This window comes from Amia ocellicauda, chromosome 5 (genome assembly GCF_036373705.1).
Source record: "Amia ocellicauda isolate fAmiCal2 chromosome 5, fAmiCal2.hap1, whole genome shotgun sequence".
NCBI lineage: Eukaryota > Metazoa > Chordata > Actinopteri > Amiiformes > Amiidae > Amia > Amia ocellicauda.
Window position 1 is genome coordinate 98,915 of NC_089854.1, and position 71,153 is coordinate 170,067.

General features: G+C 52.1%; 4 protein-coding genes across 5 annotated transcripts in view; 3 read left to right on the forward strand and 1 right to left on the reverse strand.

Moving 5' to 3' along the window:
- Window positions 1-216, forward strand: part of nuak2 (NUAK family, SNF1-like kinase, 2) — an 11,393-nt gene extending 11,177 nt beyond the window's left edge. Inside the window, exon 6 of the mRNA XM_066702998.1 lies at window positions 1-216. This exon is cut by the window's left edge and continues 2,400 nt beyond it. The gene's annotated coding sequence lies outside the window, so the exon portion shown is untranslated.
- A 14,314-nt stretch (window positions 217-14,530) lies between these two features.
- tmcc2 (transmembrane and coiled-coil domain family 2) lies at window positions 14,531-47,656 on the reverse strand. The gene is made up of 6 exons (XM_066702996.1): window positions 46,888-47,656; window positions 42,773-43,294; window positions 18,992-19,345; window positions 18,304-18,893; window positions 17,935-18,070; window positions 14,531-17,497 (listed from the first exon to the last, which is right to left on the reverse strand). The coding sequence occupies exons 1-6, from the start codon at window positions 47,086-47,088 to the stop codon at window positions 17,198-17,200; spliced, it is 2,103 nt and encodes a 700-aa protein (XP_066559093.1). The 5' UTR covers window positions 47,089-47,656; the 3' UTR covers window positions 14,531-17,197.
- A 9,224-nt stretch (window positions 47,657-56,880) lies between these two features.
- On the forward strand, window positions 56,881-67,304 carry dstyk (dual serine/threonine and tyrosine protein kinase). Its single transcript, XM_066702995.1, has 12 exons — window positions 56,881-58,022; window positions 61,235-61,635; window positions 62,872-63,562; window positions 63,659-63,894; window positions 64,101-64,184; window positions 64,382-64,558; window positions 64,651-64,780; window positions 64,871-65,160; window positions 65,320-65,433; window positions 66,318-66,432; window positions 66,557-66,691; window positions 66,902-67,304. Exons 1-12 carry the CDS (start codon window positions 57,812-57,814, stop codon window positions 67,087-67,089), a joined length of 2,772 nt encoding a protein of 923 aa, XP_066559092.1. The 5' UTR covers window positions 56,881-57,811; the 3' UTR covers window positions 67,090-67,304.
- A 1,316-nt stretch (window positions 67,305-68,620) lies between these two features.
- Window positions 68,621-71,153, forward strand: part of frs3 (fibroblast growth factor receptor substrate 3) — a 10,962-nt gene continuing 8,429 nt past the window's right edge. The window contains exons 1-3 of one of the 2 annotated variants that reach the window (XM_066702999.1): window positions 68,621-68,901; window positions 70,799-70,922; window positions 71,025-71,113. In XM_066702999.1, coding sequence (XP_066559096.1) covers window positions 71,048-71,113 — 66 coding nt within the window. In that variant the 5' untranslated portion in view covers window positions 68,621-68,901; window positions 70,799-70,922; window positions 71,025-71,047. The other variant, XM_066703000.1, reaches the window with a different exon arrangement.

The following is a 71,153-nucleotide window of genomic DNA, read 5'->3' on the forward strand; positions in this document are numbered from 1 at the left end:
TTACCAGCTCAATCACCCTAAAGAATGATAGTTACTGTGAAGGAGAGCAGGGTGAACACTGGATATAAAACTAGTTTGATTGAGCAGGGAGCAAATAAACAGTCCTAGCGTGTCATTAAATATTACTCTCTAAGCATTCATAACTGGAAAACTATACATTTTTGGTGGAGTCATTATCTTAAAACTGTAAAAAAAAAAAATAATAATAATAATAATCTCATCTCCGTTGTTCTGAAAACCCGTCTGGACAACCATGAGTTTCCTGGGAAAATATTCCTGTCTCTTAAACTGCAGCACTCCAGAAGTCACAGGTGATCAGTGACTGTAGAAGACAGACAAGAACACTGTACTTGACTGAAACGAATGTGACTTTCCTAAGTGCCTAATTTATTCTGTACTTCTTCTTTGATGTTTTGCTCATGAATTCTGATCCATTGTGGGTCGCTAAATAAAGACGGACAAATCCAGAAATACTAAATCATTGTTTTGTGTGTTTCCCTTTCAATTGTACACACACACACACACACACCCCTAATCTACAGCTACACCATTGAGAAGAAGCCACCAGCAGCTATAAAAGTCAGCCAAACGCAGCCAAGGGCACACGGGTTCCCTCACACATGCTGCCCCGGCCGGCATTACTGTTTAACCAGCTGCGGTGGGGGACATTCCTGTGCAGCACTGGGCACGTGTAGAGCCAGACACGTGGACTGCCAGGGGTCGCAGGGCACAGACCACACTCCCGCTCCCCCATGAAAGTACAGACCTTTCAGTAGAAACAAGGAAACAGTGATACACAACATGGTGAAACCATGTGCAGGAGCGTGTTTCACAGGGTGTGTGTGTGTGTGTGTGTGTGTGTGTGGGAGGAGACAGACAGGTCACCTGCACACTGGCCTCTGTCCCCCAGTTGAGAAGCACAGGGCAGGAGGGGCTGGGTGCAGCAGAGCAAGCTTATAGTAACAGGATATAACCTGGCTCAGCCCCATTGTCAGAGTTTATTCAACCAGGATACCAAGCCAATACTGGAGAGCTGTGGAGAAGGTGAAAGATTGTGTGTATTTGTTCATGTGTGATGCTCCAGTGATGGGAAACTCGGGCCTTATCAGAGCAGTAACGACCAGCCCTCTGCTCACCTGGTCCAGCCCAGCCTGGCTCTGGAGGATGCTGTGTAATGACCGCATTCACAGTGTTGCAACTAAACCGCAACAGTGCAGGGTCTTCGTCTGTGGATCTTCTCTCTGAGCCCCGCCGGTGTTGCCCACATCAGCACAGAGATCCACGCTCCTGCGTGTCACAGCAGGCCGTGAGTTACAGGGGGATCTTAAGGACTGTGCAGCGCTATAATACTGCAGGGAGCTCCTCTTTACGGACGGCGGGGGAAGGTAAACGCGGGTCCAGGGCGTGTCTTGTCTACTGTGGAGGTCAAAGGTCTCGCGTTTAGAAAAACTACTGCATCAGCAACAAACGCAGCTGAGCTTTTATAACAGCGAAGATAATATTCATAATAATAAAAGGGTAATAAAGCCATCATCGATACTTCACCTGTGCGTTGCAGGCTGATTGAAGAACTATGTCAACTATGAGGCGAAAGAATTCTGTGCGGAGAAGGGAAATGGGCAATGCAGCAGCTGATAAACCTGGCACAATGGCAACCTGTCTGGAGGGCTGAGTGGTGGCCTTATTAACTGGACTTGACTGGCGTTGCTTTGCTCAGCTGACGTAGACAGAGATCATATTCGGCTCCTGATGGCAATAAAACACGGATAACTTAATTATTCTCCACTGCAGACTGTTGTTGTTGCTGGTTAATCATTGGCAGGTGGGAACACGTACGCTCTGCACATGAGCGCAGGTGCAGATAGGGTGACTCTGCCAACCTGCTGCTCTGTGCCAGCCTGAGCGGGGTGGCAGATGAACAACATAATTCATTATAGGAATTATACGAGGGCATAAGCAAGAGGGCACACAGCACATGCCCTCAACTACATGACTGTATGGATGTATCCGACAGGGGCTGCAGATTGGGCTGCAGGCTGTTGTTTCTGGGGGAACTATTCCTATAACTGATTATTTTAAGGATTTAAAAGCTGGGGTTGTTTCTACATGGCTGACTGAGACGGATGAGTCGCTGATTCCTAACTGTTTTTAATAATGATAATAAAAAGTTAGGGTTTCACATTAACAGTGAACTATCTGAAATGGTACAAGTTATAGATTGGATGTAACTTCCAGCATTTGTTGTCTGTGACTGGGCTGTAATTATGTATTTTTTGTGATGATTGTGTTAGGCTTGAGGTTTTATATTTACAGTCAACTTTGATTGTAAGTCACCTTGGATAAAGGGATCTGATAAGTGACTTAAAAACCCCAGACAATACCTTGTTAGTGGAGTAATTAAATACAGAGTCCCAATCCAATTACTTTCAGTCTGCTGGCCCGGCTGTGAGAATGTCATGCCAGCGCACACAGGGCCCCGTGTTGCACCGCTGACTCCGCAGCCTGCCTCTCCGGCCCGTACTGCCGCCTGCACCCAGACACACACACGGGTGTCACAATCGGCCCGGGACACAAGAACAGCGACACACAGATCTGCTTTTGTGTCTTTAATCAAATACAGCTGCTTATCAATGCACCAGAACAAACCATTGTGTGTGTTTTTTCCACAGCACGAAGGGAATCAGATAAGTCTCTTACTTAGTCTTTTTATAAACACACAGATAGGGAATATTCATTCATTCCCAAACAACAAATAAACACTGCCCCAGGGGACGTTGCTTTCTAGTTTAAATAAATATGAGCCAACTGTGATGAAATCAGTGGATGCTTTCATGAGAAGAGCCGTATCTGATTCACAGTCTGGCCGTCTCTCTATCTCTATCAGGAAATGAAACTGAAAAGGCCAACTGATAGTGCAGGATTGACTGCACTGTAACAAGGGGTTTTTAGGCTGACTTTCTAGTAAAATTATATAGAAACCCCCCATACAGATGACTTCATGCGCAAGGAATTCAATCGTTTATAAATAAATAACGGTTCAACTGCAGTTCAATACAGAGCCAGTGTCCCTTCCCTGCATTGTTGTTCATGCTAATCAGACAGGACTGGCTCAGAGAGGTTTTCTAGGACAGTATCAGGGTTTTTAAAGACAGATTATTTTCTAGAAGTCCCCACGGGGTTAAAAGAGAAATCGCATCCCAGAGTGTTCCTGCTATTATCTGTGGAGCGACAGGAGTTCCTGGAATATTTCCCCTCGTTTGCTGCCAACGGCATTTCCACAGGAATGTTGATCCTGCGCTGCTGCTGCCAGCGAGAAACCTGACCCCCCCGCATTACACACACATCTGACCCACTGCACCCACCCCACCCCCCAAGCCTTATACACACACAGACACACAAAGCTCACACATAGACTCAAGCACTCATACACACATACTCATGCACACACACACACACACACACACACACTCACACTCACTCACGCATACAAACACATGCACACACACACACTCACTCACTCACACACACACACACATTCACACATACAAACACACACACACACACTCACTCACTCACATATACACACACTCTCACACACACACACACACTCACACACACACTCACTCACACATACACTCACACGCAAGCACACATTCTCACACTCTTTTGTGGTTGATATAGGCAATAACCCTACAAAAGACAGACACTGACGACACCTGGCTGGCTGGCTGGTGTGTGTGAGCGCTGACACAGTTCACGGGTCGTCTCCTCGGACACACTTGGCGCCGGGGTGCGAAACCGCACAGCACTCTGTCCCCACGCAGTGCTGCGCTGACACCCCGACCCCCGGCACAGTCACAGGGACCTGTTGTCGTCTGCTGTGCGTGGTGAGCGGCTGCGCTCAGGAATGATCTGGCTGTGCGCTGGCGAGCAGAAGGATAACGCACCCCCCCGAGCTGTGGCCGTATGCCTTTGTGTCGCCTTGCAGTTAATGGGACTCAGGGTCTGTGTGCAGCTTGGGCGCATCTCACCTGCTGCTGCTGAGTCAGCGTACAGAAGGCCGGTGTGTCGGAGTGCATGCAGGCAGCCACAGGAAGCAGACAGGACAAAGAACTGAAGGTCCACCGCACGCACTGTAGGGTTCCAGCCATGAAGGGCTCCTGCTCACTCAGAATCATGTAAGAAAAAGGGGAACTGTATTTATAATACCTGGGGGCTGAGAGAGCGACAACGATGCTTCGGCAGCAGAGTGACCAATCAAACCCGTGTCAGAGTCTGGGTGAGAGGAGTGAGGTGTTTGTCTTCAGTTGTCTTCAGTCACAGTGCATTTCACCCTCAGTGCCCGATTGCTGCACACAGCCCCGGCTGCTGGACTGGTGCCAGACAGAGGAGCACCGGCACTGCTATCTGCTCTCTGGTGTGGTTCCTCTCGACTGCTTGGCCAGACCTGACCCTTGACCCCTGTCCTGACTGATGACTCACACATTGCACAGCGACCCCCCGAGACGGCCCCCTGTGCAGCTCTCACATCCCCGACGCCACTGACACACCAGCTTGCTTTATAGAGGCATGCGAGGGCATCGAACACTTGCAGCTATTTAACCAAATAGTTTAAAAGAGTATTTCAACAAGTAATAGTACTACTAGAGCCAGGCGACACAATTGAATAACTAATTGTTCGTAACACTTGGGCCACTAAGTCACTGTTCATTTTTTTGTGACCAGAAAAGTAAATTTGAAAACAATATACACATATTTAGAGGTTCATATAAAAACTAGGAAGTGTGTGTTGTTGTGTAGTGCTTTGGCATGACAGGCCGTAGCTGGTGTTCTACGCACACAGGACACCTCACCTCTTTCTGGAGGTCAAAGGTTATGTGCTGGAGCAACGTCAATATGTGGCCGTTAAAATATCCGACACATGCTCCAGACGAGCAGGGGGGCAGCGGAAAGGGAAGCGCAGTGACCAACGCCCAGCCTAGACAGAGATAAGAGCGGTGTGAGTCAGGAGACAGCTGCCCCGGAGATGAGACACCAGTTGCCCCCCGTGACTCTGAGCATCAGGATGGGAACATGTCTTCCACTCCGGACCCATCCATCCCGGCTCAGTTCGGTCACATGATTTATGTCTGTCTGTCTGTCTGTCTGCTGAGGGATTTCCCTTAAATTCTTGATGTTCGTTTTTTTTTTTTTTAACTGCTTTCATAAGAAAGTCCCCATCGCGTCTGTACTTCACAGAGTGCACCAGTTTAACTGTGGGTGTTTTTCACTGGATACCCGGGGACAATGACTGGAGTAAACAGAAATAAAAATAATAATAATAATAAAAACAGGTCAGTTTACCCAACAACACAGAGACGCAGTCTGAGCACATTTACAGTCGGAGGGTCCCGGGGAGGAAACCCTTTGACAAGACACTTTTCCCCTTACATTAGACATTACCCAAATGCCAGTCTTACACAAGGAGTAAAGGTGGAGTAACAGAGAGCAGAGGCAGGGAAGAGGAAGGGGAGGTGGGGGTGGTGTCTAGCTGTGGGGTGCTTGTATTACAGGGAGCGTGCAGCAGCAAGAGGAGGCAGGCCGGCCCAGACCCGTCTGCTCGATCTGGAGGGAAAAACCCACATGTCTCGCAGACACCCCACCCTGCTGACATCACAACAACCCAGCCAATGGAAGGGCCTGGGAGGAACGGGGGGCGGTGGGTTAGCATGACTCTGGGCACGTGCAGACATGTTCCCAGGCTTGCGTGTTCCCGAGATCTGGCGGAGCAACACCTGGAACACACGTGTGACCACAACACACGACCGCTCGGTATTTCCCTTCACCGTGAGGGAGAGTAAAGCCAGACCTCTGACAAGGGGGTCAGTCAGCTCCTCACACAGAAAACCACAGACAGCGGTGAGGGAGCACAACTCCCACAGCCGCCCTGCAAACAGCCTTCCTGTCTCACCACCCTTACCACCCTTACACCAAGCTCATACCTTACAGTGCCCAAGAGAAGCCATTATTTATATTGTTATTAGAGAGATAGAGAGAGAGAGAGAGAGAGAGAGAGAGAGAGAGAGAGAAAAAACACAAAGAAAGGCCATCTGTCTATCCACCCAAGCCCCCTGGGTCAAACCAGTCTCTGACAACAGCACTACCTGAACTTCAGCTGCTTGAACTTCCCAACCTTTATATCTTGTTTATATGAAGAAAGGATTGAATATCTGACTCTATAGGTAAGCTGCCTAAAATTAGATTGATTTGCATAACCAGTCTCTCTGGAAGGAGGTTTCGGCTGCCGTCGCTCATGACTCCTTGCATTTCCCGTCAACACACGCGGTTGGTTGTTCAGGGAAATCGAAGCTACTCAGACTGATAAGGAAAAGCAAAGCGCTTATTTCCCTAGACTGACAACAGCAAGAGCTCAAGGTTGATTGTGGGAGTGGAGTAATTCACAGGTCTCTGACTTCACAGACTTCTCTGGAATAAACTGACGATTAGACCCAACCTAGCCTCCCAAAAGAGACACTGAACGCAACACTGAAACACATCCGCGCTGTCCTGATACAGAGGCACCGCAGCATCTCTGGGGTTCAGCAGGTTTCTGTCAGGCCAGCTCAGGGCGTCAAACCGGCATGGCTAATGCACAGAACGCACGAGTGCTGCACCATTTGGACATTTTTTGTTTACCCACTGATTTTAATAATCAGCTTAATGAAACGATTGAGAGCTGGGCTGTAATGAAAAGCAGGGGCCTCTGCGTCCGTTCAGTCTGAGATTTTAGGGGATTTCTGACTCTCACTGGACATGGCCTCTCTCTCTCTCTCTCTCTCTCTCTCTCTCTCTCTCTCTCTCTCTCTCTCTCTCTCTCTCTCTCTCTCTCTCTCTCTCTCTCTCTCTCAGCCGAACTCCGGGACACACAGAACCAAGCAGATGACAGCCTCAAATCCATCAGAGAACCACGCAGGGTCTATCCAGTGCAGACAGATAGAGGGACTGAGAGACAGACAGATTCAGACAGATCAAACAGATAGACAGTGCTGTGCTGGGCTCCAGCTGTGGGGCGGTGAGTAACGTCTGCGCTGTGACACAGACAGTAGAGTCAGATCCTTCTGCCTCTCTGACACCGCGGTGCTCTTCCCACAGCTGCGCGAGTCTGGGTCCCAATGGCCCCCCACACTGTGCTCCTGCCCCTGGCAACACACCTCACCCCACAGCACAAGAGACTGTGCACAGAACAGCACCACACAAGCGCACTGGGTTTGTTTTTAAAGGCCCAATGTTCTTTGCTGTTGGAGTATCATAACAATACACACATTTCACTGTAATTGTCCCCACAGGCAAGAGCAACCTGCTTCAGTCTATTTTGGGAGAATCTTAATTGCTTGGTGTCTTTGCCACATTGTTTCCAATACATTGTTTCTGTTGTGTTTTTTTGACGTTGAGCACAATGAGTCGTTCTCAATTATAGAATGCTGCTCTGCTGACACGCTTGTCAAACATCAGATGAGATGAATGTGCAGAGCGCTCATCAGACGCCCTGCTGCACAATGTGAGAGCGAGGGAGCAGAGAGGGGGAGGGGACTGCCGTCTGTCTGTCTGATCTGCCGGATGTGAGAGATCGTCTGTTACTTCTAGAGATCTGGTTCCCAACCAGTGCTGTCCCGTGTGGACCAGACCCGGTCTGTGTCTGGGCCTCCCTCACACGGTGCCAGACTGACCTCAGAAGGAGAGCAATTCTGATGTGTGTAACAAAACAACAACACAAAGTGAACGAGCTCATTGAGAAGGAATGAAGACATCTGCATTTCGTCTGAAGGTGCAATAAATTCCGATGTAACCACTGTGCCTGCTGTCTAATCACCCCCCCCCCGCTGCCCTCTCATCAGGGGAAATAAATTCGCTTCACCTCTGCAGGGCAAGAACAGAGACAGATGCTGAGAGGCGCTGCATCTGGACTGAGTGACTGCACCTGGATTCGCAGTGGAGTGGGAGAGCGAGTGACAAAGACAAGGGAATGTATGTAGGTTAAAAAAAAATATACAATCACACTCTCACTCCCACATAGACACACACACATACAGACTCACAAACAGACACAGACTTGTAATATTAATCCTCTATCCCTGCTAGATAACACTTCACATTTTTATTATGCTTCTTGTGTTTTTGATTGTTTTCCTCCTTGCTCCCTTTCCTGTAGCCCTTGACTGTGACCCGACATCTTGACAGGACTTAGCTTTCACCGTCCAGGATGTAGGACCTCACTTACTGTACTTGCCTGTGTAAATGGGAAGTTGTAAAATGTATTTTGAATTGCTGTGTTTAGTTTAATTGAATTTGTAATGATTGATGCCTTATACTTAACTGTATTTTTGCACTTTGCACTTATGTTGTAAGTCGCCCTGGATAAGGGCGTCTGCCAAGAAATAAAAATAATAATAATAATAATAATCAGGACACAGTGTGTGGGGAGGGGGGACAGTGTCTGACAGTCACTTTGAGACACACTGCAGTCTCCCTGCTCAATCTGCGTGTGGACAAATGTGCTTCCCTGGAAGGCCCTCAGTCAGGCGCAGCCCAGCCCATTACTGCTGGTTTCACCCTTGGCGTTTAACTGCAATCAAATGTCAGCCCTCTGCCCTGGCACAGGACACACGTACAGGCATCACTCTGATTGATGCACCCGCTGCTTTCTGTGTAAAGAGGAGCCTCCTGTCCTCAGTCCACAGCCTGGGTTGATGTCTGTCACCAATCCATTCAGTCCGTCGGTGCCTGGGAAGAGGACGGTCCTGAACCCCTGGTATTTACCCTAGTAAAGAGCAGCACAGTGTTAGTCTCTCAACGCCCCTGCGACTGGGGTGAAAGGGCTGAGTCACAGCCACCTGGAACTTCACTTTGAAGTAATAATAGGTCTTCGTTAAGGCCTCTGGTACTCAGGGTGTCTGTCAGACAGGCCCGGGAGCAGCAGATCAAAGGGAGGGCTGGCCATTTCAGCCTGCGAGGCATCGACACGGCAGCTGTGTGAACCACAGTAACCTGCCTGGTCTGGTCTGAGTGCCGAGAGTGCGTACACGGGTCTGTGCCTCAGCTTGGTTTATTATTGTACAGTATACTGTTTTTTAAATGTATGTAGCTGCTGCCGATATATAACACAAAACACTGTGTTTTATTCAAGTCCCAAACCATCCTTTCACTGGATCAATCAATCAATCACTGAAGGGCTTAGAGAGGGAAATGCCAGCTCACAGTTATTGTGGTGTCAGGCTTCCACAGTAGTTACAGCATGTGAGCACTCCTGTTCCTGGAAATGCCATGCTCTGACCCCACCCCCAGCACAGGCCAAAGCTGCACACAGCCCTCAGTGGAAGCTGCAGCAAACCAATCAACCAATAGGTCAATCAGGTAACCAATCAACCATTAGGTCAATCAAGCCATCAATAACAGTTCAACCCCCCCACCAACTGCACGGCTTTCAAAGGAATGAGAAGAATTCTGAAGTAAGCCCAGAATCCTGCTGTATTCCAGAATATCCCCCAAAGCTCCGGAGTCCCAGAGTGGCTCTGACGGCCCCAGAGACACACCTACCAATGGGCACGCCCGACCCAGAGGATTACCGTCACGGTTACAAATTAATGGGCAAATAAATGCGTCGAAGTTGAGCGCTGATCTGTGATTATGGCTCAGTCGTGATTAGAGACATGCACGCTGACTCAGCCCCCCCGCCCCGCCAAGGCATTGTCCACTAATGCAGCTTTCCCTTTGTTTACCGACGGAGTGAAAACAGAGGCTCTTTAAAGCAGCCCTGCTGATCCCAATCCTTCACTTTTACTGCTGCCTGCTTTGGGGATAATTGGATAATCTGCAAAATCGCATGGCTCCTGGGGGCCCAACTGAGCCCAGCTGCTGCAGCAACTGGGTGAATGCAGCAGTGGGCACGGTGCCAGGGGAGGCTTATCGCAGCGGCACGCACCCACACTCACCACGAGGAACTGGCTCTACCCAGGACCTCCTGACCCACCTCAGCACATCTGCCCATCTCCAGTGGCCCGGAGCCCCAGCAGCTCCACGGACGTATCGGCTGCAATGTGGGGACCGTAGTCAACGCTGGGAAATCTGTGTGTGTCTGCATGTGTATGTATGTACAGACGTGCTAAAAGTTGTTGGTACCCCTCCACAAAAAACGAAGAATGCACAATTTCCTCTGAAAACTAAAACTGACAAAAGTAATTGGCATCCACCATTGTTTATTCCGTATGTAATAGAAATCAGACTTTGCTTTTGCTTTTGTTTTTCAATATAATATTGTAAATAATAAAACAAATGAAAATGGCATGGCCAAAAATGATAGGACCCTCAACCTAATATTTTGTTGCACAACCTTTAGAGGCAATCAATGCAATCAAACGTTTTCTGTAGCTCTCAATGAGTCTTTTGCACCTGTTAACAGGTAGTTTGGCCGACTCTTCCTGAGCAAACTGCTCCAGCTGTCTCAGGTTTGATGGGTGCTTCTCCAGACTGCAAGGTTCAGCTCTTTCCATAGATGTTTGATAGGATTCAGATCAGAACAGTCCAGTATTTTGTTCTTATCCGTTCTTGGGTGCTTTTAGCTGTGTGTTTTGGGTCATTATCCTGTTGGAGGACCCATGACCTGCGACTGAGACAGAGCTTTCTGACTCTGGGCAGGACGTTTCGCTCCAGAATGCCTTGATAGTCTTAAGATTTCTTCACAGATTCAAGGCACCCTGTGCCAGACACAGCAAAGCAGCCCCAAAACACAACCGAGCCTCCTGCATGTTTCACTGTAGGTATGGTGTTCTTTTCTTTGAAAGCTAATATTTTTTTGTCTGTGAACATAGAGCTGATGTGACTTGCCAGAAAGCTCCAGTTTTGACTCATCTGTCCAAAGGACATTCTCCCAGGATTGTGGCTTGTCAATATGCAGTTTAGCAAATTCCAGTCTGGCTTTTTTACATTTTTCTTTCAAAAGTGGAGTCCTCCTGGGTCTTCTTCCATGGAGGCCACTTCCGCTCAAAAAGCGACGGATGGTGCGATCAGAAACTGATGTACCTTCATCTTGGAGTTCAGCTTGTATCTCTTTGGCAGTTATCCTTGGTTCTTTTTCTGCCATTCACACTGTCCTTCTGTTCAATCTGGGGTCGATGTTGCCGCCCAGGGAGGTTGGCTGTAGTTCCATGGACCTTGAACGTCTTAATATTTGCAACTGTTGTCACAGGAACATCAAGCTGATTGGAGATGGTCTTACAGCCTTTACCTTTACCATGCTTGTCTATTGTTTTATTTCTGATTTCCTCAGACAACTCTGTCCTTTGCTTTCTCTGGTCCATGTTCAGTGAGGTGCACACAATGATACCAAACGGCACAATGACTACTTTCTTCCATTTAAATAGGCTGAATGACTGATTACAAGATTGGAGACTATGTGTGATACTAATTAAAGAAATCATTAGTTTGGAATATCACTATAATCCAATCTTTTCTAAGGGGTACCAACAAATGTGTCCAGGCCATTTTAGAATATCTTTGTAGAATGAGCAATAATTAATCTATTTTCACAGCTTCTTTGCTTTATTCTATGACATACCAAAGGCATGCAAGTATACATGATGCAATAGCTTTTCATCACTTTTCAGGAGGAATGGAACATTATTTCAATGAGCTGTAAGGGTACCAACAAATTTGATAACTTCTGTATATATTCACAGTCTCTGCAGCAAATCTCAGTAAGTTTTCTGGATGCTTATTGACTACAAATTTGAACTTCCGAGATGAGTATCAGCAGGAGAAGAACCCGAGTGTTTGTTTCTCACTCAGCAGAGCCGCCCACCAGCCCTGTAACGCACTGAGGGGCTGGGGACCAGGGGTCCAGGGGCTGAGAGGCCGCAGACCGGCGGGAGGCTCTGCAGCTTCACCATAATTCTATTCATCATCATCACTACCACTCGTAATGTTTTCATCATTAAGGCTGGTAAATATGCCTGGGCTTCGAAACGTCACACCACCCGGCCTCCTTAATTTCCTCCTCTGGAAATGATGGGGAGGTAAAGTGAAATAAATGGCCATGTGGGGAGAGCAGGGTTGTTGAGAATTGTGTGAATCCGTGCGTTTCTGCGGGTGACTCACTCACGGCACACAGAGACTGACCCCGGGGCAGCCCAGGACACGGGCAACGCCCCCCATCCGCTCACACGTATGGAATGCGTCTGGGATTGTGTTTCCTGTCATTGTGTGGAGAGGAGAGCAAGCGGACAGCAAATTCCTCTCCCCCCGGAGCTCTCCCTCACAACAGCAATCAGGACTTCCCTCTTTCCCTCTCTCTGCAATCATCTGGTTTAAAGCTGTAAGTGTGTGTGTGTCTTCAGAAAGCACTACAGAGGATAATCCCAACCTAGAGTGTTAGCCATAGTATATCTACATGCATTCTTAATAACACAAATATAATAAGGCAAAGGTGATGTTATTAATGCCTGCTTGTCGCACTGCCTGGTCAAGCAAGTGAAAGAAGGAATGAATGAACAGACACCGGTCCCTCAGACAGCAAGAGGAGCCGAGCTGCAGGGGCAGCCGGGAAGGACAGTCAGGCGGAGGGCCATGCTGTCCCAGCCACCCAAGCGATGGTTAATTCTTTTATCTCCCTGCGAACAAACTGTGTGGCTGCCAGGGAAAGTGGGACAATGGCACCGGGGGGATCTTCATCGCCGAGGACAGGGGCGCAACTGGACTCAGCACACACTCACACAGCGAGCACAGTTACATAAGCCTCCAATTAGCAGCTGCCACATTATTCAGGCTGTGAAAACAACAACTGCACCATCATTAGCGCTGAATGGCGTGATGTCAGGACCACGGGGCTCCGCGGTTACACAACTTCATTGGGGGAGTCAGTTTTGTTGTTGATGTCTGTCTCACAGTGACGGCCGCCCCCACTCCCACCTTCACTTTTCTCTGTTCATCATCATACACAGAAGAGAGAGAAATAATGGCTATTGTGGAGATTAAACAGACAATACAATGGTAACCTATTATGATTGAAACCAGGTTATTCCCATAAAGGTCAAGGTTCATGCAGACGTGTCGTGATGTCACAGACTGGCGTTCATTGATCTTTGATTCAGTAATATGTCAGCTACAGTGAGATGGATAAACGTGTTGTATTGAATGTGCTCAGCGCGTCAGTGAAGAGCTGTAATGAACCGATGGACCTCGGGCCACACGCCCCCACTGATGCCAACACTGCCAGGGCTGTGACTGTCATCTCTAATGTGTTGTTTTTGACTTTTAATAATTAACTTCCCCGAAAAACAAATTTAAGTATTCGTTGCAAAACTCAATGTATTACATTAATAATCAACACACAGACCTCCCGAAAATCAATCGCCTCTCCAGTGCCACAAGTGCACTCATTTTGGGGCTTTAAACCAGTTCTTACTGAGATATGCCACCACTGACTTCAAAGTCTCCGTTCCGCCATTTTACACACATAAGCACTTTGAGGGACCGGCCTGACCTCGCACTGTTTTTTTTTTTCCCCACAGCATGGATTCTTGCATATTTATAAATTGCATCTTTAAGTACATTTGTAGGTATTATTCTTTCCACTTTATATTTTAGGCAAATCGTTTTTTTTTTTTATGGTGGAAAATGTTGAAATAGAGGACTTCCTTTAGGCCTACAGTTGGGGCTCTAATTTCATTACCTTTTTTTAAAAAATTTCTATAAGAAAAATAATGTCTCGGTTAAAACACACTGATTTAGAAGCACAACCCTCCCCTCAATTACCCCCCATCCCTCTGCAGCCCTCATACGTCTGTGACCTGCGGTCTGCTGAAGCACTGCCTTGGGATCACATTGAACACTCGAAGAGAAGTGTTTACAGGGATGACAGGCAGGCATATTACAAACCCGGCGAACAGCCCTAGGGGACCCGGTACTGAAGTCCACGGCGCTGTCGTTGTCTCCAGGCCACAGAGACACCGTGGGGGCGTTCATGATGCATAGATGCCACACAGGGGGCCGTGGCTGGAGTTGTGGTAGTGAAACAGTCAGATCCCCCGAGTGGCACCGGAGGGCCGCTTGACAGATAACCAACATTAATTATATATACAAGTGCATAAAGAGTGCAGCGCCAGCGAAAAGTGAAGCCCGGGCACGATTAGTTACTGCAGCAGCTATTCTTGGGGTCTCTAGAGGGGAGCCATGCCGTCAGCACAACGATCAGAGTGAGTCTGGAGCAGATTAACACCCCTAGTTCTGCTCTATAAAGACACACACACTGCTGTCTAGTGCTGCTCTATACAGATCCACGGGTCTGCCGGCCTGAGAGCTCCACACACCAACACACACTAAAACACACGCACGCACACACTCACACACACATACATACATACATACATATCACCTCTGCTGGGTGAAGGCCTCCCCAAGATGTTTCCACATTCTTAAATAGTTTTAAAGTGCATTGTTGTGGGAAAGAAAAGCTGTTCTCTCTGCCGCCCCCGTCCCCCACAATAAAAATAGAATAACCGCAATTCTTCATATTTTATTCTTCCAAAAAATGATAGTTAAAAAAAATATTATTAATAATAATAATAATAATAAAGTGCCACTTTCATTTTAAAACACGATTGAGAAAAGAAGTGAAACAAGGAGAGACTCTTCCCTGGGCGTCAGGTCGAAACAGGCCTAAAGCAAAAGGCAAATCACTTCACAGAGTCGCCAGAAGGGGGCGGTTGAGTGCGAGAAAATACAGTACTATGCCCTCTGTAAGTACAGGAACACATTCCTCCGTCACAGAACGCCTAAACATGGGCGGTATTTCTTCCGTCTGGGTTTCCATGTAAACAGATAACTTACATTCCTCTTGCAGCAGGTCCGAGAGAGGGAGACGCACACACAGCCCCCCAGTGTCGTCCACCTCTCTGTTCTTCTCAGCTCTCATCAGTGCGGTTTGTTTGTTTGCTACATTCATCCCCTGCAGCCCCTGCCCCCCCAACAAACACACTGCCCACGGCCCCCCAGCCCTCAGAGTAGGAGTCAGTGAGCACAGACACAGACTGCATGGCCCCTCGGTGCAGAACACTGTAAACACACCCCGACCCGACCCCCCCGTCACCACTGGAAACAGAACATCAGCATCCCTCCAAGAGCCAGACACACACAGACACACACACTCACTTACACACACTTACACAGACACTTACACACAAAGACACACAGACACACACACTCACTTACACACACACACACACTCACTTACACACACAGACACACACACTCACACAGACACTCGCTTACACACACACACACACTCGCTTACACACACACAGACGCACACATACACTTACACACAAACACACTTACACACAGACACTCGCTTACACACACAAAGACGCACAGACATTTACACACAAACAGACGCAGACACACACACACACAGACACACTCGCTTACACTCACCCAGACAGACACTTGCTTACACACACAGACATACTTACACACAGACTCGCTCACACACAAACACAAACACACAAAAAGACACACTTGACACACTCACTCGCTTACACACACACACAGACACACTTACACACAGACAGACAAACAAACACACACGCACAAAGACACACACATTATTATTATCATGAACACTGGCGGGGGTGGGCAGTGGTGCAGGTGTTCTGACCAGGAGAAGGTGCTGTGTGTGTCGCTCACTGTGGAAGGATCCTGTCCTGGGCTCTGGGCCGGCGCACTCAGGTCACACTCCCTGCACAGACTTTATAACAATAAATAACAAGTGCGAAAGAACAGTGACCATCCCCCCGCCCCGGCCCGCACACTCGCCGTACAATTTAATAAATAATTAAAAAAATGAAAACAATTTAAAAACCCCAGTAAGCATCTCCCTAGGCTCCCTGCAGCCCCAGCGCAGCCCTAGAGTCCAGAGAGACGGACCGAGGTAAAAGTCACTGTCCTCAGAGCGCAACACGGACACTCAGGGCCTCAGCAGCCGCCCCTGGTGACGTGCAGACTGACCAGAGAGAGTAGCGCCAGAGCGAGCGGAGAGGTAAATAAATAAACAAACCAATCAAACAATCAATCAATCAATCAATAAATAAATACATGTGAAGATCTGACTCTCCGGGCAGGAAAAGAACGACGACAGCATCACAGACGGAGCTTCGTAAAGAAATGGAAATAAAGGCAAAAACAAACATACAAATCCTTCTGTCTGCAGTAAGGAGCACGGAGCGGACAGCACAGAGCTGAGCGGCCTACGCGGCCCGGACACTGGATGCAGCTCACCAGGTCTCCGGACACTGACCCGGGGTGCGGGTCACCGCTAACACACCTTTAGTTTTATTTTTTTTAATCTTTTGTTTTCTTCTTTTATATATAAAATTCAAACGTCTGTGGAAACGCGGGGCAGTGCAGCAGCTCTGTCGCATACTCCTCGACAAAGTAACACAGCAGAACACAGCGGTCAAAACAAATCGCCAACTACAGTCACACCATGACCCGTCAGGGAGAGTGGCAGGAGAGTGGGCAGCGCTGGTGCCGCCGCAGTGGCTCAGTCCAGTCAGCCGCTCCTGCCCCGGTCCGTCTCCCCGTCCACTGTCAGTCTGGCCACGACCCTGTTCCTCCCCTGGACACAAGTCTGTTCTCTTCCTGTTCCCTGCGGGCTGGACTCCACGCTGACACTCTCTCTCTCTCACACTCTATCGCACTCACTCTCTCTCTCTCTCTTCCTCCCATCTCCATCATTGCTGCGCCCTGCTGCCCCACTTCGCTCCCCTGTTCACGGCCATGAAACATCCAGCATCCCCTGCGTCCAGATAACAGCCAGTGCGGAGGGCAGCGGACAGTGTGGGGGTCCGCAGGGCTGTTCACAGAGCTGGGAGTCTGTGTAGCCTTGGGGGGCTGGGCCAACACCTGCCCCCCCACGCTGCCTCCAGGGGAACTACACACTTTCACACACCTTTGAAAAATAAATAAATAAAGGAACAAAACCGAGAACAAAAACATCTGATGGTGGAAAAAATCTAAATAAATCAAATGTTTCTATCGGTATAAACTGTCCCCTCTGGGATAGAAAAGAATGCAGAGTGGAGGAGGGGGTGGTGTCGCGATACGGTGTCATGGAAAAAAACACCAATAAATCAATTAATCGATCTGTCGCCCGCCGGCCCCGAGCCGATCAGCTGGGCAGCAGCCACAGCTCCAGCAGGTCCCAGTGCTTCCACAGCGCGAACAGCAGCAGTGCCAGCAGCATGGTGGCGGCCACGCGCGCCCGCGTCTTCATCAGCGGCGTGATGAAGTTGGCCAGCGTGGACACGAACACCAGCAGCACTGCCATCAGTGCCAGGATCACGTTGATGAACTTGCCCAGCAGTGCCCGTGCATTGGCGTTCTCCACCCCCTCCAGCTGCACAACCTGCTGCTGCTGCTGCTGCAACTCCAGCTTCGTGATGCGCGTCAGGCAGGACTCCACCGCCTCCTGCAGGGAAACGCACACGCATGCACACATACACACACACACACAGAGACACACGCACGCACGCACACACACACACACAGACAGAGACACACACACAAAGACACAGACACAGAGACAGACAGACACACACACACAGAGACAGACAGACAGACACACACACACACACACACAGATACAGAGACACACGCACACACAGACAAACACACAGACACAGAGACATAGACATACACACACACACACAGACACACAGGTTATACTCTGGTTCTTTATGCCTGTCCTTTCCTCTCTGCTCCACCGCTCAGTTTTGGTTAATTTAATTTTGAACTGAATTAATCAGATAACAGATTTACAGCACAAAGTTCACCAGTAAACCTCACTTAACCTCAATTAACTACACAACACCGCAGCTCATCAGTGTGAGTGTGTGTCCCTCTCACCTGGATGTCCCTGGCCCTCTCGTAGGACTGGTAGGCCACCTTCTCCTCCATGCTGGCCAGCTCCTGCTTCAGGTTGGTCATCTCGTTCTGGTGCAGCTCGGTCAGGTCGTTCAGCTGCTCCTCCAGACGCTCGTACCTGCGCACACACTGGGTTAACACATACTACACTACTGCCAAATAATTATTATTAATAATAACTACATCCTGTACACAACACACTGCACACTGCACATACTTCACACACACAACACAGTGTGTGAATGTGTGTAAGTGTGCAAGTGTGGATCCCAGTGTGTGAGTGTCCCCCGCCGTGGGTCCCAGTGTGTGTCTGTGCGTGTGTGTCTGTGTGTGTGTGTCTCAGTGCGTCACCTGTATCTCTCCTCCTGCAGGCACTGCGTCATGTAGGAGTAGTCCCTCTGCAGCTGCGTCTTCATGTCCTCAATGGCGTCCTCCAGATGCACCTGGCTGGCCTTGATCTCGCGCAGCTCCTCCAGCAGCGTGTCCCAGGAGCTGTGGGGGGGTGGGTGCTGGTCCAGGGTGTTGGACTTGGGGCTGCCCATGCCGGGGCCCGGCCCGCCCCCCCCCGCCCCGGAGGTGCTGCCGGCAGCCGAGCCGGAGGTGGCACTGGAGCACTCGTCGTCGCTGCCGTACTTGGGGCTGGATACCAGCGTGGCGCTGCCACTGAGCGTGCGCTGCGCCTCCTCAGGCTGCGGGTCTTCCAGCGCGTCCTTCAGGTGTGCAATGTTGTCCGCGCTGCCGAACTTGTTGCGGATCAGGCTGGCGAACTCGCGCGGCTTAGACACCACGGCCGTGTGCGACAGCGCCGACACACTGCCCTTCACGCCCTCCACCACGCCGCCGCCGAAGCCGCTGATGCCTGCACGCATGTTGGCGCCCACGTCCTTCAGGCCCTGCTGCATGTCCCGCAGCACGTCCTTCGGCTGCCGAGATGGCCCATTCTGTGGAGAGAGAGAGAGAGAGAGAGATTCAGAAGAGGCCGCAGGTGCGTGTGAGCCCGTCCCCCTCCGGCCAACAGGACCTGTCCCAGGGGCTGCACCTGCTCAATCTCCTTGAGCTTCTTGTGGTAGTGCTCAAGCTTCTTGTGCAGGTGCGAGATGGTCTGCGCCGACTTCTGGTTCTTCTTCTCGAAGACCTGCTTGATGCGCGAGGCCTGCTGCTTGTCGGCGTTGTGCGCGAGCTTCAGGTACTCGGCCACGTTCTCGTCCCGCGCCTCCTGCTCAATGCGGATCTGCTCTGTGATCTTCAGGATCTTCTGCTGCAGGTGCTCGATGGCGGCGCGCGTGCGCTGGGGGTCCGGCGCCTCGGGGACGTCCAAGCTGATGTTGCCATCGGAGCCGCCGTGGCTGGCAGCGGGGGGAAGCCCCAGCGTGCTCACCTCCCCCTTCTCCAGCTGTACACAGACACAGAGAGACAGGGGTTAGGTGCGTCAATCAGCACAGCAGCCTGGTGTGTTCAAAGCGGCCCAACCCCGTCCCTGTCCCTCCTGCCACCCCCAGACTCCTCCCTTCCCTCCTGCCCCCTCCAGCCCTCCTTCACATCACGCTTCCCTCCATCACTGGTTTTCTGTGCTGCCACAATCCCTTTCTCCACAGAGGAGATATCAGCTCACTTGTTTCCAGGCTGTCCCGGGATATAAAGTGTGGCAGGAAGACCCCCTGCTTGCTCTCATTTTCGTGCATCATTACTTTTTGTTACAGTTACAGTACTAGCTGCAGTGGATGTGTTGGGTTGTGCACCGCTGCCCCCTGGCGGCCGAGGGCCACTCTGCCTGCACACACTGAAATAAATCAACACAAGGCCAAGCCGCTCTGACAGCTCTTTTACACCGACAAGGAGCCAGTGCCTAATTTGGAACCATTTCTTGCTTTTCCCCGCAGAAGACCAGCTGTCTCCCGGCCGCACGGAGCCACTTTTTCTGGCACCCAAAACTTGCTCGTCTGGAACCTAAGAACCCGTGAAGTCAGGGCCGGGGGCGGGGTTAAGTCGTCTCCACACAAAGTGATTGGCTGGAGTTCAGCCGCCATGTTTGAAATGCCGGCAGAGACGAGCAGTCAGGAGAGTTTATTAAAAATGAGCGAAACCAGCAGCGAACAGCGGTCTGTCAGAGACACTACAGTAACTATGTGTCTCACAGGTCAATGACTAGTTAGTTGTTGTCAAATGGCAGCGATGAGAGACGACTGAGCGCAGCTTCCGTGTCAGGACAGCCGTGTTACCGCGAGATTATGACGATGAGAGTTAATGCGAGACAGATTGAACAGAAGCGCTGTTTGTAATGAAGCGCCGCTACGAGTCATGTGTCCCGGGTTGGTTTGCGCATGATTTATAATGTGAATAAATTCATTTTCTTAGCACAGCACTGTATTCAATACAGTAAAAGTGTCTGAAATAGCGAATCGGTGTAAATCCCTTAATGCATCAATACAAATAAAAGGCTGAGTTATCTTAGCATATTCGTAAAGCTGTATTTGCGTTTCTGCTTGTCTACATGTGATCTCGTGTTTTTTGTTTTGCTTTTCACAATGAGTTTGATTGGGATGTATAACAGGGTTTGAAGTCGCAGTCCTCGGTGCTGATTATTATCGCTGTGTTTCTCTTACTCCGCGCTTGGGAACGCCCACACCAGTGACGTCAGCGCTAGGTTCCCAGGCCGGTGGAAAAGCGGGCCGGTTCCCAAAAACATCGGCTGGATCCCAGGCCGAGCAGCGGCTGCGGCTCCAGCACCGGCTCCATGTCGGTAGAAAAGCGCTATGGGAGCAGGTGCGAGAGACACAGGGGCCGAGTCTGCTGCTGCCAGGCTGTTTAATTCACAGCAGGGCTGACTGCTCATCAGGGCTCCAGTGCTCAGAGTCCGGCGAGAGGGGGCTGTGAGGTCAGCGCTGCATGGCTCTCAGACGGGGGGAGGCGCTGCGGAGACCCTCTCTGAAGGGCTGCCTTTAATGTTACAATGCAGTATGACACGGCTCATTCCTCAACACACACACTCACACCCCGTTTGCACACTGCAGAGGGCTGTCAGTGTCTGTTTGACCTGCAGGAAGTGAGAGAGTCACAGCACCAGTGTGAACACTGACAAGAAGTCAATCTGCTGATCAGGCATCACAGGGCCACATGAGGGGCCCAAGCCCAGTCCCTGTGCTGAGCTGCACGGCGCACTCATCCACTGAGTTACACAGTGTCTCTACAGAGTGAACATCAAACACAGCGTAACCATTATGTAACCATTTTTGACATTCTCACCGCACAGTCCAGGATGTGCAAGACACACTGGCCCATATTTTTAAAACTTTAAACAGCATCTCCTGTTTTAAAAACAAGAACAAAGTGCCAGGGGTATGAAACAGGAAAGATTAAGCTTTTCATCTACTTTCCTTAACATTTCAGCATTGTGGAAGATGTGACACCTCCTCGAGTCTGTCTGTCTGTGCAACTGTCAAAACTTTTTATGAATATGGCCTTCTGGGATAGAGAGAGGGAGAGATGGAGTCTGTTCTAACAGCAGAGAGCAGGCGAGCAGCAGGGAGAGATGAAGCCGTGACGCAGGGTTACCGGTCTGGGCTCATGTCCTTCCTCCTCATCTCTCCGCTCTCTGGACAACGCTGCTGCAGCCTCACCCACCTGAGCCCCTCTCCCTGCCCTGGCACCCCCGCCCCCTGCCCTGCAGCTACACACCGTAGGGACACGGGAGAGGAACTTGAGCTGAGGCTGTTTTATCTAACTGGCCAATGACCCTCCCTCCCTGCCTCTCTCTAACCTCTGAATTTCAAAAGCACAGTGACTGACTACTCTGTGAACTCAACATCACACTGCTGACTGCGCAGCCGCCTACAGGCATGAGAAACAGACAAGAGAAGCAACGCACTCTGCGGTCTGTCAGCTGCACCACTTCACTTTCTATTTGTTTATTTCATCTTGACACTGTTTGCAGGGGCGGAGGGCTGTGCTCTTATTGACGCAGGGGTCTGTGGCACCCAGTCCTGCAGGGGCTGCTAACATGCAGGGGGGTGAGGCTGACCTCCTGACCTCTCGAGCCGTCCCAATGGAGCTCAGAGGGGTATCTTTCCATACAGACAGCACCTGACACTTCACTTCCTAACACTTAATTCATGCTGTATAAGAGCCATACACTGTGTGTGAGAGTCCACTGTGTGTGTCCAGTGTGGTCTGGAACCAGGCAGGCGACAGTAAACAAAAACCGATGGACAGAGTGTGGCTGGGTGCTGTGTGTGTGAAGGACTGCGCCGATTTGGACATATAGTCTGAGAGCCCGGCCTGGGCGTCATGCACGGTCACCCATCTGACCTCCTGCCAGTGTGGCAGCTCTGCCCGTCTCTGCTGTCTGGGTGTGCAGGGCTGCTCTGGCATCACACTATTTTATACGAACAAGACATTACAGCATCATGCTCCTCTGTGTGAAAAAGAGCAGCTGTCTGTCACTCACAAGAGGGAGACCGGTCACTGCAACACACCTGCTGACTGAATGATAACAAATACGCCCCCAGACCACAACAGCAGCCCGCTGCACAGGCACCACGCTCGCGCCACTCCGGAGGCAGAAGCAATCGATGTCCGCATCACCACTCTCTGTGCTCACACTGCCAGCGCTATCTGCCTCGGCTGCAGACAGACAACACAGACCCACCGAACCGCTTCCAGCCAGGGAAAGCAAAACCATCCACTGTGCAGGAATGCAGATGGATTCTCGAAAAAGACTCACTTTAAGAGACCATGTGTCATAGAAGAAAACAGTGTAACAAAATAGAGTACAGACTCAGAAGGGCAGCGCTGTGCAAAATGCAGCCAGTAGCAAATTCTCCATTTAAATCTCTGCCAGCAGCCCCCCCCTTCACACTGCAAAGTGTCCGAAGGCAAGACAATTCAGTGTGACACCCCAGTCTCACAACACATGGCACCCAGCGCCGCCACAGGAGGTGTGTGTGGGTCTGACAGCTCCCCCCCTTAGCACAGCACAGTACTGAATACAACCCCCCATCCTTGAGCACAGCGTGGTACTAAATACAGCCCCCCATCCCTAAGCACAGCACAGTACTGAATACAGCCCCACATCCCTGAGTGCAGAATCAAACACACACCCCCCACCCCTGAACGTGGCGCAGTACATAGTACAGCCCCCCCTCCCAGAATGCAGCACAGTACAGAGTACAGCCCCCCCTCCCAGGAGACCCTCCAGCACGCCGACTCGACCAAAACGCAAAAATAAAACGACAAATACAAATATGTGTGTGTTGAAGTGAAGTGATGAAATGCACTGGATTCCTGAGGATCAGTGCAGAGGCAGGGAACAGCCACAGCTGCATGTTAATAGGGCTCCTGAAATGCCTTTGTCAGCCCAAAGCCCCGGCTAACGCAGCCACAATGGCACACATACAACTTTCAGATCACTCAGGGGCAACCAATCCTCTCTGCAGAGAAGAGACGTGAAGCCTGCAGCAGCATCCAGCACCTCCCCAGGAGCCTTGATACACACACACACACACACACACACCGACACACATACACACAGACACACACACACACACAAACCAGGACCAGATCTTTAATATCAGTGTGCAATGGTTTTGCAATGTCTGCAAAATCATGAGAATCAAGAGCAACAATAATAGAAGCAAGGACGAGCTGGCGGGTCGGGGCTGTGCACTGTACCGCACACAGCTGGGCTGCGTGAGTGATAAGCGATCATCACAAAGAGCCAATTAAGGGAAGAGAGGAGAGGAGATGGAGAGGGAGAGCAGCAGAGCGCCACACGGGTGCAGAACACGGCGCTGAGTCCTGCAGTCTGCGAACAGCCATGCACAGAGACATGGCGCACACAGACAGCGACACGCAGGGACACGGAGCCCGACACAGACACAGAGACACTGACACAGAGCCCAACACGCAGACAGAGACACGGTGACACACGGTGAGCGTGGCAGCTGGCAGGCGGTGAGAGATGCAGCCCGTGAACGTTACCATACTGTTTAATCCCGGGCAGCGACTCCTGGCCTCTGCGCTCTGGCAGCCGATCCCATCCCCTTCAACGGCGCCGCTGCCCCCCCGACAGCCCTGCGAACAGCCCGCCTTCCTGCCCCTTCCCCCCGCCTCGGCCCTGGCCTCTGCCTCTGTCTCTGTCTGCCTCTGGCCCTCAGTCAGTCAGTCTGTCCGTCCGTCAGCCTGTCAGTACGTCAGAGAGGTGCGGCGCGTCCAGGCTCTCTCCCTCTCGCCGTGTCTGAGCAGCTGCAGCGTCGCTGACAGACTGCACACGCTCTGCCCTGCTCCCGCGCAGCACCAGAGTGCGTCTTCCAGCACGGAGCAGTGGGGGTGGGGGGCTGGGGGAGTGTGAGTGTGTGTGTGTGTGTGTGTGTGTGTGTGTGTCAGAGGAGGGGGGTTCACAAGGCTGCGGGGCGTCTGAGTGTGTGACACCGCGAGGCTGCTCTCTCCCATCACAGAAAGTCCCCAGACACAGGAGCCTGGATTTCGAGCAGCGCGCGTGTCTGTTTATGATTGTGTGTGTGTGTGTGTGCTTGCAGGAGGTATGCAGCCAAATCTGATGAAATAAAAATACAAAAAAAAAAACAACAAGGTCATCCCACCTTGAAGTAGGAAAATAGCTAAGAAATGAGCAATGATTTGTACACATGTAGCCCCACACCCTGCAAAGACCGAGAAACAGGCGAGTGTACAGTACAGACACAGCACACAATGAACCAGAACACAAAGACAACGCTGCTGCTGCTGCTGCTGCTGCAGTAGAATTTTCTAATCCTGCTGACTCCGTCGCACTCCACACTGTCAGGATGCTTCAGATACTGCATCTCTCTGTCACTCTCTCTCCTCCCGTCACAGTCTTTCTTCCTCTCTCCTCCTCTATCACTCTCTCGGCTCTCCTGTGGTGCCGTGCGGTCGTAAAGACGGGGCCCTGTAACCCTGTGCAGGGGAAGCCCTTTGTCACACTGGGGGGAGGGGATGAGGAGAGAGGGAGAGAGATCAATGGAGGGAGGCAGGGAGTGACAGAGGGGGAAGAGAAGGAAGGAGGGAGAGGGAAAGGGGGAGGGGACTGTTTAAACTGTTAACCCTGCATGGACACGCTTAGATGCAGCTGCTGAGCAGAGCTCACACCAGCCTCCTCCTCCTCCCATGTGAGAAAACAAGAAGAAAATCAAATCAAACCTCACTTTCACTGCAGACAGACAGACAGACAGACAGACCGACACACACACACACACACACACACACACACAGGGTCCATGTCCCTCCCCCCGCCAAGCCTCTACACAGCTGTCTCAGAGTCCTGCCGGAGCCAGGGATGTCATCAGTCCTTCTCCAGCACAAACTGTTCCGAGTGCAGGAGAGAGTGTCAGATCGCTGAGGACAATCTGGACTGGCAGTCCACAGATAACCCCCAAGACAAGCACACGCACGCGCACACCAAACAAATAAACAAGCGTTAATAGAAAGCCACTTCAGGAGATTAAATTAGCTCCTCTTGGAAACCACAGCGAGGCTGGAGAGAACAGCAGTAATTTCACAGCGAGAGAGAGAGAGACAGAGAGAGAGTGAGGGGGGGGGCCCTGGAGCCCCAATCAGCACCACGGCCCAGAGGGAGCGACAGGAAACCCAAAAGGAGGGCGAATGAGGGAGGGGCAGGGGTGGCTGACAGTAAACTGCTCAGGTGTGGAGCACAGAGACACACATACCCCAGCTTGCACTCTGACTGAAGGGAGGGCAGCAGAGTCTCCCCAGCTCTCTCTGGGCTGGGCGTCTCCTCCCCCAGAGAAGAGGGCAGACCAGGCCCAGGGAGTCGGGGGCTGTGATACGGCATCTACCCCCTGTTCAAAGCCGCTCACAGAGACGGCAGAGGCCTTCTCATCGCGGCCCGCTCCAGTAGCAGCATCGCGCTCCCCCACTGCCCCACACCGCTCCTCCCATCAGCCCCACAGAGGAGGCACAGCACGGCGCCCCCCGCGGTCCGGTCACGGCAGGGCGGTCCAGATCCCCCAGCGGTAGGGCTGTTCTCATCACATCACAGTTATTCATTAAATACAATCCACGATGAACAGACACAACATCGCCTTCCTCTGCTGCACTCTGTGGCTTCAGAGGAGAAACACACAGATCCTCCTCGTGAAGAAGCATCACGGCTTCACTGAATGACATCCAACAGAAAAGCTTGGTGTTTTTCCTCTGTTGTTAGATGTGCTCATGAAATGCCCCCCCACTGCCTGATCAGCAGCAGCGCTTGCAGACTGACGGCCTGTCAATCACTGACAGTCCACAGCACTGCTGCGGTCTGTTTAACCCCATCTGCACCAACGTGTCCTTTATCACACCGACCCGCTGGTCTGTAACAGTGGAGCCCAGTGGGACAGACAGAGAGACCAACCACACACAATCACAGACCACCCCATCACACACACACGAGCCCCCCCGAGCCCCCACCGCAGCCCTAGCACAGGGTTACCTGCATCCACAGGCAGCACAGAGAAGCCACCCAGTCTCACAGCAACTACACACTGGCACGCAGCCCCCAGTGTACACTCTACACAGCTCCCCAGCCCAGCGCACTCGCACAGCCCAGCGCACTCACACAGCCATCCGCACGGAGCTCAGCAGCACTGCTCTCCTCCCGGCACCCGAGACCAAGATGCGGGCACTAGACTGGGTGCTCCATTGAGGAAGATTGTCGGAGCAGCAGCCGACTGGTCAGCCAGCTTGCATGTGTGTGTGTCTGTGTGTTACAGAGCTGTGTGGGCCCGTTGCCAGCCCGTCTGGAGAGCCACTAGTCTGTGCCACAGTCGGAGGGCTGATGGCTGTGGCGGCACATTGTTGTCCGGTATAAATAGCTGATCTGTGGGGGGGGAGACCCTGTTTCTGGGAGCCGTCTGCTACAGCGCTCTGGCATTTGAGTCTTTCGCTGTGACTGAGGACAGGCAGCGCTGGCATGAATGTAGGCCAGACCCTCGCAGTCTGTCACAGTTAGAACAACACTCAGCAGCTGGGCTTTGATCTCGGCCGTTCTAGAGTGCACCTGTTATTCTGGGCATTCCAGGCGTTCTGTCTCCGAGCGTCTCTCAGCGGCGTCGGGAACCATGAGTGACATATAAATACACACAGAACGAGTGTCTGCCAGCACAGCCCAAGAGCTCTGTGTGACTCATCTGCTCACCGAGAGCACGTCTCAAGAGACTGAGCGGGTGTCCTGATGGCTGTGCAGCGCCAGGGTGTGCGGCCTAGCAGTGTGCTGGGCAGGGAGACAGAGAGAGGCAGAGACAAAGACAGACAGAGAGGCAGAGAGGGAGACAGAGAGCACGACAGAGACAGGGGTCAATTCACACCCAAAGTCCCCCTGAGTGACGCTGGTGTGACAGCACTGAGCCCATGTCAATGGGACAGCACCCCAGCAGGACCAGCTTTCCTTTCACCTGGCCGAGCCTCAACTATTTGTCCTGCGGATGTAAACAACTCCTCAGAGCCACAGCGGGGTGTCGCTACGAGCCCAGCACCTTCGCAGAGTAACAGCCCCTGCTGCCCCCCCAGTAAACAGCCCCTGTGACGGGTACACTCCATACCAAGCACCCCCCGCACCCCCACAAACAGCCCTGCGTCTGCAGCCCCACCACAGCCTCTGGGCAGGGGAGCCAACTTCACAGACGATCTTAAAGACGAAAAGAAAAAGTGCATTTCACACAACACCCCCTGGAGTCCCCACACAACTATAGCCTTCGTCTGAGCCTTGCTCTCCTCCCTAGTCATCCCTCTCTCCTCTCCTCTCTCCCCTCTGTCCTCCCCAGTCATCCCTCTCTCCTCTCCTCTCACCCCTCTTTCCTCTCCAGCCCCAGCACTGTCCTCTCACCCCTCTCTCCTCCCCAGCCCCGGCGCTGTCCTCTCACCCCTCTCTTCTCCCCAGCCCCTGGTGCTGTCCTCTTACCCCTCTCTCCTCCCCAGCCTCGGCGCTGTCCTCTCACCCCTCTCTCCTCCCCAGCCCCGGCGCTGTCCTCTCACCGCACACAGGTGCAGCGATGGAGCCATGTGCTGCCACACGGATGCAGGAAGCAGATGTCACCTAGTAACAGGGTCCTCAGCGTTCGAGGCTCCTCCGGGCAGAATGGTCAGGTGGGACAAGGACGCCTCTCGTCTCCGTGCGTCTCGGCTACGTCTCGCAGCCGCCCTGCACACAGACTCCCTGCCCTCTCTGGCAGCAGCGCTCATGGGCTCTGCGCCCCCCCACCCTTCTCCCTGTGACTGAGACAAGTGTGCCGAAACCTGAGCCGGCTGGGAGAGCGGGGTCAGAGGGGGTCACAGCTGTGGAGTGGGGCCGAGGGGCAGGGGGCTGTCAGTCAGGACACACCGCAGTGAATGGAGCGACTCTGAGCATGCCCATCTGTCTGTCTATCTGTCTTTTCGTCTGTGTGTGTTTGTGTCTGTCCATCTGTCTGTCTGTGTGTGTGTGTGAGTCTGCGTGTGTGTGTATATGTGTGAGTGTCTGTGTCGGTCTGTCTGTGTGTGTGTGTGTGTGTGTGTGTGTGTCTGCGTGTCTGTGTGTGTCAGTCAGCGTATGTGTGTGTCAGTATGTGTGTGTATGTGCACGTGTATGTAAGGCTATGTTTGGATGTGTGCATGAGTGTGTATATGTGTGTGCATTGTGTTGTACTGTGTTGTGTTCAGTGTGATACTCCCACCCTAAGGCATCAGGCCAGAGTGATGATTCATGAAAATATAGTAATAAAAACACTAAAAGAAAAGCCTCCTCTGCCGCCCCCTGTGTGCTCAGCACACAGTTTCACACACCCAGAGTTTGTCGCCACCCGGCGGTGAGAGACTGACACTGCACACGCTAATGACTGATTGCAAAGCACTGTTAATAATCACAACAATAAACCTCATGAAAATATTACTGACTTCCACAGAGTAAAGACCGACACCAATACAGTATGCATGTTTCTACGCTCAATATTGTTTGTTAAACCACTAATAAGAACATAAGAACATAAGAACATAAGAAAGTTTACAAACGAGAGGGGGCCATTCGACCAATCGTGCTCGTTTGGTGTCCATTAATATCTAAGTGATCCAAGGATCCTATCCAGACTGTTTTTAAATGTTCCCAAACTTTCAGCTTCAACCACATCGCTGGGTAGTTTATTCCAGATTGTGACTACTCTCTGTGTAAAGAAGTGTCTCCTGTTTTCCGTTTTGAATGCCTTGAAGCCCAATTTCCATTTGTGTCCCCGGGTGCGTGTGTCCCTGCTGATCTGGAAAAGCTCCTCTGGTTTGATGTGGTCGATGCCTTTCATGATTTTAAAGACTTGGATCCCCACGTAGTCTCCTCTGTTCCAGGGTGAAAAGGTTCAGTTCCTCAGTCTCTCAGTAGGACATTCCCTTCAGACCTGGAATAAGTCTGGTTGCTCTCCTCTGAAATTCTACACTATTGACAATATACCCTAGCATTCTGTTTGCCTTTTTTATTGCTTCCCCACATTGCTTGGATGGAGAAAGTGAGGAGTCCACATAGACTCCTAGGTCTTTCTCATGCATTACTTCATCTAGATCTGTTCCTCCCATAGTGTAATTATAGCAGACATGTTTGTTACCTGCATGTATTACCTTGCACTTGTCCACATTGAATTTCATCTGCCAGGTGTCAGCCCACAACTGAATATTATCTAAGTCCCTCTGAATAGTCTGTGCTGCCGAGATTGTATCTGCTGAGCCACCTATTTTAGTATCATCTGCAAATTTGACAAGTTTGATAACTATCCCAGAGTCCAGATTATTAATATATATTAGAAAAAGCAAAGGCCCTAGTACTGATCCCTGTGGAACTCCACTAACAACCTCCCTCCAGTTAGAAGTGACTCCTCTAATCGACACCCTCTGTTTCCCATACATCAACCAGTTCATAATCCATCTACTTACATTACCCTGAATACCTACAGCTTCCAATTTGAGGATCAGTCTTTGGTGTGGAACCTTATCAAAAGCTGATCATATCATATGCTTTCACCTGATCTACAGCTGCAGTTGCATGTTCAATTTTTTAAAATAAATTAGTAAGACATTATCTGCCTTGTCTAAACCCATGTTGACTATCTCCAAGAATATGGTTTTCATTGAGATGCTCCTCTATTTTCTGTCTCATCATTTTTTCCAACATTTTACAGGTGATGCAGGTGAGACCGATTGGTCTGTAATTTCCTGGCTCAGTTTTGTCCCCTTTCTTGTGGATTGGTATGACATTTGCTGTCTTCCAGTCAGTTGGCACATCCCCTGTTCTAAGTGTCATTTGGAATAATTGAGTTAGCGGCCTATAAATAATTTCCCTAATTTCTTTAAGTACTGTTGGAAATATACCATCTGGCCCAGGTGATTTGTTTGTTTTTAATTCTGCTAGTCCCTTTAGTACCTCCTCCTCATTTATCCTGATCTCTCTTAGGGTTTGACTGGACTGATTGTCAACCTGTGGCATGTCATCTGTCTTTTCATTTGTGAAAACCTCTGTGAAATACTCATTTAGAATATTTGCCACATCTTGTTCGTTTTCCAAGATACCTCCATTTTTGCCCTTTATCTGTTTCACCTTTATTGACTGCTTGCTGTTATAATATTGAAAAAAGCTCTTTGCATTGGTTTTAGCTCCAAGAGCTATGTTTCTTTCTATTTCCCTCTTTGCTTTCCTGATCCCTTTCTTAAGATCTCTTTGCAGCTCAACATATTCTATGTATTTTGTTTCATCACCATCCCTTTTGTATGCGCTATACAACATTTTCTTCCTCTTTATATTTTTTTGCATACCTCTATTAAACCATTTTGGCCAATTTGCTAAGTTTTGGTACAAATTGCTCCTGAGCTTCCAGTAGTATATTCTTAAAATATACCCATCCATTTTCAACTAACTCTGTATCCAATGTGCTCCAGTCTACCTCTTCTAAGTGCCGTCTCATACGTTCAAGGTTTGCTTTTCTAAAATTGTAGACCATTGTTTTAGACTTGGACCTTGTTTTTTGAAAGAATGCCTCAAAGCTAACCATGTTGTGATCACAGTTTGCCATTGGTTCTCTAACTAGTGTCCCCCTGACTCTATCTTGGTCATTTGAAAAGATCAAGTCAATACATGCGCTCTCCCTGGTTGGTTCCCTGACAAATTGAGTTAGAAAGCAGTTATTTACCATCTCAACCATTTCCATTTCCGCTTCTGTAGTCCCCACTGGGCTTTCCCAGAAATTGAAATCCCCCATTATAACAGCCACATCCTTGCTACATGCAGTCCTGATTACACTGTACAATGCAACATCATGCTGAATATCTGAGTTGGGTGGTCTGTAACACACTCCTACCACTAATCCTCCAGATCTCTTGTTCAAAAGTTTCACCCACAAAGATTCTGTTCTGTTACTCGGATCTAATTTGAGTTCTTCTGCCTCAATGTCATTTTTCACATATAATGATAGCCCACCCCCTCTTCGATTTTGCCTGTCTCTCCTAAACTGTGTGTATCCTTCCAACTTGTATTCATCCCCATAATTTTCTGTAAGCCATGTTTCTGTCACTCCTACAACATCATAGTCACACGCCAGCACTGTGGCTTCCAAGTCTAACATCTTGTTCCTTATACTCCTGGCATTGAGGTACAAACATTTCAGGACTTTCCTACTGGCAGTTTCCCTTGTAGACCGTCCGGTTTGTATAGGTCCCATCTATCCCAGCCGAAAGACCAATGCTCCATAAACCTAAACCCCTCTTCCTTACACCAAGCTTTCAACCACGTGTTAAACTTTCTAATCTCAGCCTGTCTCCCTGGCCTGGCACGTGGTATTTCAGAGAAAATTACCGTGGAGGTTCTGCTCTTTAGTTTTGTTCCTAACTCTTCAAATTTGTCTTGCAGAACCTCTGTCCTACCTTTTCCTATGTCATTGGTTCCAATGTGGACCATGACCAGTGGATTCCCCCCGGCTTTGGCCAGTAGCCCGTCTACTAGTTTAGGGAGATCTGCAACCTGAGCACCAGGCAGGCAAGATACCATGCGGGTCTCCTTATCACTAGAACACACTGTGTGATCTACACCTCTAAGAATTGAGTCTCTTACTATAACTACCTCCTTCTTCTGGGGGGGAGTGGGCACCATGGTGCTCTGGTGGTCAACTGCCCCCCCATCACCCTCTGAGCTGTCACTGTCCAACTCGGTGTCCAGCAGTTGGAACCTGTTGGGCAATTCAAGCTCTTGGGGTGTTTCTAGGGGTTGTGCACGCCCTTTTCTGTGGTTACGACCTACTGTAACCCAGCAGTTCTCTACGCTGTCCTGCTCTAAGATCTCAACTCTCCTAGGTTTTGTTGTGCACACCATCTCTCTCATGGGCTGATTGACCAATTCTTCTATATCCCTAATACAGCGCAGATTGACAAGCTGAGCCTCAAGATCACAAACCATGATCTCTAGGATTTCAACATGCCGACAACGTTCACAAATGAAGCCTTCTTGGATGAGTTCATCCAGGAAGGCAATCATTCTGCAAACCTGACACTGTAGTGGCCACATGCTTCTAAATGTTACTTTTTTTTTTGTTTGTTTCTTTATACTTCTCTTGGTTCCTGCTGCTAGTCAACTGCCTAACTTTTGTCAGTGAGAAACAGCACAGTTCTTTCTAAAACAGCTGCTTTAAGTAGCTTTTGTCTACCTGCCCCGAATTCACACCTAACTGGCCCCACCTGGCTCCTCCTGCAACAGAATTCCTGCTAGTCCTAGACAGAAACTCCCTTCTACAACCTGTTTACTTTCACCAACTCAGCATCTGAACTGAATTGACTTCAATTTAGGCAAACTACAGACAATGCTAACGTCAATTTAAGGCAAACTTAAAACAAAATGAGCAATGCTAAGACTATTCTGAAACTAGTCAAATAACAAGATGGCTACCTCTCACCTGTACTCTCCGGTCTCTCTCTGTGGCAACTTGTAAATACTTCTGTTTTCACTGGTGTGTGTTTTATTGTACAGTTCAATATTGTATTGTCTGGTACTGTGTTTTATTCCGCCGTGTTGTATTGTACTGATTGAAACCCCCCCATCACTCCCACTCTCCCCGGCCCACACGGCCACAGTCTATCTCAGGGTCTGCAGAGGGAGATGAGGAGCAGCACCGGGCCAGAACCGCACGGTCCACACAGCAGAGCCCGCTCTCGCTGCCTTCCAGGGTTAACTATACAATTCTAATCCAAATCCTAGGAAATCATTGGTGACCTTCTTTCCTCGCAGCATGGTGGATTAGTATGCGGTGAATTAGCAGGCAGTAGGACGGCAGCGTCGGGGGCTCAGTGCGCGCGCGCGCACACACACACACACACACACACACACAATCGTCAAAGATACACACAGGAGGCCCGCACCGCGGCTCCCCTCTACACACAGCTGTGCCACTTTCACCACTGAGAGCTGAAAATAGCACGCCAGACACTGCCCTCGGACTCTAACTCCTCTCAGTCCTTCAGAACGATGTTCGCAATGATGCAGAGTAGGATGTAAACAGACAATGCCAGCACCCCCCCGAGAGCCGAGCAGAAGGGAATAGCGACTCACCTCTGGATGCACCATGCCAGCGCAGCGGCCCAATACCCACCGAGCTGCACAGCAGCGGGCTGATCCCCCTCCCTCCCTCCCTCCCTCTCTCTTTCTCGTAGGCTGACAGCACACAGTAAACACACACACACAGCCCAGAGCACCGCGATGCTGTGCAGCTCAGCTCTGGCGCTCAGGCTGTCCGGGCCCCTGGGTCACCATGGCGCTGTGCTGGCTGCGCAGAGCTCTGGCACGGACCGAGTCGGCACCACAGACAGCGCCCAGCCTCGCCCCCCCAAGATCTGCTGAGCCACAGGCCCGCCTCTCGGGACGGCTCGTCTGTGGAGAGGAGGAGCTTAATCCCCTTCTGTCACCAGCTCAGCGCACATGGCAGGGCAGCAGCCGGGGGGCCGGGCTCACAACACACATGTTCTATATACTGGGACAGGGGGCTCCTGCCACATGGACTCGATGCGTCTGGGGGGCTTACAGGACTGACCGGCCAGCCTGTGAGTGCGGCACAGTGCTGCCTCCTGGGCGGCACCACACCCTCTTAAGGAGCCTCTGCTCCCAAAACAGGAGAGACAGAGAGAGTGGGGAGTCAGGAGGGACTGAGACACACTGGCCTGGGGAGCTGAGAGTTGAGTTGTTGAGTGTTGTTGTTTCAGGACAATGTGCTGCTGGGTCTTTATTTGAGTAAAAGTATTTCACTTCCTTTAATTCCATTTCTGACTCATGGGTGCCAGTTCACAATACATCCACACTGACTACACACTGTATACCTACACACACATACACACACACTGCTGACCCTGAACACACTGTATCCCTCCTGTAACAGTGTGTGGGGTCCCTCTCTATACATTCAACTGATAACAAACACACAAGACAAAAAACTCTCTGGCAGCCAAATCAGTCCCTAATCCAAGTCTGATGTCAATGTCCACAAACACTGTCGCGTTACAGTCGTTCAGGTCCTTCTCTCTCTCACACTCGGGCTCTCCAATCTACAAACACACACACTACATCTGTGCACACTGTATACCTACACACACACAGACTACACACCACACACCTCTAAGCCTGATGCAGCCGTTTCCCGTGCCACCCAGAAGGGGCAGGAAATGACCACCCACATTCACTCTGGATTCACAATACACACAATCTTCACAACGAGAGTTAGAGGTGATATTAGTGGAGTATTGTGCGGCATAGTGGCACTGTGGCACCGGGGCATTGGGGCGCCTCGCAGTTACTGAAGGACAGCCATGGAAGGGGTTAATTAAAGACCCACAGCGTGCCCGCCCACTCCTCACTGCCAAACCGCTGAGCTGGCTCTTCCTTCAAGATCATCGCCTTCAAGCAGATTAACGCACCCAGCCTCCCCCCCACAGCTGGGCAGCACGGTCAGCTGGCCAGGCCCTGATTGGCTGCTGCTGTCTGGCCACCTGTGTCCTCAGTGGGCCCTGGGCAGACAGAGCGAGGGAACCCCTCCGCCTGCTTTGGGGGGGGCATAATTCCGATAGCGGTGCCGCTGAGGTCCTTTCTCTCACCGCCCACGGTGTCACCAGATGGGCTCAGTGGGCTTCAGCGTGTTCTGACCCGCACACCCGTCACCACTTCTGGTGGTCAGGCTGCCCTGCACTGCTGGGGGGGCTCCTCAGCACTACACAAAGGAAATGCAGGGGCCCCTGCTGTCTGTGGGCCGAAAGGGCCCGACCCTGCTGTCCTGCTCCCGTGGCAGCAGACTGGCCCCATGGCACAAAACCAGGTCACATTGTATTCATATCACTCAGATCCTAAGTATCAGATTTAAAGCAGAATGAGATTATAGAACTGCGGCCGCTGATCGATGTACCGTGAAGAGCACGTGGTCGGCCTGTTCTGGGAACCGCGGAGTACAATGGGGTTCTGACACACGATCACGGCGCGCTGCTCACCGCAGAAACACAACACCGCCCACAGAGCAGCGGGGCCGGAGCGGACGACATGTGATCTCTGTGACTCCGCGTCCCGTGTCACGCATTTCCTAAAACCGACGATGTGATGCCGCGGAAGCCGGGCTCTCAGTGCCTCGACTCAGCGCCTGCTCGGGTTCTGTCTCTATGGCAACAAATTCAGCTGGGGCTCCCTCTGGTGGTCCGTGTGCGCAGCGCACTGCAGGCCCAGGTCAGTGCAGATGGTCCCATGCCTATTCTGCTGTCTGTGTGTCAGCATGCTCTAGACTGAGCACAGAGCCTCTCCTCAGCACGAGAGCAGCTGCGCACACTTCCCTCATCGACATCGCAGGAATATTCGGAGGATTAAAACACAGCTGAGGGTGTGAGTCACAGCTTCTCTCCCCCGTTCCCTCGCTTCGCCGAGTCTCATTAGGTGCGGAGCGACAGGACGCCGGGTCACATGAACGCCGGGTCTGTCTGGGGGCCGAGCGGCGTCTGCTGTCCCTCTCTGTGCATTGTTGTGGATCAGCCCTGAGAGCTTAACCCTGTGTGTGTGAGTCTCAGAGCTGGCATTGTGACTGATCATGCTGCTTTGAAGAGGCCGCTGTTCTTCACCCCCCCCGGTGCGTTGCACTCTTATGAGCAGGGGGGAGCACCCTGGGACTCAATGACTGTTCTGTTTCAGAGGCTTCTCTGTGTCGGGGTCTGAGTGTTTACCATGCAACGCTGTCACACTCCTTTCTCTGAAAACAGACTTCCAGGAAACAGGCTGTCACTCGCATCTCCTGGAAGTCGGGGGCCAGGCAGGAGGGCACTGGGAGTGGGGGAGAGGCATCACTCAGGGCCTGCAGGGGACAGTACTCGTCTGGGAGACCCAGGAGGCTCCTGCACGCTACACAGATCACCCCACCCAGCCCATGTCACTCCATCCCCACTCAACCCAACGTCCCTCCACCCCATCTCTCCACATTCTTTCTGGACATATTAAACTGCATTCAAGCCTCTCTCTGTCGTACTGACGTGCAGATCCTACGCTACAGGCTGGCAGTAGACATGCTCCTGCTCTCAGGGCTGCGTTGACGGGCTGTGGGGATTTCACTCACGCACAGCCAGAGGTCAGGCCACATCCAGGAGCCGAGGCAATCTCATTCCGCTGCTGCAGCACTTTACAATATTAAGCAGGGGTTCCAGCATCAGATATTCAGCACATATTGATCCCATCGTGATGAGCAAAGTGCTGAGCAGCAGACATGCACATGCAGCGTAGCCAAGACCCCCGAGAAGACTGCTGACGTCCCACCACACGGGTCAGCGGAGGTCACAGTCGGACTCTCAGCGCAGTGTTCTCTCAGAGGGAACAGGACAAAGGCATCAGAAGCTGAGCCCAATAATACAAAAAATGTATCAAAAAATGTACAAAAATACAAACGATGGGACGTTTCTCATGCTGACAGGGAGCCGTTTCACTCTCACAGCAGGCTTGGGCACAACAAGCACAATAAAGCACTTCCTGCACAAACAGGCTTTGAAAGGTCATATTACAGTTTCCCAGCATGCACTGCAGTATGAGCAGCGAGGTGCTCTGAAGACCGGGGGCAGTCTGTCTCTCTCTGACAAGACAAGAGGGCTCTGCAGCTGCACCTGCACTCCTACCTAATTACACTAACGACAGCGAGACTACCTCCCCAGACCCCCAGCCACACATAATTTCTGCTGCCAATTATAGCCGGCCTGCCAGTGACACAGAACAATGGGAGCAGGAAGACTGGTCACCCGATAAGAGCTTGAATCCTCAACTGGGGGGGCAGCTGAGATTCACTGAAATTCACTGGGATGCAGAGACGCAGGGACGCAGGCCTCTGTGATCCCGGCTGGGGAAAGGTTACTCCTCTGGTATGCGCTGGTGTAGCTGGGTCAAAGGTCAACTCTCATGGAGGGTTTCCTACAGCCCTTCCGCAAAGGATTAGCAAATTATTTTCACATAAAAATAGTGAGAGAGCGCAGTGGGGGCATCTCTACAGGGCCACAGTGTGGATTGAGACAGCGCAGTGGGGGACAGCGCTGTGAGAGTGAGGCCCCTGGCAGATAAACGGGCCGATCCTAGCACAGCCGCAGTGACATCAGTTCCCCCCCCGGCCCTGCCAGTCTGTTGTTCACCTGACAAAGACTCGCTGCCTCTGATTGAAAAGCTCTTTCATCACTCAGATCACTTTACACAGAGACCGGGGACGAGGAGCACCAGGCGGGAACAACAGCGCGGACACAAAGGGCTGCAGCCCAGCTGACTCTGAGGCGCCCTGTCGCACAACACACAGTAAACACAGGCAGCCTCCCTCTGCACTAAGCCATGGCTGCACAGTGCGGTGCTGCATTCACAACACCCTCTCACAACACACACAACACACTAACAGACACTCACGTGTACATGTACTGTCACACTCAATAGCACACACTCACACACTTAACTCTGACAGACCAAACCCAGGCTGATCCAGTAACAGGCGTCTGACCACCAGGTTTATCTGTGCTTGGTATCGGCGCTGAAGCACACACACACGCACAAACACACACACACACGCACGCATACAAACACACACACACATACAAACACACGCATGCACGCACAAACACACGTACACAAAAACACACACATGCACATGTAGCGTTATGTTGCGTGTATTTGGATAAGAGCATTTTGTCTCTGAGCTGAAGCACTGATCTAAAGAAGACCTCTCCCCCCCCAAAGTTATCAGATTTCCTTAGCTCATCAGCTTGGAACTGGTTTGCATCAAATTGACAGTTTTGGGGAGGATGGCACCGAGAAGAGGCCAAATAGTTTGGAATTCTGCTGGAGAAAGGGGCCTGTAGGTGATAAAAACTCTTTGAAGTGGACGAGAGCCGAAATCCCGACATAGAGCTACGAACCCGGGCCAACCGGCATTTCCAAAAGATGGCATGGATTGACATCAGTCATAAATCAAGCCCCCCTCCAATAGGACACTGGGGGCTGAAACCGAAATCCAATCTCAAGAACTCAGGGACCAATCACCTATTGATCTGACAGACTATAAGGAACAACGGACAGTCTTTTCTTTCAATTCTTTTAAAGGACTTTATTAAATAAAGAACTTTACAGACTGCACTGCCCGCCTGTGCCCACCTGATCAGTGGAGTTTTACAGCTGGACAATTGACTAAGTTGACTGAATACGAAAGTGTCAGTCATTTAAATAGCTTTTTGAGTCTTAAGAAACTCGACCCTTGGAACAAACAGGGCCCTGCTTTCCTCAAAGACTTTGTCTTCAAGTAACTACGATGGAAACCCTGCTTACAAAGAAGATTTTGTGCACAACCTTGGAGCCTTCAAACCAGTGGAAAATCTGTTTGGAAACGACTCTACTTTCGCGAAACCCCAACTTCCAGGTGCATCGACTGAGTGGAAGTTCTTGGACAAAGCCGAACCGGACTGCCTTTGTTCCAAACCACACAGACCTCGTGCCGTGTGCTGTTATCTGAGCCCGAAGACAGAGAGGCCTCTCTGCGACGAAGTTCAGATAAGTTTAACAGTTTGGAGTTCATGATTCATGACATTTGAGAAATCAATTAGAAATGTTAATCTGTGATTCATAACTCTAGAATGTGTGTTATCATTTAGTTTTCTTAAATATAAATGTGTGTTGCATTAAACTGTTTTGTTGATAATTTTAGAAATAAAATCTGTCAACGCCGAGAAATATCTTCTCATTCCTGTTTAACTGTTTAGTCTGAAATTGACACAAGTTAATAGACATTAGATTATTGGTGGCCCTGCCTATCCTTAATCATTGAATAATAATCAGTTAAGGGAAATTGTGGTAACAAGTAATGATAGGATCTTTCTCGGCACCTAAACGTAAATGAGACTGATATATATATATAACGAGAAGTTACCTGACATAAATACTAACCTGCGTAGTTATTTAATGTCTGACTAATAATACTAACGAGAGACTCACCTTCGTCTTACTAACCGGTATTGTAGTCAATGTGTTTATAACCTTTTTTGTTTAACGATTGTGTTATCATATGCGATCCCATGGTCTTTGATTTGGTCACGGGAAGTGATTTGTCTTTGATTTGTTGATCTAGAGTTGAATTTTAATTAGTTTTTCCCTTTTGTATAATTAGTGTAGTGCTACATTTAGTCTTTGTTTTGAATAAATTTGACAATTTATATCTTTGGAATTGGTGTCTGCGTCCAATTATTACAGAAATTGAGTTCTACAAGATTCCAGGATTCGTGATAAGGTGATACTATAAATTCACTTCTTTAATTGCACAACCACACACGCACACGCAAACACACACACGTACACACAAACACGCACAAACACACACACACGCACGCACACACACGCACAAACACACACACTTGTATCCAGCAATGAAAAAGGCTGCTGGTTTCCCTGACAACCCCCACATCTGTCCTGGAGTCAGTCATGTGACCATGGTCTCCCGCTCTCTCATGGCTCCTCCGCTCCAGGCACAGGCCTGCTTCTGCACACATAGCGGGGGCACCGCACTCACACTCAACCATCCAGCAACTTCCATCTGACAGGCTTGTGAGAGAACGACACAAACCCCAGAGGAAGCAATAACACAATGACACCACAAGTACTGCACTCTCTCTAGGTCACACAACCCCCCCCACACACACACTGCTGTGTCCCAGGGAGTCCACTGTCCGTTTCCTGACAACTAACGTATCTTTGCTTTTACAGGGCAGCTGTGTGGTGCTTCTGCAACAGTGCTGCAGTCCAGGGTGGCAGAGGGAAGCAGAACCGCCTCCCCAGGTCATGTGGTGCTCAAACAGAGGAGCCCGGCTGGCTGTGTACTGCCCTGCCCACTCACACTGCCCACTTACACTGCCCTTCCCCCTCACACTGCACTGCCCACTCACGCTGCCCTGCCCTCTTACACTGCCCTGCCCTGCCCACTCACACTGCCCTGCCCTGCACTGCCCACTCACACTACCCTGCCCTGCCCTTCCCCCTCACACTGCACTGCCCTGCCCACTCACACTGCACTGCCCTGCACTGCCCACTCACACTACCCTGCCCTGCCCTTCCCCCTCACACTGCACTGCCCACTCACGCTGCCCTGCCCTCTTACACTGCCCTGCCCTGCTCACTCACACTGCCCTGCCCTGCCCACTCACACTGCCCTGCCCTGCCCACTCACACTGCCCTGCCCTGCTCACTCACACTGCCCTGCCCTGCTCTCAGCCTCAGGGCAGAGGAGGATTGTGTTCAGTCTGTTTCCATTACATCACTCCCAAACAAAAGGGTCTGGGATTACATTACTCCTCTGCTGCTGTCTGTTCAGACTACAGGAACACAGAGCCAGGCCCCAGAGCACAGCTCCACACAGAGTCAGAGCAGCCCAGAGCACAGCTCCACACAGAGTCAGAGCAGCCCAGAGCACAGCTCCAAACAGAGCCAGAGCCCAGAGCACGGCTCCTCTCAGAGCCCAGAGCCCAGAGCCCAGAGCACAGCTCCACACAGAGCCCAGAGCCCAGAGCCCAGAGCATGGCTGACGGCTCCACACAGACAGACAGGCCAGGGGTGTCTATACAGACAAGAGGAGCCTCTGGGCCTCAGCGCTGATGGACTGCAGACTGCGCAGCCTCCTGCAGCAACACCGCACAGAACAATCTATAGAACAATGTGTTAGCAAATGTGAAACCACTGAAACCGTCTGCTAATTCTTCTTCTTCTGATTATTATTATTATTAATGTTTTTTGGGAGAGCTGTATTATGTGAAACGCACTCGCACTCCAAGCAGCAGGACGTGTCCCAGCCGTGCAGTCCAGGGAACGCGAGTGCAGCGCTGTCACAGATCCCCACAGATCATCGCGGCTTCATTCTTCCATCAGGAGGAAAAGCAAGACATTTCCTGTGAGCCGAGCGCCGCTGCGTCCCTGTCTGATCCCCCCCAATCGCCCTCTGGCCCCCTGCCTGCAGCACAGGATGCCCTAGTATAGCAGCCCAGCCGCAGGGCAGGGGGCAGGAATGTTTTTCTTTAAAGGCTCTGTGGAGTAAATATTTTCCCTCGGAAATTTGGAGGGCAGCCTAGACAGTCCCCTCTCTTCAGGGGAATGAATATCGCTGCCCTGCCCTGTGAGCTTCAGCTCAGCTTTAATTACAGAGCTGCTCAGGGTCACGGAAGAGCACTGCCCAGCTACAGCACACACTACACACAGTGCTACACAATACCATCTCACACTGCCCTGCAACGCTGCACTGCCCAGCTACAGCACATTACACACAGCGCTGCCCAGCTCACACACACACTGCACTACACAATAGCACCACACACTGCCCTGCAACGCTGCACTGCCCAGCTCATACACACAGCTCTGCACACACTACACTACACAATACCACCACCCACTCGACTATAGCGCTGCCCAGCTCATACACACACTGCACTACACAAGGCACCTGATACTTCTGACTCCAGATTTTGCTGAAGCAGTGAAACTAAACAAGTCACAAAAAAAACCAGTCAATAATGATATACATATAGCATAAATAACGATGACAAGTAACAAACATTTTGAAAAACCTGCAAAAACGAAATGATGCAATAGCACAGTGAGGTTGTGTGAATACTATCTGCGCTGTTGCCTGTGTAAACGAGCAGCCTCGCTCTGCTGCGGAGGAACCGCAGCTGCAGGTGTCTGCGCAGAGCTCCTTCTGGCTGCTACAGCGGGAGACAACAGACCGTCAGCGTGCGGCTCGGCTATATTTAGCCTGCGCTCTGGTCCGGCGAGGAGCGGCCCTCCCACGCTGTGGCTCCATAACCACTGAGACCCTGCGTCTGCACCTGCAGAGACCCCTGGCCTGCCCTGCTGTCTTACCTACGGCTACGCAGTCACTGACCGCTTTCATTAGCACTAATAAACACCACCCAAACAAATGACCAGTCTAACAGAAATCAGTACGACGATGAGGGAGTATGAGATCGCGGACTGTGTCTAAAGCTCGACCACTCAGCCCAGGACCCCGGTCCCGATTACTGCATCCGTGGAAATGCACTTCACAGCTGTGCACATCTGGAGCAGCGTTCCTCACTGACTGGGGGGGCAATAGTCTGGCATTGTTGGAGGGACTGATCAACACTAATTTAAAAAATGTGCTCATTAATGTGGCAACAGAGCCAAGGAAAGCAGAGCAGCGTATCAAATCAGTGGAGAGTAACCGGACTCAGTCTGTATCACACCGCGATGGTGCGCCGAGGCCGGACCCCAGGGCCCGGAGTGTCTGCACCGTGCCGGCGGACTCACCTTCTCAGCGCTGCGCTCGGGGTCGTCGGGGGGCCACTGCAGCGAGGCGTCGGCCACCAGCAGCGCCGTGTCCGTGGTGGAGGAGGAGCGGGGCCGGCCAGGGTGCAGCAGGGCGGTCAGGGAGCTGTCCTGGGGGGCGCGCCGGGCCAGGTGGGGGCTGACGCTCTTGGGCCCGTCGGCCGGGCCGCTTTTGGTGCGCCGGCTGCCGCTGTGCAGGCTGGCGCCGCGGCGGATGGAGGGCCGGGCACGGATCTGCTGCAGCACACGGTTGAAGGCGGTGGGCCGCGCCGGCAGGTCGTGCAGCGACACGGCGTACGACACGCGCTGCATCTCCGGCGATCGCTCCTTCTCGTCCGCCGAGTCGTGGTCCGAGTGGCCGCCGCCCACCGCGCCGGCCAGCTGCAGGGAGTGCGCCGAGTCCTGGGAGCTCTGGTGCTCCCGCTCCCGCGAGCGGCGCCGGCTGTGGAACAGGTGCTTCAGCCCGTGGCCAAACATGGAGCCCTCCGACAGCTGCTGGATCTTCTGTCAGGAAGCACAGAGCAACACAGCATCACACAGGGCACACACCACAGGGTAACACATCGTCACACAGGGCACACACCACAGAACAACACAGCATAACACAGGGCAAAACACCACAGAACAACACAGCGTCACACAGGGCAACACAACACAGAACAACACAGCGTCACACAGGGCAACATAACACAGAGTCACACAAGGCACACACACCACAGGGTCACACACCGTCACACAGGGCACACACCACAGGGAAACACAGTGTCACACAGGGCACACACCACAGAACAACACAGCGTCACACAGGGCAACACAACACAGAACAACACAGCGTCACACAGGGCAACACAACACAGAACAACACAGCATCACATAGGGCAACACAACACAGAACAACACAGCATCACACAAGGCACACACACCACAGGGTAACACAGTGTCACACAGGGCACACACCACAGAACAACACAGTGTCACACAGGGAACATAACAGAGAACAACACAGCATCACACAGGGCAACACAACACAGAAAAACACAGCATCACACAGGGCAACACAACACAGAACAACACAGCATCACACAGGGCACACACCACAGGGAAACACAGTGTCACACAGGGCACACCCCACAGAACAGAGCATCACACAGGGCAAAACAACACAGAACAACACAGCATCACACAGGGCACACACACCACAGAACAGAGCATCACACAGGGCAAAACAACACAGAACAACACAGCATCACACAGGATACACACACAACAGAACAACAGAGCACACACACCACAGAACAACACAGCATCACACAGGGCACACACCACAGAACAACACAGTGTCACACAGGGCACACACCACAGAACAGAGCATCACACAGGGCAAAACAACACAACAACACAGCGTCACACAGGGCACACACACACCACAGCGTCACACAGGGCAACACACCACAGAGCAACACAGCGTCACACAGGATACACACACAACAGAACAACAGAGAACACACACCATCACACAGGGCACCCACACACCAAAGAACAACACAGCGTCACACAGGGCAACACAACACAGAACAACACAGCGTCACACAGGGCACACAAACCACAGGCAACACAGCGTCACACAGGGCACCCACACACCACAGAATAACACAGTGTCACACAGGGCACACAAACCACAAGCAACACAGTGTCACACAGGGCAAACACAGCACAGAACAACACAGCGTCACACAGGGCACCCACACTACAGCACCTAGAAAATAAACCTGTGATTTACAGTCTAAGGCCCCATTTCTGACCAGCAGCCCAGCTGCTGGTTATTCTGAAACCTTTCCAATGAGATGATTTAGCCATGTCTAGTGGACTCAGTGACACGTGAGCTCAGTGAGAGCAGCAGCCAGCAGGTGAGCATCCCTTCCCAAGTATTCAACCTGTGTGAGGGATTTGTGAATTGCACAAAGCACAGCCCCTGGCTCTGCGATGAGCTGGCTTCAGTGAAAGTGAGCCTCAGTCCGGTGCAGCAGGCACTGGCTACAGGCCTGGAGTCCTGGACCGAGCAAAATGGACCGGCGTAAACCCAGGGAGCAGTACCGCGATGTACAGCCCTACAGCTGCTGTCACAGAGCCCACGTGTCCCATCAGAGTCAGCGCCGCTGAGATAGGCAGGGGGGGGGGAAAAAAGTATGTTTGTAGATGCAGTGTGTGCTGTGTGTGCAGCCAGCTCCGGGGAGGCTGTGTCAGGCTGTCATATGGCCTGTCAGCTCTGACGTGCCTAAACGGCAGCCAGGCTGTTGGAAACCAAACCACGCATGCCCCCCGGCCCAGCCGCCCTCACTCCCACAGCCCCCACTGCAGCTCCATCGCTCTGCTGCTGCTACATTTCTGCACAGGCCCTGGCCGTGATTGTGAAATCATCCCACAGCTCTGCTGCGTTAATCTTGTAGGTTTTATTGCAGAATTATTTCCCCCCACCAGACTTACTATTAAAAACTAATCATGCAGTGATAACGCATTACATTATTTCTGAAAACAGGTCACAAAGGAGAAGGCTACCCTGTGGGCAGTGGGCAGTGTCTGTGGGAAGGAGAGCTCGACACAGCTGTCAGTTCAGGTGTGAGTGCAGCTCTGAAGGCCCATGTCTGGCCAAAGACCTTCACAGCATCTCGACTTCTGACCACAGAAACCGCCACAGACTGTTCCACCAGGCAGAGCGATTCGGTGCAGATGGGCACCAGGCACAGCTGGTACTGGCTTTCTGTTGACACTGAATGAAAAGCTGCGCTTTTGTTTTAGGGTTTTATTCATGAAGTGTTTGAGTAGGGCGTTCTATGCAAAAGGGACATTGAAGCACCACAATACCTTTTATGTTGCCCTTGCCAAATGATAAATTATAGATGCTGGTTTGTTATTGTGACACCTGAAAGTGCCAACACACCTGTAAGTGAAGCGTGTTCAGGACGTGCGTGCAACACCAGTGAGGCAGTGACTGCTGCTGCACTTATTAATGAGTGATTTCCTTTACATGAAACCCCACGCCAGTGCTGGCTTCTCGGAGAGGGAATAGTCAGTGCGCGTCGGAGGGGGGTCAGTCAGTCACTGTCAACACGCAGGGCAGCTGGGATGGAGCGCTGGCGTTTGTAATGAGAGAGGCTTCGGCTCCCTCACCCTGTGATGAACACAGCAACTCCCTCCCAGAGGAGGGCAGGGCCAACTCCAGGCACACCTGGACGCCCCATTCTGGAGGCAGCAAGAAAAGCCTCTGCTCTCACAGGAAGGAAAGGCTGATTTCCCCACTGCCTCGTTTCTGCAGGAGGGCAGTAACCTGAACCCCAGCGCGTTGCAGGGCCGGGTGGATAGAGTGTGGCTGTGTGTTTGTGTTGTTGATACAGAGCAGCAGGCCAGGCTGATTGCGCTGTGGATGGCACAGCAGATATACAGCAGGGGTTTCAGTACAAGCAGTTTAGAGGATTGTGCAACATGATAATTACGGTGGGAAATGTTTGGCACATACGGGGCTAATTTCACTACAGGAATCTGCTGGTGCTTACAGCACAAAACACTTTATTTGTTATTATGAACAATTATTACAACAACAACATAATAAACTGGGAATATCTCATGTTTACAACTACAATAAAGTCAAATGTGACTGGCTTCTAAAGCTGACATGTATTTGAATGGGCTGGCTTGATTCAAATGTGAACAATAAAGGCACACGGGCGAGTTTGGGGTCTGGGCTGGCAGGGACCCGCAGCGGGAGCGGGCTGTGCGGCAGACCGAGTGAGTCAGTGCCTGCGGGGACGGAGAGAAACGGCACCGTGCAGCGGTGCTGCCCACACTGAGGCTGCGTGTGTGAAAATAGCCAACAGGAGCAAATGCAACCCACTTCTCCCCCTCTGCCCTTCGTGGTGCAGGACCTGCTCAGCATCGCCACAATGCCGGCTGTGCGCCTGTATAGTTTACACAGGACACACAATCGCCCCGGGCAGCGTGCCGCCGCTCCATCCTCCCCGGCGTGCGGCGCCGCGCACCACGCCTTAGCTCTGCAGCGGACACATCACACGCATGCAACACGGGCGGAAAGGGCCAAATACCTTGAGATCGGGCGGCTTGCTCCGGCTGACGGCAGTGTGCGGGTGCGGGGGAACGGCGCCAGAGTCGGGGCTCCCCGCCGCCGCGTCTCCCCCCTTCACCTCCACGATGCACACGCTGGGGGTGTCCTCGATGCCCGCCCGGGCCCCCGCGCCACTGCCGTCTTCAACCTCGGTAAAATCGTCCGATTTGCACCGCTTCATGTTGGGTTACTGTACGGACCACAGCGATGAGCCAGAGAGAGAAACTGCATCCGCGTCCGTGCTTCTGCCAGTGCCCTTGTCCCCCCGAGCGCTACATCAGCGGTACAGGACATCCGCCTCCCTCGGAGAGATGCGCAGCGACGCAGGACCACTGCCGCACGGCGCGGCGGACACACATCCACTCGGCTACGGCGTCCGCCCGGCTGCGGTGCTGCCGTGGGAGTATGAGCGGGCAGAGGGTGTTGTTGAGGCGCAGCCGAGGCTCCAGTGGAGGGGGCTCCGCGTCAGACACAGCCGGGCTGCGGCCAGAGGCGGCTCCACACGCCGGCTGCAGCGCGTCAGGCAGCGGGGCACATGGTGCTCAACAGCGCAGAGCAGACCGCCGGTGTGGCTACAAGATCGCTGCTGTTCTCATATTATTATTATTATTATTATTATTATTATTGAACGCATCCGCCGGCGGCGCTCTTCTCCGGGTATCGTTAAACGAGGCCCTGCCAGCCGCTGCTCTCGGTGTGAAGCGCCGCTGTCACTGAGGCTCCGCCCGGGCTCTCCGGTCCATGTTGCGGCCGCTGTCAGCCTCTCTCTCCGCAGCCCTGGAGAGGCGGAGACCAGGCCTGCTGGACACTGAGTGACAGCCGGCACAGCCAATGATGTCGCGCAGGCGGTCAGTAACGGATCTTTTCCAGCCAATGGCGTCGCGCAGACGGTCAGTAACGGATCTTTTCCAGCCAATGGCTTCGCGCAGGTGGTCAGTAACGGATCTTTTCCAGCCAATGGCAGGCCTCTGCTGGGCGGGCCTCTGCTGGGGTACCTTGAGCAAATTGTGTCCATGAGTAACTGTATGTAAAGATATGGACGTCTCCTATGAAATGCAATAATATATAATTTCATATGTATTGATAGTACGCAGGTTAATATCAGTGCTCGTTTCCAATCGCAGTAGTAGGCGTGCTGTGTAGTTTAGGTTAGGAGTAGTATGCATCTGCAATTGTATCTAAAATGAAGTGGGTTAAGAGCTGTAGTGTAAAAGCAGGTATGTTCATAATAATGACAGTGTCAATTTCCCAAACACAGACTGGGAAAGCCCGGTTGGGACTACAGAGGCAGAAAGAGAGATGGTTGAGATGGTAAATGACTGCTTTCTAACTCAATTTGTCAGGGAACCAACCAGGGAGAGAGCATGCAATGGTCTACAATTTTAGAAAAGCAAACCTTGAAGGTATGAGGCGGCACTTAGAAGAGGTAGACTGGAGCACACTGGATACAGATTCAGTTGAAAATGGATGGGTATATTTTAAGAATATACTACTTGAGGCTCAGGAGAAATTTGTACCAAAACATTGGCTAAAATGGTTTAATAGAGGTACGCAAAAAAATATCAAGAGAAAGAAAATGTTGTATAGCGCATACAAAAGGAACAGAAACTAAACAAAATACATAGAATATGTTGAGCTGAAAAGAGATCTTAAGAAAGGGATCTTAGCTCTTGGAGCTAAAACTAATTCAAAAAGCTTTTTTCCATATTACAACAGCAAGAGGACAATAAGGGAGGAAGTGAAACAGATAAAGGGCAAAAAAAGGTATTTTCTAAGAACATTCAGTTCCTCAGTCTCTCAGTAGGACATTCCCTTCATACCTGGAATAAGTCTGGTTGCTCTCCTCTGAACTGCCTCTAAAGCAGCGATATCTTTCTTGAAGTGTGGTGCCCAGAACTGTACACAGTTCTAATTTATTAGATTTGTTTTCTAATTGCAGCTGTAGATCATGTGAAAGCATATGATATGATATACTTTTGATAAGGTTCCACACCAAAGACTGATCCTCAAATTGGAAGCTGTAGGCATTCAGGGTAATGTAAGTAGATGGATTATGAACTGGTAGATGTATAGGAAACAGAGGGTGTCGATTAGAGGAGTTGCTTCTAACTGGAGTGAGGTTGTTAGTGGAGTTCCACAGGGATCAGTACTAGGGCCTGTGCTTTTTCTAATCTATATTAATGATCTGGACTCTGGGATAGTTGGCAAACTTGTCAAATTTGCAGATGATACTAAAATAGGTGGCTCAGCAGATACAATCTTGGCAGCACAGGCTATTCAAAGGGACTTAGATAATATTCAGTTGTGGGCCAACACCTGGCAAATGAAATTCAATGTGGACAAGTACAAGGTAATACATGCAGGTAACAAAAATGTCCACTATAATTACACTATGGGAGGAATAGAACTAGATGAAGAAATGCATGAGAAAGACCTAGGAGTCTACGTGGACTCCTCACTTTCTCCATCCAAGCAATGTGGGGAAGCAATAAAAAAGGCAAACACAATGCTAGGGTATATTGTCAAAAGAGCAGCATGTACACTCACCTAAAGGATTATTAGGAACACCTGTTCAATTTCTCATTAATGCAATTATCTAACCAACCAATCACATGGCAGTTGCTTCAATGCATTTAGGGGTGTGGTCCTGGTCAAGACAATCTCCTGAACTCCAAACTGAATGTCTGAATGGGAAAGAAAGGTGATTTAAGCAATTTTCAGCGTGGCATGGTTGTTGGTGCCAGACGGGCCGGTCTGAGTATTTCACAATCTGCTCAGTTACTGGGATTTTCACGCACAACCATTTCTAGGGTTTACAAAGAATGGTGTGAAAAGGGAAAAACATCCAGTATGCGGCAGTCCTGTGGGCGAAAATGCCTTGTTGATGCTAGAGGTCAGAGGAGAATGGGCCGACTGATTCAAGCTGATAGAAGAGCAACTTTGACTGAAATAACCACTCGTTACAACCGAGGTATGCAGCAAAGCATTTGTGAAGCCACAACACATACAACCTTGAGGCGGATGGGCTACAACAGCAGAAGACCCAACCGGGTACCACTCATCTCCACTACAAATAGGAAAAAGAGGCTACAATTTGCACAAGCTCACCAAAACTGGACAGTTGAAGACTGGAAAAATGTTGCCTGGTCTGATGAGTCTCGATTTCTGTTGAGACATTCAGATGGTAGAGTCAGAATTTGGCATAAACAGAATGAGAACATGGATCCATCATGCCTTGTTACCACTGTGCAGGCTGGTGGTGGTGGTGTAATGGTGTGGGGGATGTTTTCTTGGCACACTTTAGGCCCCTTAGTGCCAATTGGGCATCGTTTAAATGCCACGGCCTACCTGAGCATTGTTTCTGACCATGTCCATCCCTTTATGACCACCATGTACCCATCCTCTGATGGCTACTTCCAGCAGGATAATGCACCATGTCACAAAGGTCGAATCATTTCAAATTGGTTTCTTGAACATGACAATGAGTTCACTGTACTAAACTGGCCCCCACAGTCACCAGATCTCAACCCAATAGAGCATCTTTGGGATGTGGTGGAACGGGAGCTTCGTGCCCTGGATGTGCATCCCACAAATCTCCATCAACTGCAAGATGCTATCCTATCAATATGGGCCAACATTTCTAAAGAATGCTTTCAGCACCTTGTTGAATCAATGCCACGTAGAATTAAGGCAGTTCTGAAGGCGAAAGGGGGTCAAACACAGTATTAGTATGGTGTTCCTAATAATCCTTTAGGTGAGTGTATATTACAACTTAATGACTGTCTGATATACACTAATGACTGATACACTAATGCTTTGTATTCTACATCAGCACTGGGAAGCATAAGAAGAACATCTCAATCAAGACTGTGAGGGCCTCCTCTGCAGGATTGTATAAAATAATAATTGTTTTTAATTAATTAAAAATAAATAAGACTGATTATTGTCTTTGTTTTAAATGGTTTTAAAGCACAGGGTTTTGAGTTGTTTTTTTATGTTTATGGTTTGTCTGGTGTGTTGACTGTCTTTAATATTAGAAAAATAAATGTATTAGACTATTTTGTTTTGTTTTAGAAATATGTTTTGTTCTTTATTTTGTCTAATGCATTTACCATTTTTTTTAAAGAGAACACATCCGATTGTTTTGTTTTGGTTCCATTGTTGTTATTTTGGCAGTTTGCCACTTTACACAAATTGTTTTGATAATTAATGCACTTTTGATTCACTTGTTTGGTTGAAAACTTTTAAGGATTTTAAAAGTTTTCGAAATGATTTTGGAATTGTATTTTTAAAAAGATTTTAATCATGAGTATTACAATTTTGAATGTTTTTTTTCTTTGTAATGTATTATTATTATTTATTATTATTTTTATTTCTTGGCAGACGCCCTTATCCAGGGCAACTTACAACATAAGTGCAAACAAAGTGCAAAACTACAGTAAGTACAAGGCATCAATCATTACAAATTCAATTTAACTAAAACATAGCAATTCAAAATAATACATTTTACAACTTACAATTTACAAGTACAGTAAGTGAGGTCCTACATCCTGGACGGTGAAAGCTAAGTGCTGTCAAGATGTCGGGTCACAGACCAGAGCTACAGGAAAGGGAGCAAGGAGGAAAACAATCAAGAACGCGAGAAGCATAATAAAAACTGTGAAGTGCTATCTAGCAGGGATAGAGGACTAATATTACAAGTGCTGTCGGAAAAGATGCGTCTTGAGTTAGCGCCGGAATGAGGTCAAGGACTCTGCTGTTTTGACTTCGGTGGGCAGGTCGTTCCACCATTTAGGGGCCAGGGATGAGAAGTGGAGAGGAGGCAGAGTTAGGCTTCTGGCACTGGAGGAGCGCAGTGGTCTGGAGGGGATGTATGGAGAGACAAGTGACTGAAGGTAGCTTGGTGCAGTGTGGTCCAGACAGCGGTAGGTGAGGGTCAGTGTCTTGAACTGAATGCGTGCCGCTATCGGGAGTCAGTGGAGAGAGCGGAGCAGTGGAGTAGCGTGTGCGAATCGGGGCAGAGAGAATACCAGACGAGCCGCAGAGTTCTGGATGAGCTGGAGCGGCGGGCAGTAGATGCAGGCAGGCCAGCCAGGAGGGAGTTGTAGTAGTCCAGGCGGGAGAGGACCAGGGACTGGACGAGCAGCTGAGTTGAGTAGTCGGTGAGGAAGAGTCGGATTCAGCGTATGTTGCTCAGGAAGAATCTGCAGGTGCGTGTCAGCGTGGTGATGTGCTGGGTGTAGGAGAGCGCAGGATCGAGGGTGACTCCTAGATTTTTAGCAGAAGAAGAAGGAGAGAGTGTGGTGGATTCCAAGGGGATCGAGATGGAGAGATCAGCAGAAGGTGAGGAAGAGTGGGGGAAAAGAGGAGATCCAATTTGGAGAGGTTGAGCTTGAGGTGGTGCGAGTGCATCCAGGCGGAAATAGCAGACAAGCAGGAAGAGATGCGAGAGGGGATGAGAGGGTCAGAAGAGGGAAAAGACAGGAAGATCTGGGCATCATCAGCATAGAAGTGGTAGAAGAAACCATGGGATACGATGAGGGGGCCCAGGGAGCGAGTGTAGAGAGAGAACAGGAGCGTGCCCAGGACGGAGCCTTGGGGAACGCCTGTGAGGAGAGGTTGTGGGTGGATGAGGAGCCTCGCCATGTCACTTAGTAGGACCGGTCGCTGAGGTAGAAGGAGAACCAGGTGAGAGCAGTCCCAGAGATTCCAAGTTCAGCGAGGCAGGAGAGGAGGATGGAGTGATCAATGGTGTCAAATGCTGCGGAGAGATCAAGGAGGATGAGGACTGAGGAGAGGGAGGCCGCCCAAGCACAGCTGAGGGAGTCAGTGACAGCCATGTAAAAAAATTGGTATGTAAAATACTATACCAATTAAAACAGTATTCTACCTCCACTGGCCTACTATTACTCAACTACACAGTAACTCCACCACTTCTGAGGTACAGATATAACTGACCCAGCAACATGGATGCCCACTTACCTGCCATCATATCTATCCGTCCCATGTAAACCCACTTCCTTCAGCCTTTTTAAGTCCTGTGCTGCTGATTCACAGCTCGTTAGAAAGCGCAACACCTAGAGCTTTCAACTGCCATACAGCCCTCTATCCCTCTATCCCCCATGACTCTATATCTTTGCCATGTCTGTCTCTCTCTGTGTCACGGTGCTTACTATGGAATCTGAAGAAGGAGGCATTCAGCACACAACACGGCACTGTGTCAGCACTATGCCACAGGACACTACACAACACAACACAGTGCAGCATGGTCCTCCGGTACATCAGATGTGCTGTTGTAACACTTCACCACAATACTGTTTTTACCACAGTATGTCGCAACTACAACTCCAATTGCATTACTGTATGCAAGCCCAGAACCATAAATCCTCACGGAATGTGTGTGTGTGTGTGTGTGTGTGTGTGAGAGTGTGTGTGTATATGTGTGGGTGCGAGCGTGTGTGTGTCTCAGTGTGTGTGCATGTGCGTGTGTGTGTCTCAGTGCGTGCATGTGTGGGTGTGTGCAGCTATAACAGGTTATCAGATTATCGGAATATAATAATGATGATAATAATAATAGGTACTAAAGCCCCATATATACCAATTTTATTTCACATTATTATTATTATTATTATTATTATTATTATTATTATTATTATTGTAGTGTTTCGGGCTTTTTGCTACAGGGTTCACCTCTTAAAAGAACAACACATAAAGAGAGGTGAGTCAGGGTTTTTAATGCAGCCGGTTTTATTCTCAGAGTAGCTTTTAAGGAGCAGTGCTGTTCTCTCTCGCGCTCTACACTATGTCTCTCCAGCAAGAATTGGGGCACCCCTATGTATCTCCTTGCCCCCATGACTCCTCCAATATTTAAATAAACGTTTAAATGCTGCATCTGGTTTGACAAAATGTTGAACCTAATCTGGGTTTTGCAAACTAAATGTTTCCCTTTAAAATATTTAGCTTAACTCTCTGTTCACATAAACTGTAGCTTTAAAATAAATAATTAGCATTAAACTTCAATCGGGACTCTTAAATCTGGTGACATCTTTGAACCGAGCCACCAGCCTGGTTCACTGGTTCAGTGGACTATTGGGCGGTCTCAGATCTTAGCGCTGGGCCAGAGAGAAGGAACGTTCTTGTAACAGTCCTGTTTACTGTATGATGACCGGGCAGGAAGGGCCGTGCGGCTCCGGTCAGTGGGGCTCGGGACGCCTGCAGCTGCCCTCTGCGGCTTAGACTTTGTTGTTTCTTGGTACATGCATCTCAAACCCAAAGAGCATGAATAACGCTCAGGCAGCACCAGACATGAATAATGGAGGTGACTCTGTGGAAAGAAAGGTAAGATGTGGGAAAGACAGAAAACAGCAAATAAAGAAAAGGGAACGAGGGAGAGGTGCATTGATGTGCTGGTGTGGCAGCAGGACAGGCTGCTCTAGCGAACGCTGTGCCGTGGTGGGGGCAGGCTGCTGATTCAATGGGGGAGGGCAGAGCGGGGGCACATGACTGCAGCTCTGCTCTCCTGCTCCTGGACTTCCTGCCCAGGAGAAGTCACACTCAGGGAATCAGAGAAGGTGTCACCTCACACTGTGTGCAAGTACAGCATCAGATCTTTGCCTGTGGTGGTTTTTTGTCCCCAATACATCCTTGTGTCAGAGCACGAGAGAAAGGGAGTGGTGCTCAAGCTTTTCATCTTTTACATAGTAAACAAACCCTGCAGCACAGGCGTTCTCCACGGGTGTAATCCTGTCCCGAGAGGAGCAGGACGCGGCTCAGACACGGCTGTTAGGACTGGAAGAGGAAGCGAGGGGAGCCGGCCGCCGGCTTGCTCTCGGTCTGCTGGGTTTCTGCGGAAGCGGGGACTGGGGGGCTTCCTGTCTGAGGGTGTCTGGAGACCCCTCACCCCAGGGCACAGTCTCACCCAGCAACTGCTGCCCCACGGGCTTTAGTATCGTTCCTAACAGCCTGTGGGCCAACACAGCCCCACACTGAACACAGCAGTCCTGCTCACACTGCACACAACACCCCCACACTGAACACAGCAGTCCTGCCCACACTGTACACAACAGTATTGCTCACACTGAACACTGCAGACCTCCCCTTCCTCATTCCTGCCTGTCTGTTTCCCCGGGTATGAGATGCCATAGTGCCAGTTATCTTCACCCTGCTGTGCGAACCCCTGGAGAGACTGCTATGAGCTCGGTAGTGCCTCAGCTCTACCAGTCTTACTCCTCATCCTCCTTCTTGTCATATCAATACTGTCCACCAGGTCACTTGCCCTCTCCCAGTAGATGAACACTGTACAGAAATCTGTTTTGCAAAGGTCTCGCCACACAGGCTGAGCCCACTGTGCTTGCACACCTGACCATCACTTTATTTATCCCTGTGTTTACACTGGAGGAACATGAGACATGCAGCGTACACTGGCCAGTCTGTGACTCGGGCTTCCATGTATGCATCGCATGTATCCCAGGCGTGCTCAGGCTAGAGGTTTCTTTGAGCTAATGAACCCAAAGGCCTGTACTGTATCACAAAAGATTGTATGCATTGAGTGAATTGTTTTCAAAGCAAGGTTACTTGGATGCAACCCACTTATTTAGCTAGTTGAATCTTCTGTATTTACAGCCATATGTTAGTTTGAAACTAGAAACCGTTTTCACGCAGACTTTTGTCTCTCAAGTCAGGTGAGGGAGATTAGTACTGGAAGACGCATGGGATCCATTTTAAAAGACTGCAAACCCCGCACCGCCCTCATTCGCGTCGCTGCAGCAGCTTCATCAAACTGTGAAAGAGCGACGCCTGCTGGGCTGTCCTGTTACTACAACACGTGTTGCGATAAAGGAGAACTGAAACCAAAACAGCCCGTTAAACGCCGGCAGGACGTCAAGACACGCGATCTGAGTGTCTGTTTCCCCATTTCAGACACGCAGCTCTGCTCCGCAGTGCGACGCGTGGGTGCTTGTGATTATCAGTGAATCTCACGCTGTGTAAGCAGGTCGCTCTGGAACAAAGCCAGAACATGACTACATAGATTCTTCTTCTTCTTATTATTATTATTATTATAATAACTACTACTACTATTACTACTACTACTACTACTACTACTACTACTACTACTACTAATAATAATAATAATAATGTTATGACCTTCTACTATTGCTGCTTCAGTTTCCACCTGGTGATAATTTGTGTTTTTCCACATTCCTTAACGGCTGACAAGCGCAGACGAGTTTGCTGATGCAGACGGAGAGTTTTTACTCTAAAAGACGTGCTGTTTACATACATGTGAATGGAACAGATTTTTGAGTATTAATGTTATTGTTGTAACAATATTAATAATCATCATCATCATCATCATCATCATCATCATCACCAGCTCTAAAGAACAGCCCTATCACGTAAAAGATGCGACTCCAGTGCCGTCTTGTTCTCAGCGCACTGCTGTCATCCGGGCCATCCTGTGTGCAACACGCCGCCACTGCGGAGCTGCTGTAACAGCTGCTGTTCACACGGGGGAAGCGGCGGGAATTGTTTTCTCAATTAAATAAAGAGTCGTGTCTTATGGGACAGTCAAAGAACATCTTTCATCATTGCTTTCAATCAAATAGTCTTAAACTGATAGGAGTAATCTGCTCATACAGTGGAATTAGACCCCGGGACTATTTAAGCCGTTTCAAAAGAAGTATTTAAACATGTGCATACTAGCCAAAGAGAGACAGACAGCCGCGGTGTTAGTGGGCTCGTTGTGTAGCTGTGTTTGACACAGCCGCGGTGTTAGTGGGCTCGTTGTGTAGCTGTGTTTGACACAGCCGCGGTGTTAGTGGGCTCGTTGTGTAGCTGTGTTTCGGACAGCAGCTCGCCCTGATCGATTGAGAATGTCTTTTCCCCGGGACTCCAGTTCCCAGAATGCAGCGCGGCCGCCGCTCGGCGCTATGAAGGCTCCCTCCGCGGCGCTGCGGCTCGGTTGTTCATGTCTGATCCGAGGGGGCAGGCGGACGCTCGGCGCTGGACTCAGTCCACTCTCTCCCCCGCTCGGCGCTGCCTCGGTTCTCGGAGACGCGGTGACACCCCCACGCCGGGGCCCGGGACTGCGGCTGCTCTGCGGACCCTCTAGCGCTGAAATCACAGCCGACTGTCGACACTGGTGCGTTTGGGATCCTTCTCCTCCCGCCAGCGATGCCCTGAGTTTCCCGACGCGTCGCCCCGCCTGCGAGTCCCTCGAACAGCAGCCCGGCTTTCATAAGCCCAGGAGCACCGGAGCAGGTCGGGTTTGTTCGTTTCGTGTTGTTGCTCGTTTCCTGCGGAGATTCCGACCCGGGCGGGCGGCGCCCTGTCTGGCCGAGGGTTGGAGGCTCTCTCGCTTCGCCCCCCGAAGTCATCCATCGCCACCGCGGGTTGACAGCGCTCTGCAGCGGCAGGGAGAAGTCGCTCGTCGGGCAGAGAGACGGGGAGAGCGGCCCGCCGGTGGATGGGCCTGGGCGGCTCCGGCGGTCGATAGGAGCCTTGGCGGAGCCCGGAGAGATTGTCAGGCGGGCGGGGAGGGTCAGCCTTCCCGAGAAGCACAGGGGCCGCTGCCAGGCTCCCAGACTGAGGCACCGGGGCTCTGCCGCAGCCGCGCACAAGCTGGCGCGATTCCAGGGGCTTTAAGATCCGGATAAACCGGATTTTTTTTTTGCAAGCGGAATATTTGTGTGCAGATTCGGAAGAACCGTCTCATCCTGAGGAGACCCGGAGCGGCACAGCCTCCGCGACACTGAACCCGCAGCCCCCGGGCCCCTTGCCGATGGAGAGGGGCAGTGTCGCCGCCGCCCACCCTTAGCCCGGCCCGGCCGCTTCGCTCCGCTGGGTTTATATAACTGCTTCACAGGAACACAGGCTCGCTGCTTCGCCCCCGGCCGGGACGCGACATGGAGGGCGGCGGCGGCGGTGGCGGGACGGGGCAGAAGGTCACGGCTCTGGCCCGAGAGCTGACCCGCATCTTCAGCAACTACAACAAGAACTCCATCCTGCTGAAGAAGAACCTGAAGGAGACCAACAAGTTCTTCCGAGAGATCAAGCAGAACTACAGCAACGCCTGCGCAGCTGCGGCCAGCTCGGGGACAGCGGCCCGGGAAGCAGGTATGAGCTGCGACCCCCGGCACCAGATAGCCGAGACCCCTGCCCAGCCCCGCACACGCACAGATCCACCCCAGCAGGCGCGGGAGAGGCGTTGTCTCGTCGGTGCGGGTCTGAGCGTTTGCCTGTAACGCACATTAACACAACGCCTGGCTTTATGGGCGCCTGCTGTGTGAGGATCTGAGAGGGCAACATTGTGCAGTCATTTGTTTACATGCTTCATAATGTCACAATAAGAGGCAGCACACATTCAGAGAGGCAACACAAAGACGCCCTTATTCTCGGTTTTGCAGCCCTGTGGATATCTTGGCTCTTAAGTTTATTGCCCTACAGTCTGACCTTCGACCCTGGATCCGTAGGAGGGGAGCAGCAGCACTCCCTGCTCTGGGCCGGGCCGCTCGTGGCACAGGGTGCAATAGAATAGAGACCGTGTGGAGAGGGCTGTGGACTGTGCTGTGATGGAGTACTAGACCTGTATCTAGCGCTGCTGTCCAGGACTGCTCTACTGCAGGGGGGAGGTGCACTGGAATACGGATCAGAGTGGGCAGCAATTACATAACACGTCTCACCAGTGTCCTCGAACATGTTTACAACTCAAGCACACAGACCGCTCTGATTTAGCCAGAGTGCTCTCGGGGCTCTAACTGCCGAGGGTGTTAAAGGATTTGCGGCCGCAGCAGGCCGGGCAGATTAGGGGCTGTCGGAGGGTGGTGTTGTGCAGTCTTCGTTGCCTGTGTGAGGGCAGACCTTTAAACGCCACAGAGTTGTGAATTCCACTGAGCCGGGGAGGAGGGGCTGCGTGTTCAGAGGCCGATTCCTCTGGGAGGGCAGTGCGTAGTGCAGTTGCAGGCTGAGGTCTGCCCGCGCTTTGGTGTGTCTGAGCGGGGAAACTGCAGAAATCCCCAGTGCTTTTGACTTGTATTTATGGAAATTATGATTATAAGTCACCCTGTAGGTATTTCCTGTTTATTGGTATCTGTGATCCTGCTGAGCGAAGGGAACGTGGGGGGCTGTGGGGGCCGTTTACTGTCCCCGGCACAGCCTCCAGCACTCTCGCGGCACCTTTTCGGCTGGCACACGCTCGGACCTCTCACACCCCCCGGTGTCGGGGGAGGGCGGGGTGTTTCTTCCAATTCCTGGTCACAGTTCTCGTGCTGCGTTGTGTGTTAGTGTTGCCGGAGAAGCTGTGCCTGGGTCGGGCAGCGTGGAGAGAGAGCTCGGGTCAGCTGGCCTCAGTAGTGGGGGGGTGTTTGGGCCAGGTGGGTGAGGAACAGCAGAGCAGTGCCCTGTGCCGGGGGGGTGAGGGAGTGTAGTGGCTCCTCTAGGTTTTAACGCAGGGCACGTGCTCAGGGTTGTGCCAGTATGTGTGGAGCCCCTGCCATCTGCCACACAGGCCCTGCATTCACGCTGCACTGGAAGAATGGGCTGCTTCTGCAGCATGCTGGCGTGGCACGGTGCTGCCGCAGTCCAGGGGGCAAACCGTGCCAATGGGGGGTATTGCTGAGCCGCTGTTGACATGACAGCCTTGTCCCAATTACTATTAAAATATCTTGTTGTTCGCATCAGTGCTGTCTGTGTGCTGGGGCTGAAATCTGACCCTGCGTCGTTGCTGAGAACCCTAGTTCCAACTCTCTGTCAGAGTAGTTACACTAACAGTTGCCCAGGGACTGACGGGTATTGCATTGTACCGTCCCAGGTGCATAGATATGGGTGATTTGCTTGGGGGTGTAGTAACGCAGATAGTGATCGAGCTGGAATAGAAAGTTAGTTCCCAAATTCGGGTTTCAGATGTAGTTGCAGCAGTGAGATCTGAGATCCGAAACCCTTGGAGTCATAAGCGAGACTGAGTCACACTGTGGAAATGGCGGTTCTGCGGCGGCACACTGTGCCGGGGCTACAGCCTCCAGGGGACGCCTTGGGGTGTCGTTTTCACTGCACATACTCTCTGTTCCTAGCTGTGCACGAAAGGCTGTTGTATAGTTGGGGGGTGTTTTAGTATTTCACCAGTCAGTTGTAGAGTGCATGTGAGGATGGGGGGCAGGCTGCTCTGCCTCTTTTTCTCTGGGCAGGGTAGCCGTGTCCAATTACAGAAAATCACTGTGAGTCACGGTGCTCTGAGACACAAGGCTACTTTTGTAGCGTGGCTCTGCCTGCGCCTGATCTCTCTGTGCTGACATGCTCACAGTGGAGAGGAGCTGCTTGGAGTGGCAGCCCTGGTCAGAGAGGGAGGGAGAGAGGGAGGTAGGGAGTTGCAGGTCGGACTTGCACGTAGAAACGCTTGACGGCAGATCTGGAGTGGCAGCTGGAATGCTTCTCTTTGTTGAAACATTCCTGTGTTCGGCCTGAGCAGGTGGGAGGGGTAGAGCGAGAGCGAGAGAGCGCGGGAGCGAGCAGAGGGCTGCAGAACGTAGGTTTATAGGTTTGCTTTAGGTGCTTTGCTGTCAGGTGCCGATACGTCAGCAGTGTCTGACTAATTCAATCGGCCTCTTCGGTTTGAGGGGTTTTACAAGAGGTGCTTTGAAAAGCATCCAGTGAATTAGCTGAGGTCATATAGATTAATATTATTCATAATAATCATGAGAATACCATCTGTCCTGTGAAAAGCAGCTCCATCTTTTAAATCTATGAAAATGTGTGTGTGTGTGTTGTGCAGGGTGTATATGCTCTGTATTGTATTATGTGCGTTGTTGTGCAGTGTGTGTGTGCAGTCAGTCACCTTGCACTCCAGTGTTAATGAAGTGCTGTAACAGAGTTATGGGAGGTTCCTCAGTGTGCTGACACCTCGAGAGAGGGGGAGGGAGAGAGGGAGGGAGGGGCTGCTCGTTTGGCTCTGGTTGTATAACTGCTGTGGACCGTGACTCAGCAGCCCAGAAGAGCTCAGCTTCCTGTATATAATGTTATTAACTGTGAGACGTCAGGAAACGCAGCTCCGCCCCCCTGCAGCCACAGTGTTCAGCCCAGCACCCAGCCCAGTCTCTCAGGTCTGCTGTCTTTGGGGTCCTTGTGTCTCCTGTCCCAGTGGGGCTCCCACTCTGTCTACCCAGTCAATGCCATAACAGGAATAAGAAATTGTTGAAATCATTGGTGTGGCCGTTCCAATCCCGGGGTGGGGGGTTAATTTGGTGCCCTAAGTGCAGGAGGGAGCAGCTGTGGGAGCTGCTCGCCTGTCTTCCCTGCTCTTCGCGCTGACGTCTCCTGTCCTGCTCCGTCTGCAGGGCAACTGGGCTGCATCTCGTTCCCCAGCCATGAGGAGGAGTTCCTGCAGGCCAGCGTGGGCTGCAGCCCCTACATCGTGATCCTGGGCCAGGACTGCGGAGCCCGCTACCAGCTGCTCAACTGCCTGCTGGGCGACCGGCTGCTGCCCATCGGGCCCGAGGTGGGGAGCTGCGGGGGGCCGGCAGGCTGCAGGCGGCGCCGGCTGCGCTTCACCCACGGCAGGCAGACTCGGCTCAGCCTGGCGCTGCCCGGGCAGTACGAGCTGCTGCACCAGCTGGCCGGGCACCGTGGCCGCTGGGAGACCGTGCCGAAGGAGGACCTGGAGATCCAGGATGCCTGCCAGGACCCGGCCCACCAGCTGGCCGAGCTCGAGGTCACGCTGCACCACCAGCTGCTGCAGGTAGGGACAGCGCCGAGACGGAACAGCCCAGTGTTTCACTGGGAGTGTCTTGAGTCTTCGGACTGTGTGCTCGTTGTCTTGCAGTGAGGTGTCAGTGTGGAGTCTCTCTCCAGCGCTGGTCAGCTGACTGCCGGTCCCTCGCTGTGGCCGGACCCCTGGCCCAGGGCCCCCGGCTGCTCTGGCGTTTGTCCCTCAGTCTCTCCTCTCGAGTCGGTGCTCAGTTCACAGCGCCGTGACAAACTGGCCCTGCTGGGGGGGGGGGCGAGCTATTCATGGCATCAGGGGTGAAAGCAGGAACGTGCTAATTAAACTATTTGCCAATACTGTAGCTAATACACACGCACGCATGCACGCACACACATACACAGGAACACACACACACACACACTCTCTCTCTCTCCTGTGTTTGATCTCAGGCAGTGGTTTAACCTCGATTCACACAGGTTTTCACACAGGAATTGGTTTACAGTTCAGGCTTAACACCTGATTTTAACTGTTGTAATGAATCTCCTCTCTGGGTCTGAGAGTGAGAAGCCGGGAGTCTCTTGATAGGCTGATGTTACGGTGAGAGTAGTTTGTTCTGACCACTGATGTAAGACCAAGACACACCAACGACACACACAGAGAGAGAGAGAGAGAGAGAGAGTAATAATGGCATGGCATTGACAGTCTCCTGGAGACGGCGCTGGCTACCTCCTTTGTTTACGAGCAGCCCAGTGAGTCATCATCTGTTTGTGAATCTCCCTCCCTCCCTCTGTCCGTCAGTGCGGTACTGTGAATACCCCGACTGCTCCCCCTCCCCGGTGCCATCCACTGCTGACTAAATAGTGGGCTGGACTGCGGGCCAGTGAGAGACCTGTGCTGGACACTCGGCAGCTCTGTTTGTCAGCAGTCCCGTGTTCACATCGACCCCCCCAGGTCATGGAAATGAGCCACGGACTCAATTAGTGTGTTACATGGGCTTATGATTTCTAATTGTGTATCGAGTGCATTGATACAGGAGAGGAGCGCGCCTCGAGGAATGCGGCTGTGCTGTCCAATGTGTTTCGGTCTGAAATGAGTGTCCCGTGTCCGTGCAGACAACGGGGGGGGAACTGAGGATAATTGCCCTAATCTAATAGCAGTGCTCTATTAATGAACCATTTCTAGTTATTTGTCTAAAGGTCAGCAGGATGTAAAGCCCGTTCATCCGGTGCTGCTGTTCTAACGAGCTTCTCCCTCCGGCGCGGTGCCCAGGAGTGCAGGGTGCTGGTTGTGCCGTGCCCCAGCGTGCAGCCGGTGGAGGAGGCCCTGGAGGACTGCCTGCGGGGCGTGGTGCCGGTGCTGCTGTATGCCGTCAACGAGGAAGCCCTGTCGCCCGGCCAGATGGAGGACCTGCGCCGCGTCCGGGAGCTGTTCCCCTTCCCCATCTGCTTCGCCCGCGTGCCCAGCGCCGCACCGCCTGCCGCCGCCCTCACCGAGCCCTGCGCCGAGCCGCCCGGCCGCGTGCGCGACCGCAGCGCCCTGCACCAGCAGCTGTCCGGCCTGGGCTTCCTCAGCGGGGGCAACTGCTCCTGCGGCGCGCCCTCACAGGCGGCCACCAAGCCCCAGAGCGTGCTGGGGGAGGTGTTTGAGCGGCTGCCCCGCCTGCTTTCGCCCTTCGCCCGCCAGGTGCTGCACAACCAGCAGGTGGAGGCCGCGAGCCTGCTGAACGGGGTGCACTGCCGCTGCCTGGACCTGTTCATCAACCAGGCCTTCGACATGCAGCGTGACCTGCAGATCACGCCACGCCGGCTGGAGTACACACGTGAGAAGGAGGCCGAGCTCTTCCAGTCGCTCATGGGCATCGCCAACCGCAAGCAGGAGGAGATGAAGGACATGATCGTGGAGACCCTGGGCAGCATGAAGGAGGAGCTGCTGGAGGACGCCGCCAACCTGGAGTTCACAGGTAAGAGTGCCTCTGTCGGGGGTGTGAGGCGTGCCCGGGCCATGCGCGCGGCACTGGGCACCCCGGACACACGGCCTGCTCTCCTCTCCCCCACAGACATCATCGTACCGCCCAACGGGGAGCTGGTGAGCTCCAAGGACATCAAGTCTTGCATCCGGCAGATCCAGGAACTGATCGTGCTGCGGCTGAACCAGGCTGTGGCCAACAAGCTCATCAGCTCGGTGGACTACCTGCGCGAGAGCTTCGTGGGCACCCTGGAGCGCTGCCTCACCAGCCTGGAGAGATCGCACCTGGACACGGCCACACACATCACCTCCAACCACCTCAAACAGGCAGGCGCTGGGTCGAGGGGCAGTGGGGCAGGCTGGGGGTGGGAGAGGGGGCAGTGGGGCAGGCTGGGGGTGGGAGAGGGGGCAGTGGGGTGGGAGAGGGGGCAGTGGGGCGGGAGAGGGGGCAGGGGCAGGCTGGGGGGGATGGGGAGAGGGCTGCTCACAGACTTGCCTGTATAAACTGCTGACCTCGGCTGCCTCTGTCGCAGATCCTGAACGCTGCGTATCACGTGGAGGTCACCTTCCACTCGGGCTCGTCCGTCACACGGCTGCTGTGGGAGCAGATCAAACAGGTGCCCCCCCGCCGCGCGCTCAGCCCAACACACGGCCGCTACACGCCCTGCGGCCGCACAGCGCTCTGTTTCAGGAAGTGCACAATAAAGCCACAGACGGGAAGGGGGCCGTGCAGGCGGGCAGCTCGGCCTCATCCACCACGCCCTGCTGTGGCAGAAACCGCCTGGCCCACAGTAACTCGGTGTCTCTCCGGCAGATCATTCAGCGGCTCACGTGGGTGAACCCCCCCGCCATGACGCCCGAGTGGAAGCGCAAGGTGGCCCAGGATGCCATCGAGAGCCTGAGCGCCGCCAAGCTGGCCAAGAGCATCTGCTCCCAGTTCCGCACACGGCTCAACAGCTCACATGAGGCCTTCGCCGCCTCCCTGCGCCAGGTGCGTGTGGGAGAGTGACGTGTGCTGTGTGAGTGGTGTGTGTGTGTGATGTGTGCTCTGTTCTGTGTGTGTGACACTTGCTCTGTGCTCAGCTGGAGGAGGGGCACACAGGACGGCTGGAGAAGACGGAGGACCTGTGGCTGCGGGTGAGGAAGGACCACGCGCCCCGGCTGGCACGCCTGTCCCTGGAGAGCCGCTCGCTGCGGGACGTGCTGCTGAACGGTGAGGGGCTGAGACTGACGCTCTGACACTCTGACGCTCTGTAGCTCTGTAGCTCTGACGCTCTGACGCTGCCGTGGTGTCGCCCCCCAGGGAAGCCGAAGCTGGGCCGGGAGCTGGGCCGGGGGCAGTACGGCGTGGTGTACCTGTGTGACAGCTGGGGGGGGCACTTCCCCTGCGCGCTCAAGTCCGTCGTCCCCCCCGACGACAAGCACTGGAACGACCTGGCACTGGAGTTCCACTACACCCGGTCCCTCCCACGGCACGAGCGGCTGGTGGACCTGCACGGTTCCGTCATCGACCACACGTACGGGGGCGGCTCGAGTATCGCAGTGCTGCTGATCATGGAGAGGCTCCACCGCGACCTGTACACGGGCCTGAAGGTAGGGCACTGACACTCACTCGCCTGTACACGGGCCTGAAGGTACGGCACTGACACTCACTCGCCTGTACACGGGCCTGAAGGTATGGCACTGACACTCACTCGCCTGTACACGGGCCTGAAGGTATGGCACGCTCACTTTTGTATTCCTCACTCCTAGGCAGGGCTCAGTCTGAGGGAGAGGCTGGAGATCGCACTGGACGTGGTGGAGGGGATCCGTTTCCTGCACAGCCAGGGCCTGCTGCACCGTGACATCAAACTGAAGAACGTGCTGGTGAGGGAGGAGGAGAGAACGGGGATGGGGGAGGGGAGGAACCGGAGGGGGATAAAGCTGAAATGGTCGTCACACCCACAACCCCAGATCCGGCCCCGGGGGCTCGCCTCATGGTCAAACCCTGCTGGTCTCGGCTGCTCGGCTGCAATGTGATGGTGTTGGTATAGATTGTTTAGCTGGGGCTCCGAGCGCCGCCGTGTCTCTGGTCTCTCGGGCCGCTGCACAGCGACCGGCCGGTCTGGGTCCCTGCCGGAGATCTAAATGTCCTGTCTTCTCCTGCCTCAGACGATGCACTGAACACTAGGGTTGTGACGAAGTTCGAATCCGCATGCACAGATGTTTAGCAAATCCGAACTCCGTCGAATACTAAACCGAACTAATTTGAATTTATAGCAAATATTTTTGTCTACCAGTGCCAATATAACATGCACATGCATGACGTCAGTCCGCTCATTTGCTTGGTGCGGTCCAAGTGTCATTTTACAGAGAGAAGGATGATGTGGTTGTTACAGATAGGGTAGATAGATACAGATAATAAAATCTGTTAAGGCTGAACTCTGCCTCTGACTCAGGGCTGTAGTGGAGCCGGGCGGAGCGGTGCCACTCTTTCAATACCATGCTTCTCAATTCTATCCATCCATCCATCTTCGACACTGCTTATGCTTTTGCATCTGAACACTTAATACAAAATGTCTGAAGACTCGTGCAGTCGTTCATTTGAACAGTGAAATAATAGTAATACTGCATTACATTCAACTTTAGGAATATGAGCTGATGTTTTTTCAGCTCCATCACATTTACAGCATTTAAATAATGTTAAATTATTTATCTTTTTAATAAAAACTGTAGCGAACCCTCCTCCTTTCTCTCTCGCTGTCCTGCAGCTGGACAAGCAGAACCGAGCGAAGATCACAGACCTGGGCTTCTGTAAGCCGGAGGCCATGATGTCAGGCAGCATAGTGGGCACCCCCATCCACATGGCACCCGAGCTCTTCACAGGTGGGTCACGTGCGTGCCTGTGTGTGTGTTTGTGGGTGGGTCGCGGGTGTGGGCCGTGTGTGGGTGTGGGGCCGGCGATTAACTCGCTCCCTGTGGGTTGACACACTGCGGTGGGTTGTTGCAGGGAAATATGACAACTCTGTGGATGTGTACGCCTTCGGAATCCTGTTCTGGTACCTGTGCACCGGCTCAGTGAAGCTGCCCGAGGCCTTTGAGAAGTGCGCCAGCAAGGACCAGCTGTGGACCAACGTCAAGAAAGGTACTGGGGGGGGCGTCCACACGACCGTGCTGTAGCAGGTACAGTGATTACTACACCACACCTGCGCGCCTCATTAAACACTGGCCCGACAGCCCAGCCCAGCCACTTCAGGAGAGAGTTGAGTGTGCTGTGTTGAGTGGTGCGGGCCGCCTTCTCTGGGGCTCGAGGGTCCGGCCGCTGGGTCTCTCACTCTGCCCTCGTTCTTCTCAGGCGCGCGCCCGGAGAGGCTGCCCTCCTTTGACGAGGAGTGCTGGCAGCTGATGGAGGCCTGCTGGAACGGAGACCCTTCCCAGAGGCCCCTGCTGGGCATCGTACAGCCCGGGCTGCAAAGCATCATGGACCGGCTGTGCCACATGGGCTCCGATGGCAAGAGCGTCAGCCTGGAGGACTCCACCTGATTGGTGGGGACCGAGGCTGGGGGCGGGGCCTCCCTGGAGATAAAAGACTGTCATTGGCCAGAGCGAAGGGCTGGGAGGACGCGGCCAGCCGAGCACCACTTCCTTCTCTATTGTGACGTTTACCTGCATCCCAGGATGCGTAGATTTTATGACAAACTGGAGAAAATGAACCTAAATATATATTATAATGAAAAAAAAAAAAAAAAAAAAAACAAGCATACACTATCCATCTCTGCGCGTGTGTGATGTGCTTGCTTCTTGTTGTAGGATATTAAATATAGATAAAATTGTTTTAAAAGAAATGAAAGGCCAAGTATTAAAAAGAAACACATTTTCATTTCTTTTAGTTGGTATTTAAAAGGGTTATTGGAGTATTGTCTGTGTATTCTAAAGTATATATATCTTTTTTTTAAATAAACTGTCTTTGATGAACGACTTGAGTTGTTTCACTTCCGTTTCATCTTCAGCTGGAGTAAAGAAGTCCCCAGTGTGTGTTCACCGTGGTGTATCTAATCTCACTCTGTGAAGTGCATCGCCACACGGCAGTGCTGCGGCTGCAGGGGCTAGTGTGTCCAGTGTGAGTGTTTTGCTGGTCCCTTGTAGGCAGAAACAAAGCGGTTCGTCCTCGTAGTAGAAGGTGTGGAGTTTATTGGGGCTGAGGTCAGCAGACCCCTGGGTCAGACGTGAGGCTGTGATTGTCTTCCTCCCGAATTCAGTTAAAAAAATGAAACACCAAGTCCTATGGCGCTGTCTGGGCAAGTCTCTGGAGCCCCAGCCGGGACGTCCGGGTCCCTGACTGGGCCGGTGGTGTCTGCTGCCCCAGGAAGGAAGGCTGGTGGGGAGCGCAGGGGGTCTGAGTACAGGATCGCTGTCCAGTTCCTCGAGCGCTGCAGTCATCCTGAGGTTTGTGTCATGGCTTTGATTTGCCTCGATGCAGCTCCCTGCCTCTGCGCTGTGCTGCACACACAGCACACAACACTGCACACAATGCACAACACACAGCACAACACTACACACAGTACACAGCACAGCACTGCACACAACTGCATATTACACTAAACACAGTACACAGCACTGCGCACACAATACACACTGGGCTGTGCAGCGCAACTGTGTGCAGGGGGAGCTGCAGCACTGCCCAGCAGGGCATATGAGATGAGGATCCAGTCGCTCAGAGCTGCGGCCGATCCAGCGTCCCTCCAGCCCAGCCAGGCCGGCCTGTGTCGACTGCCCCCCCTGAGACGGGAGGTTTAAACGGGCACTTCTCTGAGCTGTTCAAAAAGCGCTTTGAAAACAAAGACAAGCTAGCGGTCAGAGTATGAAATACCTGTGTGTGTACCAGGTACAGTGATTACTACACCACACCTGCGTGTGTGTGTATAATGTTTATTTGTGCAGTAGTAATAATAACTTAAAAATTCACAAAGCCTTTTTGTTGAATTGACTCGGCCGGATTATTGGCACTCTGGCGCCCCTCCGCGGTATCTGCAGACAACGACGCCCGGCCCCTCTCCCATCCCTCGGTCCTCCAGCGGGCTTCCCTTCTTGTCGCTCCAGATGCTCGTTGTCTGCCCGTGAACTCTGACCCCGCGGACGGGAGATGTCAAGCACGGGCCTGGCGCTGCTGCAGTGGGGGGGACGATCAACACAGCGCATCTTTTTTTTTTCTTTCTTTCTTTCTTTTATTTTGCTTTCTTCCCCCTCTCTCTCTGTGCCACAGCGAGGCTGAGTGACTGCCGGCCGCGGGAGGCAGCGAGCGGCGGCGGCGGTGCGGGAGCTGCGGGAGTCGGACCGGGTCGCGATGCTTCACATGTGAGTGGCTGTCTGAGCCCGGCTCTCCTGCGGGCTGCGCGGCTGCGGGGGATCTGCGGCAGCCGAGCCGTGCGGCTGTGCGGGCGCAGGTACCGGTCTCAGTGCGCCGCGTCCGCACGGCCATTCATTCCCGCAGCGGCTGACAGCGACGCCAGAGCCGGGGCTGCGTCGGGCTCTCCGGCGCTATTAGCGGGACTGTTGCGCAGTTAAACGGGGTATTATCGAGTAAATCACAGCCTCCTGACCGCCGCCGTCTTTGTTTCTCTGTGAATCGGCGGACATGGGTCGTCGTTGCCGATGCGGGCGGGGGGTATGAGGCGGCAGCAGCAGCTCGGTACTGGTCCACAACAGACGGCCCGGCGGCGCGTTTACGTCACTGACATGCCGGTGCCGAGCGTTATATAAACACGGTGCCGCACATACAGGCGCGCTGTGCGGAGTCGTGTGCGCAGCCGGTCTGCGTGTCTCCTCGGCGCTGATGAAGCCCGAGTTGCGGAGCAGCGCACCCGGGGCTGGAGGATCACTGCGATTCGGGGGGTCGACAGAGGTGCACGCACAGTTTCCACAAAAAACATCGCTGTGCGTGTGTGTTGAGCTGCAGGCGTGATGGTGATCGGCATTATTGTCATCATCCTCGTCGCTGCTGCGGCTCCAGCCGGGCTGCGGGAGTGCTGTGGCTCAGGGCCGGAGAGCTCGCTGCTTTGCGGGGTTCATTTGCGTGTTTGTGTCCGTCAGTGTCGGAATCTGCCAGGCAGTCGGTTCGTGTCTGTTCGTATTTGTGCGACAGTTTGAAAACCACACGCTACATTATTATTGTTTGCCTCGTTTTAGGCCATGTTTGACTAGACCAGGTGTAGGTGGCTGTTGTCGTGCATTGAGAGAGCACAGGTTTGTGGGTGCGTCTCGGTGGAGGGTGAGGTGCCCCCAGTGTGTTGCCACAGAGCAGACACAAGCCCTGTCCGATGTGATTAGAGGATTTTTACGACTTTATAAAAGCCTCTGTGACAGTAAGCCAAGTGTTCCCTGCCCTTCTCCGAGATCTTGGCCGCTTAAGGGTTAACTCGGTCCCAGTGGATGAAATATGGTGTCCTGTGCCTCAGAGTGCTCGATAGGGATCTGTGCCTGGAATGAAGCGTGTGTTAAATAATCTCACAGGAGAGAAGTGTGTTCAGGTTCAGATGAGGAGCGCGTGAAATCCAGGGAGCTCTGGGCCTGTGGGGGCTGTCACCCCATACCTGTCCCGACAGGTAAATGCTTGGGAGCCTTGCCCCCTGTGTGCTCAGTGTCTGTGATGCTTGGAGCTTCTCCCGGCTGTGCTTCTCACTGTGTACAGCCTGGCACCGTGCCTCCGCATTCCTGAAACAGCTGCAGCCGCTGTGTGCTCACAGAGCCGCTCAGTGGGACTCTGGTGCCCGTCGCTGAAGATGCGCTTCTGTGGGCGCCTTGGGCCGCAGCTCTGGACCCGCTACTCAGTTCCTGAAGTCCGTACTGCCTTCGGACCAGCCTGTTTGGAGACGTCACTCTCTGAGCCCGAGTCCCAGGATGGGTCTAGGAGGCCTCTGACTTGGGAAGAGTTTTCCTTTTGTGTGAATCTTGGAGGCAAAAACAAAACTCATTAAACAAAAAGACACATTCAGGCATAAACACACATCCACCCCGGCCAGAGGTGCGTGCTGCTGTGGAAGGTGAAGGTCCAGCCCACACTCGGGCGTCCCAGGGTGGTGGCCCTGTCCCCTGAGCAGTCAGCCGTGGGGGATGTGTCACCCCGTCAGTGATGAGACTTTTCACTAGCACATCCAGTGTCTTTAAGGAGCAACGCTCACAGGAGACACTGGACGTCCAGCCCAGCACTGGGGAGGAAAAAAAATCATCTTCCCGACTTTTCTTTTGCTCACAGGTAAGAGAAATCTCTGCTGGCCATGGAAACGCACTTTGAGCCTACACGGTCTTCTTCACCATGACGCCCAGCAGAGGACTCTGGGTTTGAAGCGGGACTCTCTCCCACTGATGGCCTGGACTGGGTGAGCCTCTGTGTGTGTGTGTCTGCCGGTCTGTGCGTCTGTGAGGTGGCCGGGTCTTGGGGGTGCTGTGCAGGCCGGCTGACCGTGTCTCTGGTCTCTCAGGTGTCAGCTGGTCTGCTGAAGCAATGGGAAGCTGCTGGAGCTGTCTGTACAGAGACACCATCCCAGACAACCACCCAACCAAGTTCAAGGTACTGTGACAACGACACGCCGACCCTAAGTCTGCTGCAG

Coding starts and splice junctions, on each gene's coding strand:
- tmcc2 (XM_066702996.1), bottom strand. CDS start 47,088: ATGAAGCGGTGCAAATCGGACGATTTTACCGAGGTTGAAGACGGCAGT. Junction 43,295..46,887: donor GCAAGCCGCCCGATCTCAAG/GTATTTGGCCCT, acceptor GCTTCCTGACAG/AAGATCCAGCAGCTGTCGGA. Junction 17,498..17,934: donor AGAGGGCCAGGGACATCCAG/GTGAGAGGGACA, acceptor GTTTCCCTGCAG/GAGGCGGTGGAGTCCTGCCT.
- dstyk (XM_066702995.1), top strand. CDS start 57,812: ATGGAGGGCGGCGGCGGCGGTGGCGGGACGGGGCAGAAGGTCACGGCT. Junction 65,434..66,317: donor TCAAACTGAAGAACGTGCTG/GTGAGGGAGGAG, acceptor GCTGTCCTGCAG/CTGGACAAGCAGAACCGAGC. Junction 66,433..66,556: donor GGCACCCGAGCTCTTCACAG/GTGGGTCACGTG, acceptor GGGTTGTTGCAG/GGAAATATGACAACTCTGTG.